The sequence below is a fragment of the Dermacentor variabilis genome, chromosome 8 (genome assembly GCF_050947875.1).
Source record: "Dermacentor variabilis isolate Ectoservices chromosome 8, ASM5094787v1, whole genome shotgun sequence".
NCBI lineage: Eukaryota > Metazoa > Arthropoda > Arachnida > Ixodida > Ixodidae > Dermacentor > Dermacentor variabilis.
The window spans coordinates 115,726,999-115,799,087 of NC_134575.1; the positions used below are offsets into that span (position 1 = coordinate 115,726,999).

At 47.8% G+C, this 72,089-nt stretch overlaps 1 protein-coding gene and 2 long non-coding RNA genes across 3 annotated transcripts; 2 read left to right on the top strand and 1 right to left on the bottom strand.

The window, feature by feature from the left end:
* Positions 1-2,848: 2,848 nt before the first annotated feature.
* On the bottom strand, positions 2,849-15,064 carry LOC142591238 (uncharacterized). The gene is made up of 3 exons (XR_012830409.1): positions 14,936-15,064; positions 14,777-14,848; positions 2,849-3,013 (listed from the first exon to the last, which is right to left on the bottom strand). It is a non-coding gene; the product is annotated as an uncharacterized LOC142591238 (long non-coding RNA).
* Positions 15,065-27,189: 12,125 nt separating this feature from the next.
* On the top strand, positions 27,190-27,954 carry LOC142591537 (uncharacterized). The gene has a single exon (XM_075703857.1). The coding sequence runs from the start codon at positions 27,190-27,192 to the stop codon at positions 27,952-27,954; it is 765 nt and encodes a 254-aa protein (XP_075559972.1).
* A 10,966-nt stretch (positions 27,955-38,920) lies between these two features.
* LOC142591239 (uncharacterized) lies at positions 38,921-42,396 on the top strand. The gene is made up of 3 exons (XR_012830410.1): positions 38,921-39,066; positions 39,345-39,376; positions 42,329-42,396. It is a non-coding gene; the product is annotated as an uncharacterized LOC142591239 (long non-coding RNA).
* Positions 42,397-72,089: the final 29,693 nt, after the last annotated feature.

Below are 72,089 nucleotides of genomic sequence, written 5' to 3' on the forward strand. Positions count from 1 at the left end.
ATTTTGGACTATAATCGCGACACCTCCAGAGAGCCTACTCTCTTGCTCTCTGTCACAACGAAATACTTCGTAGTTTTTGAAAATGTTCTTATGTTGTGGTCCTAAGTTCGTTTCTTGTAAACATAAAGGGACGGGAGAAAAAGTGTTTAGGATATCTTTTATGACGCTATAGTTTTTGATAAGTCCACGACAATTCCAATGTACCAGGAACGCCATGTTTAATTATTTTGTAGGGGTGTGGCTATAAATGATTAGGTTCCTCGTGTTTGAGGACCTGTTATTGGGGTTCTTTCTTTTTTCTTTCTTTCGAATGAGTTCTGCCTCCGCGGTTGCGGGGGCGGATTGGAAGTTGTCTCCATGGCCTCTCTTGAGGCGCTGGAGCTCCGCGACACCGCGGGTGTGTGTGTTTTAGGCCTCTCCCGTTGGGAAGAAACCTCTTGGGCGGCCGACTTGAGGGCCGGCGGGCCCTGATTAGTAGGTGGCAGGGCAGCTTGCGCTGTATCTGCCTGGGGCGTGGGTGGCTCCGCTGAAGGCCCGGTAACCGTTGCCTCAGCAGCCGCCGAAGGTTGGTGTGGCGCTACGCCCCGTCGCACCACATCGGCAAAGTTATTTCTTCCATTGAAGGAGAATGTGTTTGTTAGTGCGAAGCGCCTTCTGGCTTCTTTGAATGAAATGTTTTCTTTTGTTTTCAGCGTGATGATTTCTTTTTCTTTTTTCCAGGACGGACACGCCCTGGAGTACGCGGCATGTTCTCCTTCGCAGTTTACGCAGCGCGCTGCAGCGTTACAGTTTACTGTAGCATGTTCTTTCGAAGCACATTTTGCGCAAGTTTTGCGGCCCCGGCAACTCTGTGAGCCGTGGCCGAACCTATGACAATTGAAACATCTGCGGGGGTTGGGAATGTAGGGCCTTACACTTATCTTTAAGTAGCTGACTTCTATTTGTTCAGGGAGTGTGTTGCTGTTGAAGGGGAGGATAAGGTGTTTCGTGTCGATTTCCTTGTTGTCCTTCCGGATTTTATCCGGCGAACGTCTATAACATCTTGGTCGGTGAGCCCTTCAAGCATTTCTTGTTCTGTTAAGTGTACGAAGTCAATTTCTGATATTACACCGCGGACAGTGTTGAGGGATCGGTGGGATGTAACGGAGACAGGGATGTCCCCAATGCACGCAAGGTTTGAAAGTTTGGTGTATTGCACATTGTCTCGAAGTTCGAGCAGCAAATCGCCACTAGACATTTTTGACAGCTTGTAGCCAGAGCCGAGGGCTTCTGTCAAGGACTTTGATACTGTGAATGGGGACAAAATTCTTGCTGGCTTTTCTTTTACTTCACTGTGTATAACAGGGTATTTTGGGAAGGTAACTTTTCTTTTCTGGAAAAATTTACTTGCTTCGGTCCGCCCTCTTTTAGAAGAGGGGCGATCATTTTGGAGGAAAGGAGGAGACATAGGAAAAAATTGTATTGTTCAGCCACGGTGCCAGCCGCCCACCGTGGAGCCCGAGGGGACGCGACAGGAACGTGCGAACAAGTCCTGCACACGCCAGCTGTACATCGAGACTATAACCTAATACGACGTAACCAAGGTAGGTTAGCCCCACAAGGTTAACCCTTGCCACCTACGAAAAATTGAAGTGAATAGAAGATACAAGAAGACAGGACAGGTGTGAAAGAAGAGGGTAAAGAAAAAGTGTGTGGAGGAAGAAGACAGGAAAAGGTGACTGCCGATTTCCCCCGGGAGGGTCAGTCCGGAGGTGCCGTCTACGTGAAGCGGAGGCCAAAGAGGTGTGTTGCTGCCACCGGGGGGCCGTAAAGGTCCAAACACCCGGCATTGGCAAAGCCCCCAGGATCCCCTTTTCCCCGGACACGGCTAAGCCGCGCATGGCTACACGCGGGAGGGTCCGACCCTCGTTTGCTCGGGTACGTGGTGTCGCAACACACCAAACGCCTGCTGACGCAGACGCCCCTGCGGGGCAACCAATAATGTTCAAAGGCCCTAAAAGAACTTGGATACCTAAGTCGTACTACGCAAGAGGCTCCGAAAGCAACTGAACTGTTAATGTACAAAACTCTTGTTTGCCCCGTTATCAATTATGCCGCCACAGTCTGGTCACCTCATAAGCAAAATAACAAAATCAAACAAGAAGCAGTTCAGAAAAAAGTCGTTCGTTTCATTTCTCGCAGGTACGACCGCTATTTTTCACCCTTGTCTGCCCTCTTTACGCTGAAAGCAACATTACTCCCAGTACGTCGCGATGTGAAATCACAAAAATTTTTGCACAACATCATTAACAAGTCCCATCATACTTCAAACACAGCTTGTATATCTTTCGCCAAGCCTTCTTGCACGCGTAACTTCCACGAGGCTAATCTTAAACCTTTTTACGCCCGTGCAAATACTTTCAAGTACAGCTTCTTTCCCTGCACTATAGAAGTATGGAATTCCTTACCTGGCTGCCTTAGTTCGCTCCCGATCAGCTAATTCGAAAGTTCTCGCTATGAAAAGCTGTATGTGTAACTATTTATATTAGGCTTAGTTTATACTTTAGGTGCACGCATTTCGCTGTTTCGCTGCTTTGAAGAATCCATGAAAACAATTTTCCAGTTCTTTGACTGTCGTAAAATTGTTGCAAGAGTCATTGTTGATTTCACTTAATTTTTTGTTCACCACTGTTTTTACCCACTCCTGCAATATCCCTACTATGGGGCAGCAGTATGTACAAAGAAATATTTAAGTAAATAAAAAGCGGCATCTAGTCCACTGATTGAAAAAATATCATAATCATACATGACTCATACCCCCGTAAGGAATCAAAGATTGCATGAATGGATGGACGGATGGATGGAAAAATTTTATTCTGAGTCCTGAGATACGCGATGATCGCGCAGCGGGACGCTCCCACGTTGGGAAGGGCAGGCCAAGCCTGGCCATCGCATCGTGGGCACTCTGGACAGCCCAGATTTGGTCCCAGTAGTCGGAGCTTCGCAGTGAGGTATTTCATCTTGACCGGTCTGGCTGAATATAGATGAAGAAACGAAAGAAAGAAAGAAAGAATGAAGGAAAGTAAGGACGAACAAAAGAAGAAAGATGGAACGAAAGAAAGGAGGAACAAAGGAAGCAAGAACGATCAAAGCATGAAAGAACGAAAAGAAAGGAAGACCGAAAGAAAGCGCGAACGAAAGAACGAACGAAAGAATCATCAAGTTTTGCATTAGCTGCTGGCATGTGACAGTGAGGAGGTCGACCTACAGCGCCATACGTTTATTTGAGACTGCTGCACGCTTCGTCTTGCAAGAAGCCTGACGCCTACGATCGCAGAACTTAATGCATTAAAGCGTGTGCAGCAGATTTTCTTTCGCTTTCACGTGTTACGGAATCGTAACATGCTGCCGAACATTCTTTTCCTTAGTATAATTGGATATAACTGTAATGATGATGTCTTCTAGGGTACGATAGTAAGTTATTAAATGAGTTTGGAGGCAAGGTAACTGTGATACAACGCCGTTCAGCTGCTGATGGAGACATGCTTCACTGCGCACTACAAAAGTTTGTGCAAATCTAAACAAAAAAAGAAAGGAAACAAAATTAAACCATGTCCTGTGAAACTCAGCAGAGAACAGCATGTTTTCGTTTCAGAATATCAACAATGCTCCGTTTCAGTTAGCAAATTGTTACTACTATAGACCTTCCTCGAGAACTACCTGATGCTGAAGCCTGGAGCCACATGAGAAACATCTCCAACGCGATGTTCCCACAGTGGTTATTAAGCCTGCAGCTATGCTGCTCATACACATGTAATGAAAAACACTTAGCTCATGAATACACTTTTTCAAGGCAACGGCTTCCCAGTACGCAAGGTGGGGATGTCATTGAGCTGTGGACATTCTCCGTATTGGATGTTATCATACGAAAATTACCTATTTGAAGACGAATACAAACGACAAGAGCGACGCCTCGAGACTGGCAAGCTGAGACGGCGATCAGGTTGACGTACAAGATGGCCGGATCGGTGCGAAAGCTTTGTTGAAAGAAAGGGCCCAATGTAGAAGAAATATGCTCAAGTAAAACTCTTGCTCTGGCTTGAGTAAAACTCAAGAAGAGCACAAACGAGAGGACAGGCGCCGGTCCTGTCGTTTGTGTTCTTCTTCTTGAGTCCTGGTCTTCTGCGCCTTGCCTTTACTACTTCAGACAAGCACTTGCAGGCATTGACAAGCTACAGGTGAAAGATAATTAGCCTTTGAGTAATTTTCGTGCACAGGCGACAAAACAAAGTTTTCGTTTTGTTCTAATGCGAACGAGCTAGCCAGTAGCACAAGACAACTTTGAATGCTCGACACAGCGCAGTGCTAACTTAGAGACCGAAAGTACGTTTTTTACTACTCGGTTAATTTATCCGTCCCTAAATGGCTTTGATCAAGCGAATCCTATACTCCAGCGGGCTACGGCTGCTCTTCTCGTAAAACAAGCAATCGAGAAGTGCTGCCCAGAGCATTACACGCTGACAAGCGTTTAAGATCGAATAAGCAACCAACTACCACCGCGCTTGCTTCACTTAGTCTGCGGCAGCAGCACCTACACTCCTTCAGAAGTCTAAATTAAGCACACAAACTGCTATTAAAAAACAACATGTCAGCCACATGGAGACACTCGCGGCCAACCTGAAAAGAGTGGAGGCTAATTCGTCAGCCCCGGCAATGCTTGCAAAGCTGTGTCCTCTTCTTCCGTTGAGTGACAGAAATAGGCAATTATTTAAAAGAGAAACAAAAGTATCCTTCATTGATTCACCAGTGTGGAGCTCAAGATACAAGGCCCATCTTGAACGTGCTGTTTACTGAGCATGAATTATCCAAAAAAGGTAGCAGGTGTAGAATATTATCAAATACTGATGGCAAAATACAGTGCCTCACAGTTTAAATGGGCATGAGCAGGAGTGCAACTTAAGAACAAAGCTTCTTATTGTCTTATAATTGCAAAGCTAGGGTAAAATGAATTAGTGACAGCTTTCTTTAAGTAAGACTGAGGTTGCTCAAACAGACGCGACTTTGTGATTTGCATCTAGCGTTTTTGTCAGTGCTTTCTTAATAGACAACACTCCTGCATCCCCTCACTCTGACGAATCACTTTGGAGGAGCACTTGATTTTCTTTTGCTCCTGATGTTTGCATGCATGTGTTCTCCTTTAATAGTCTGAGATGTTTAGAGAAAATCCTCACCCAAGGACAAGTGCCCCAACAAAAGTTGCAATTCAGCCAACTCATTCATTTCCATAGTATACCCTAAAAGGAGGCTGCGCTTCCCCTCGTTTGCTTCTGCAAGAGGCAAAACGTATTAATGCAAACTGATGCCAACTGGTCATTGGCCCATAATTCAGGAAACTCTTAGTTATCAACAGGCTACAAAGTACGAGAAGAGAGGAGGTTAACTGAGAGGCCAGATTTTTATTCATCATATCATAAGAAGTCAACAAACACAGACACCAGTGACAACACAGCGCAAATTACTTTTACTTAGTAATATATTAAAAAAAATGTTAAATTCATGGAAATCAAAGTGGATGAAAAAACAACTTGCCATTCGTGGAGAACGATCCCAAGTCTTCTCATTACAGGTGCGATGCTCTAGCAGTTGACCTACCAAAGCGCCGCTTGCCTGTCCACTTTCTGGGGTATTTATTCGTTACTCAAGAACTAACACTGGGAGTGGTAGTCAGAGCCACGACTCCCAAACCTTGGCGGCGGATGTGGAACATCGTTCCAACCACAGGCGTCACAAGAACGGGATCTTTTCGGGTGAAGGCAACTGGTCAATGAACCCACACATGCAACCTGAAGGCACCAATGTTGTTGGATTCAAGACCCTGAACTAGAAGAAAGTAGATTTACCAAGGGGCCCGATTTCATTAATCATGTTATAATAAGCCAATAAACAAAGACACCAATAACAACACAAGGGAAATAACTTGCGCTTACTAATTGAATTGAAGAAATTATAAATTATTGGGGATGAAAGTAGGTAAAAAATACAACTTGCCGCAGGTGTGAAATGATCCCACGTCTTTGTATTACGCGTGCGATGCTCTTCCAATCGAGCTCCCTCGTTGCCATTTTCCCATCGACTATCTGGGTTATGTATGTGTTACTCTAGAACTAACCTTGGGAATGTTAGCCAGCGCCACCATTCACAAACCTTGGCGAGGAATTTGGAAAATCCTTTGCACCGCAGGCGTCACGAGCACGTTATCTGAGAGGCTTAGTGCAATGTATTGTCAGCCACAAGAAGTGGTACCACAAAAAAGTCTATTTATCCATGGATGGAAGGATGGATGGAATAACTTTAATGAAAGGTCCTGCGAGCCACGGGGCGCAAGGTCCCATAGAGCGGGCTACTGACACGTTGGGACCGGGAGTTGTAACTCCCTAGTCGCATCGTGGGCTTGCTGGACGGCGCAAAGCTGCCCCACCAGGTCCGTGCTGCGTAATGGTTCTTGAACCCTGGCGGAGTCTTGATTCTTGTTTGCGTGGGTCCGACCACACGGGCAGAGCAAGTGATGTACGTGTAGTGTGCTATGGCAATTTTCGCAATATGATGTTTTTTATAGGTCAGGCATGTAGTGATGTAATCTGTTCCATTTGGTACTCAAAGAAATAAGCCTATTGGCACATAAAAACAAAATAGAGGTTACTTTTATTGCGGAAAAAAATTAAGAATATCACAAAATAAGGCGACACAGACAACAGGTTCTCGTAAGAAGAAATACTATTGTCAACTCATTGCTTGAAATTTAGGATACTGCAAAATTACTTCGTGAATAAGAAGTTAATTATATTACCAAGTCCTAATCAAGAAAATATGTCCTAAGCACAGCTGGCTGAAAAAAAACGGCAGAAATAATAGTGTCATCCTTCAACAGTTGCTTTTGTAGGATCAGCAAGGAAATGACGAATCGATGCCGTGAAGTTACGCCTTATACGCGTCTTTATACGGTGAACAATTTCATTGGTTAAGTTGAAATCACGCCAGCTGGGATCGTCACAGTAGTCGACACAATCCAGTGCGTGCAAGCAGAGCACTGGATGTGATGAGGTACCTTCATTTATAATAAAGCAGTGTATAGAGAAACTTTGCGTTTCATTGGAAATAATTTTTAATCATGCATCTCACACAGCTACTTACGCAGTATTCTTAAATCTTGCTAACGTAGTTCCTGCCCACAATAAATTCGCAGTTCCGCGCGCCGCACCCAGCACAGTCAGAGCATAAGCTAGAGGAGCGGCTTCATAGGATCTTCATTTTCGGCAGCACGCACTACGGAGTCTACGTGGCGAAGTCTCCACGAGTCGTTTTCGCGAGAACGATCTGAACTTTCCACCCGGCCTCGACGGCGAGTTGCGGCTTGTCCTGCTTTCTGCACAGTAGTCGGCTGAGGTCGATGTTGCTGGCTGCAGGCTCGCGCATAGCTCTACGATTCACGTCTTCAGCAGTGGTTCGTATTTTGCGAGGAGGCGCCATAACGTGTACCGGAAATTAAACACAGGTATCGAGACTACGTGGCCCACATGTCATGTCCTTTACCCGCAGCACGGTACGTTGCTGTGGCTGATGCTGCTGGTGGTTTATTGGCATCCCATTCTAAAGAGGATGGTGAAAAATAGTTACCAAGCATGCTTGAGTTAACCAGGTCTAGCTACATGCAGCATGCAACCGCTATATGCAACTCCTACATTTCTGGACACCTGGTGGAATATCAGAGTATAACGGAACTGTAATGCAAAGTTTGTACGTATCGATGCTACGCTGAGCGCACGTAAAATGGTGTGACAGGATACTAAGGATGATGATCGAATTGTATTCGCTTTGAAACGGGACGGTGAAAAATAGTCACCTAGACTGCTTTATTCGGGTATACCGTAGAAGTATCTAATTACACCATTGTTTACACATCTCCCCCCCCCCCCCATAATATTTTTCCTTTCACTAACCTACTTCAACTGCCTTGTACGGCTACCTGTACCTCTGCTATGTGGCATTCTAAGCGCCTAATAATGCACAACTGCAACGTAAAACATGCACGTATCAACCCGGCGTGGCACACATCTCACATCGAAAGGCAGGTGGCACGATACGATGTTAGTGATGATGATGATTTGTTGGAATGCCCTTTGAAACATGCCGGTGACATAGTCACCTAGGTAGCTTGATTTAATTAGGTTCATAATGTATATTTTTTCTAGCATTCTTGTATACATCTATTTCAAGTTCCTTTTCTTTCTTAACCCTTACTCTGCGTTGTACTGCTGCCTGCGTTCTACTCGGTGTAATAATATGGAACTGCAATGCAAAACATGCGCATCTCAAGGCTACGTGACGCGCATGTTATCCCGCGTGTCTGCTTGCGCGCTAGAACGTGTTTCTATGGCATTTTTATAGGACATGCGAGTAAGCGCTGGTTTGGCTCAGGGGTAGAGTAGCTGATTCCCATGCAGCGGGCTCGGCTTCTATCCTGGCGAGAACTGTTTCTTTTTCTTATTTACGGAGATAGCTGCTACGGACAACAGCGGGGGGCGGGGGGGGGGGGAGGAGGCGACGACGGCGGACACTATCGCCACCCGAAACGGCTGTTGGAATGAGTTCATAACAGCTTACGCTGTAAAATGGAGACCGAAGCGTGCCTCAAAATCGTGAATCGTGAAATTCATCGTGAAACGGATCTTGCATTTTCTGGATCGAGAATCGGTGCGAGAACGTAGCCATCGCGGATTCAGGAGCGAGGGGCCAACCGTCACCGCTATGTTATCTTTCTCAGATATTGTAAATACCTACATAAACAATAATATTGCCACGGGAATGAGTAGCCAAAATGGATAGGAAATTGTATTTACAGTATATGTACAAGAGAGACGGCTGGCAGGCTAAATACGAAAGCAACACGAGCGCTACTCTGATAGTTGTCTTCACCGTCTTGCTGGCGCTTTCTTCCATGCTCGGCAGGATGCGTGCTTCAGTGCGAGAGAATAGCCCGTAACAGGAAACCCCCGCTGGCGAGAGCGCCGCATATCGGCTGCGTGAGCAGAAAGGAGGTAAGACGCTACAATCTTGTCACTATCACCGTTGACGAGATTGTGCGAGGAGGGGGAAGAGGCAGAGGATGAAGAAGCGACCATGACGAATGAAGAAACGTCACACTTATCGATAGAAGAGATGTGTGCGAGTCGTGCCACCTGGGATAAGTTGCGTGCACCAACTAAAGTTCAATATGGGAACAGACATTCGATTATCCTAACTCTAATGAGGGTGTGAGGAAGAGCGAGGTTTTTGGCGAATAAGACGTCAACGATCAGGGTCAGGATGTAATCGCCATAGGGAATGAAAGAAAAAGACCGCAAGTTCACGTATATAGAAGCTTGAGGAGGTACAGGAAAGTAATCCACTGAGCCCTACTGCGGTTGGCGTGCAGTAGGAGCGTCATGGTAGCTGAAAGAAGCCGGTTCTGCGGTCGATAAGGGCAAAATGGGCAGACAGAAAAGCCATACCGAGCATGAGTTCAAGGCAGCATTTCTCGACCACGGGATGTAGTACACTTGTGGATCGGTCAGCAACACTTATGCGTGCGGAGCATACTCCTAGCAAGGGAAAGATTCCGCCATCGGCGACGCGAATGAGTGGTACGAACGGCGGGGTTCGGACCTTCTTAAGGCGGCGACGAAGTTCCGAATTCATCACTGAAATCTGAGTCCAAGTATCCACTAGAACAACAAGGTTTGCGTGATTCAGTTTAACGTTTATCAGGTTCCTTCTGCTGTGCTGTGTGACCAGAAGATTTGGCAGGCGAGTTGTCGATGCAGCATCACCTCTGGGAGCTGCATCGTCTAGTTTTCCTGACGGAGTCGTTTAATCGGCGACGTAAGGCGGCGACAATGTGGCGAGCAAGAGGATTCGCGACGAAACAACGGCGAAAGGCACTGGTGACTACGTGGGGATGGTGAGCGACGACACGGCATGGAGGGAGCGTCGTCGCCGGTGGTTTCAGGAGGCTCGCGTAAGGGCTGAAATCTGCGATGATCCATGTCTGGGCGACGGTTGTATCCATAGGGCGCCTGAGGCCGATACCACCGTCTGTTACAATGGCGGGCCGCGTGCCCAATATGGCGGCAGTTGAAGCACATTGAATGGTCATCAGCAGTGCTCCATTCGACTGGATTGCGAGTACGGAACGGTGGGCTTTGACCTTGACGTGCGAAAATGAAGGACGGTGGTCGATCTGATGGTAAGGAGCTGCGGCACACATAGAGTCCAGGGCACCATTGGGGTGCTCTTGGTGAACGATAGCTTGGACTAGCGGCACAATCTAGGAGCTATGGTTACAGGTACGGATGCACGTAGAAGGCGGCAGGAGATACAGCGTCAAGTTAATGTCGGATGACCTTCACTTCTTCTACGGTGAGTGGCGCCGACGGCTCAGGTACGTCTTCGCACGACAACGTTGCAAAGTCGAGCGAAATGATGGGCGATGCGTCGACTTTTGGCGCCCTAAAAGTGCTTGCACTCTTGGATAATGGCATCGACGGTGTTGCACTTTTTGCAGATTAGCAGATTAAAGCCGCCATCTGCTATGCTCTTTAAAAGGTGGCCAACTTTCTCAGATTCCGCCATGCCGTCGTCGGCTTTGCGGCAAAGGGCAAGCGCCTCCTTTATATAGGTCAAGTATGACTCTGTCGCTGTCTGCGCACGAGAGGCGAGCTCCTTCTTTGCTGCTGTATTTCTAACTGCAGACTTGACGAACCAGGAGCACATCTTTTCTTTGCATGCATCCCAGCTCTCAATTTCGCCTTCGTTATTTGCAAACCACACTTTCGCTCTTCCTTTGAGGTAAAATAATATGTTTCACAACATGATCGTCTCATCCCAGTGGTTATTCTTACTTGCACGCTCTTACACGGGGTAGCCAGTCCTCGATTTCGACATTGTCAGTCCCGCAGAATGTGCCTGGCTCTTTAATCTGTGCCAGAACGACCATTCTCGTTGCAGACACATTCAAGACATTTCAGAATGGGTCCTACACTGAGACGCCCAGACGCACACTACCACTCTGCCCCCCGAAACCGCTCTCACTACGGCTGATTTCAAGCTTCTACACATGTGGGAAGCCAAACAGTCTCTTCTCAAATGGTGGAAGAGGCAACGGTTAAACCGAAAACTAAGACTCAGAATTGCCAAATTGGACCTCCAGATCCAGGAGTACGCCACACAACTGGCCTGCCAGTAGTGGCGCCAGGTATGTGAAAGCATGCATGACAAGCTCGATAACAAGCGCACATGGCAACTCTTGCGACACTTATTAGACCCTACCACAACGCGCGCACACCACAACCATAGCATAAACAAACTGCTACATGCAATCAAAAACAATCTCAACGGATTCTTCGACGACCTCCGCCATAAACATCTGCCTCCCGCTCAGAAGTATGACATGCCGAAATATACTGGCGAACCCAACGACCTACTTAGCGCCGCATTGAAGCAGAGGTTCGCCATGCCCTCGCCACCCTGCGCACAATGTCAGCACCAGGCCCCGACCTTATTAACAATAAAATACTCCGCATTCTAGACGACAACTCTGTCACAGTCATCACGGCGTACTTCAATGACTGCTTTGACATTGGCACCCCCCCTAGTTTGTGGAAAGATGCCAGGGTAATTTTTATCCCAAAGCCAAACAAACCACTCATCACTTTTAATCTCAGGCCTATATCACTAACCTCTTTTCTAGGTAAAACACTTGAACACGTCATCCTCAACCGACTCAGTAAATACATGGACGACAACAATCTTTATCCATCAGAAATGGTAGGTTTTCGAAAATCTCTCTCATGCCAAGATATCGTGCTTCAAATGAAACATGACATCATTACACCCAATAGCAGTCTAGATACGCAAGCAATTCTCAGTCTGGACCTCCACGGAGCCTTCAATAACGTTTCACATTCCGCCATCCTCCGAGAACTTAATGTCATTGGGGTTGGCAGAAAGACATATGACTACATATGTACCTTCTTATCCAACCGTACCGCAACGATACACATAGGCACAGATCAATCCATTTCATACGCTTTAGGTATCTACGGCACGCCCCAAGGTTCAGTGCTCTTTTTAATCTTTCTATGATGCCGATGGCGCAAGCATTGCGGTCTATTTCCGATCTCAAGTTTTCACTGTGCACCGATGAAATCACTCTTTGGACGACTGGCGGCTCCGATGGAGAGATTCAAGACACTCTACAGGCCGCAGCAGACGCCGTCGTGGCTCATGCCGGGGCTATGAATCTCACATGCTCCCCTCAAAAATCCGAGCTACTTCTTCTGCCATCCCACCGGGGGGGGGGGGGTGCGGGGGCGGAAAACACATGTCTAGTATAGAGGTAATCCTAAACCACATCCCCGTTACTAGAGTGGACAGGCTCCGGGTGTTCGGTTTACACATTCAAAGCAACCAGCTCCACACATATACCCTATATACACTCCACACCACAGTCGATCACACCCTGCGTCTTCTAGGGCGAGTCTCCAATAAACATGGCGGACTAAAAGAGGCCGAACTTCTCCGCTTGACTCAGGCCTTCGTTATCAGTAAGATTACATTCGCAACACCATATCTACATTTCCTCGAATCAGAATCAGCTAAGACCGACACTCTTTTACGCAAAATATATAAATTCGCTCTGGGGGTCCCCATACGTACCTCCACTGAAAGGCTAATGCTTACTGGAACTTTCAACACACTTACTGAACTCACAGAAGCCCACCTCATATCCAAATATAGCAGACTTTCTAACACCGCAACAGGTCGACACTTTCTACAAACTCTTTCTATCACTCCGCCACCCATCATCAAGACTAAATACACCATTCCACATCACATACATGAGAACCTCTGCATCCCCCCACTTCCTAAAAACATGCACCCTGTGCATTATAAACAGCGCAGGAGGCAGCGAGCAAAGGCTATCCAAAAACAATTCTCCACCTCTAAAGACGTGCTCTATGTTGATGCCGCCGAATATGGGAACAGAAATCATTACGAAATATCAGTCATTAACTCTCACGGCCAGGTCACTGCGGCCGCCTCCATTCCTGGCTCTTCCTCGGCGGAGGCGGAGGAAGCGGCCATTGCCCTGGCCCTCACAATTCCAAATACATCAGTTATCGTTAGCGACTCCAAAGCAGCCATACATAACTTCGGAGCGGGTAGCGTCTCTAAGCTAGCCCTTTCTCTCCTCTTGACCCATCCTTTCCATCAAACTGTGGCATTAATCTGGACTCCCGCGCATGCGGGCCTTGCCGGAAACGAGGCGGCTCATGCCAGTGCCCGAGGATTTACAGTCCGGGCTCAGGCATCAGATGTGTCGGACCTCGCCACGGAGGAGGCGCCGTTTGCAGCGCGGGATCGACTTATTACTTACCACGACATCTGCACACACTACCGATTAGACCGCTTAACCTTTCCACCACTCATGGGCAACTCCCCGCGTAGGTGTGAAGTTCTGTGGCGACAGCTGCCGACTCGCACCTTTCCGTCCCCTTACCTCCTCCAGCTCATTCATCCCACCACTTAACTTTCTCCCTATTGTAAATTCTGTGTCTCTCCCAGAGCAGACTTAAACCACATCATGTGGGGGTGCCCTAAGCACCCCCTTCCCCCTTTCCTCAAGCAATTATTATCTAGTGAGGAGCAGTGGGAGGCTGCCTTGCGTAGCTCAAGGCCCGATCTTCAGGAGGCCATCCTGGAGTGGGCTGAGAGGATAAAGGAGGCCTACTTCAAGTAGTTCCTGCTGCCACCCTCTATTCCATTGCCCCCTTCTCTTTAAAGAGGGATAAATAAAGTTTTTCATAATCATCATCTCCCGCCATCGTGGAGAAAGGCAAGAGTCTGCCGCTGTGGAGGAAATTGTATTTACAAAATATATACAGAGAGAGACGGTTTCATGCTTGATGGCAAAGCAACAGCATAAGCGCTACTCTGATCGCCTTTTTCACCGTCTTTCAAGCGTTTTCTTCCATGCTGTGCAGGATGCGAGCGTCAGTGCGCGGGAATAACGCGCAACAATATGATCGTAATATGTGTGTTAGTTGACATTAAAAAAGCTTTTGATACTGTACATCATGGGATATTGAGCAACTAAAACGTTACGGCGTTCGTCGTGTATGCCTAGAATTTTTCAGTGTTCAGGCTCAGTCTCCCTCCAATCTTCGTCTTTCTCTCACTTTTTATCTTTCCTGTCCTCTCCTAGCTTCCACTTACTTCCAATTTTTCCAGGCAGCAAGGCAGCAACCTTGTGTGAATAGCCAACCTAGGTTATATCATATTTGGTTATAGTGGTAGCTGGCGTTTGCAGGCCGTGTTTCACAGGTCCTGCAACGTCCCCTTGTAGGACTCCACGGTGGGTGGCTGGCGTTACAGCCAAAATTACAATCTCCTATGGCTTCTTCTTTCCACCCATTACCTGATCGCTCCCTCAAGAGGGGGCGCTCCGACGATGTCTTCGAAAAAGAAACTTTCCTCGTGTCCACGTAGTGCACTCCGAAACACCAGACAAACCCGTGCGAACAATCTCACCATTCCTCGCGTCCAAGTCTCTTACCCAAGTTTTGGGTACAGGTAATAAAGCATCCAGGATGGCAAGCGGCGATCTCCTCTTGGAACTCCGGAACCAGAAGCAATATGAAAAGCTACCCAATCTAGTTTCATTTGGTGACGCCAAAGTAACAGTAACTCCTCATCGCACCATGAATACCACCCGTGACGTAGTCTCCGATGATGACCTCTTGGAGCTGACTGAGGGTGAGCTCTTGGAGGGCTGCAGTGAGCAGAACGTCATCAACGTTAAGGGAATTATTATGAGGCGTGACAACAAGGAAATACCGACCAAACACCTGATACTTACTTTAGGCACAAGTATTCTGCCTCAGTCCATCGAGGCCGGGTATATCAAGCTCCGTGTTCGGCCATACATCCCGAATCCCCTGCCTTGCTTCAAATTCCAGCGTTTAGGGCAGAGTTCACAGAGCTGCCAAGGCCGTCAGACCTGCGCGAAATGCAGTGCTCATGAGCACACTTCTGAATCTTGTGAAAACTCTCTCCACTGCGTAAACTGTGAAGACGGACCTGCTGCATACTCGCGGTCGTGCCCATCCTGGAAGAAAGAAAAGGAAATAGTTACAATTAAAGTAAAAGAAAACAAGAGTTTCAAAGCGGCACGCAGGCGGGTATCCTTCCTGCCAAAGCACACCTTTGCGATGTGGCGCGTCAGGGGGCAGCGCCACAACGGTCTCCGGCGGCTGTCCGACCCACACCCAGTGAGGCGGCAATGGCGCCATCCGCCCCCTCGGCGGCTGCAGCTAACGCTGCTACGCCAACAAAGCAGACGGGGCCATCGACCCCGAAGGTTGGCGCAGCCGAGGCTACCCCAACCTCCCCGGCTCCATCCAGCGCTGGCAACAGCCGGCGCAGCCACATCCCTCAGGGAGCCCCATCGACCTCCGGGCTGGTGTGCGCAGGGGTCTTGCCTTCCGAGGCAGGGCCCTCACAGAAAACTTCTCGCTCGCAAGAGCATGTGTCCGACGCCTCACAAGAGGCAATGGACACTACACCTGTCCTCACGGCGCGCCAAGCGCCTAAGGAGCGGCGAGGCTCCCTGGAACGCTCCAGAAAGGGCAAAACCCCGAATACAGGGCCTCGAAAGAGCTCTGTAGCCTAAGGCATAACTTCCGTTTTCGTACACACAGCACCTATTGACTTCCAATATGGATACACAAATAACTCAATGGAACGTCAGACGTCTTCTTAGAAACCTTGATGATGTGCAGGAACTCATCCAAAAGCACAATCCGAAAGTGCTGTGTTTACAGGAAACACACTTAAAATTTAAACACACGAACTTTCTCAGACAGTATATAACTTTTCGCAAAGATCGCGATGATGCTGTCGCATCATCGGGCGGTGTCGCCATTGTTATCCATAAGAGCATTGCGTGTCAACTTTTACAGCTACAAAGGCCTCTCGAAGCAGTGGCGGTTCGAGCTCTTCTCCTAAACAAACTCATCGCCATTAGCTCTCTTTACATACCCCCGCATTACAAATTAACGAAACATGAATTTCAATCCTATATAGATCAATTACCGGGAACCTTATGTTGTTCTTGGCGATTTCAATGCGCACAGCTCCCTGTGGGGCGACTCTCGTATACATGCGTGAGGTCGTCTTCTTTAACTGTCCCTTTTTTTCTTCTGGTGCGTGCCTTCTGAATAAGAAGGAACCCACATATCACTGTCTTGCAAACAGAACTATTTCCCCAATTGATCTCAGCATAGTCTCCCCGTCTATACTGCCTGAACTCGAATGGGAAACTATAAACAATCCTTACGGGAGTGAGTACTTCGCCATACTGCTGAGAACATATAAAGAAAACGAATATCTACCACAGGCTCCTAGGTGGAACATCGATACAGCCGACTGGAAGAAATTCCGAACTGTCACTAGTATCTAACGGAATAACATGTTTTCTTTAGAAATTGATGCTGCTGTGGAGTATTTTACAGCGTTCGTAATAGATGCCGCATCAAAATGCATATCCGAAGTAAGTGGTTTGGCATGCAAACGACGTGTACCGTGGTGGAACAACGAATGTACAATCGCCCGCAGGAAACAGAACAAAGCGTGGGGATCGTTACGCGCCTCTCCCACTGCACAGAATCTTATTAACTTCAAAAAAGCAAAGTCTCAAGCCAGGAGAACGCGCCGACAGGCCAGAAGAGAGAGTTGGCCGAATTTTTTATCGGGTATCAACTCTTATACAGAGGAGGCGAAAGTCTGGAACAGGGTTAACAGGATAAAAGGACGACAAACTTATTCACTCCCCCTGGTAAACACACAAGGCGATACCCTGCTTGAACAAGCAGACTCACTTCGGGAGCACTTTCAAAGCGTGTCAAGTTCCAACATTTATTCAAAACTATTTCTCAAATATAAACAAATAGAAGAATGCAAGCCACTCATAAGAAAGTGTCGGCAGCTTGAACCGTTCAACCGCCCCTTTAGTATTGCATAGTTGAGAGCTGCCTTGAGCGCATGCAAGAGGTCTGCACCGGGATCTGACAGAATCATGTATGAAATTCTGAAAAACTTACACAATGACACGCAAGTTACACTACACACACTTTTTAACACTATCTGGGACGCAGGGTACCTTCCAACCGCTTGGAAAGAAGCCATTGTGGTCCCTGTTTTGAAACAAGGCAAAGATCCTTCCTCAGTGGCAAGCTCCCGCGCGATAGCCCTCACAAGTTGCATGTGTAAGGTACTTGAAAAAATGATAAATCCTCGACTCATCCATTTCCTTGAAGAGAACAAAATGCTTGATCCCTATCAGTGTGGTTTCCGAGAAGGGCGCTCCACAACCGACCATCTTGTACGTATTGAAGGAATTTTCCGGGACGCATTTATACATAAACAGTTCTTCTTATCGATATTTCTCGATAAGGAAAGGGCGTATGACACAACGTGGCGATACGGGATCTTGCGAGACTTATCGGAAATGGGCATTCATGGTAATATGTTAAACGCAATAAAAAGCTACTTCACCAATCGCACCTTCCAGGTAAAAGTTGGCAATGTGCTGTCACGTCCTTTTACAAAAGAAACTGGTGTACCCCAGGGTGGCGTGCTCAGTTGTTGTTAAGATGACAACACTTCGTGCTTCCTTACCACCGGCCCTTTTGTATTCCGTCTATGGAGACGACATTCAAATAGGCTTCAATTCCTGTAACCACGCAGTGAGCGAGAGACAGGTACAGCATGGTTTGAACAAGGTGTCAGGGTGGGCAGAGAAAAATGGATTTAAAATCAATCCTCATAAGAGCTATTGTGTTTTGTTTACAAGAAAGGGAGGCCTGGTTACGGATCCTTGCTTAGAACTGTGTGGACAAGAGATACCTGTAAACAAAGAGCACAAATTTCTAGGTGTTATACTTGACACTGGACTCACTTTCGTCCCACACATTAAAGATCTTAAAGAAAAGTGTCTGAAAACAATGAACCTAATGAAACTTCTATCTCAGACTACGTGGGGTAGTGACAGGAAGTGCCTACTGAATCTCTATAAGAGCCTCATCCGGTCACGATTAGATTATGGTACCGTGGTATATAACTCTGACGCCCCGAGCGCGCTAAAGATGCTAGACCCTGTTCACCAACTAGGTATCCGCTTAGCCTCGGGCGCTTTCAGAACAAGCCCGATTGAAAGCTTATATGCAGAATCGAATGAATGGTCTCTCCACCTACAGAGATCATACATCAGCTTTACATATTTCCTTAAAGTGCTCCCTAATCCCGAACATCCATGTTTTGATTCCGTCACCGATATCACGTGCGCTACACTTTTCAGCAGCCTTTCTCGCTGCGTATGAAGGAGCTTAGCGATGAAATGCATGTCCCCCTCCTCGAGCATCGCTTAGAGCACCTAACCAAGCTCTTACCTTCTTGGGAGTGGCAGGTGATACAATGTGACATATCCTTTATAAAAGTTACAAAGCATGCTCCTGAGGCCGAAATTTCCTAGAACTTCAGTACGAACAGTCCTGCGCAGAGTTCTACACAGACGCTTCGAAGTCAAATGCCGGGGTATCCTATGCAGCCGTCGGCCCATCCTTCTCGAAATCCGATGTACTGCATCCGGAAATAAGCATCTTTACGGCCGAGGCCTACGCATTACTCTCTGCTGTGAAGCATATAAGAAGATGAAAACTTCCAAAAGCAGCGATCTATACAGACTCTCTAAGCGTCGTGAAGGCCTTAATGTCACTCTACAAACATAAAAATCCCGTATTCAATGAACTGTATTCGGTATTGTGTAAAGTGTACTCATCTAACCAGAATATCATAAATTGCTGGGTCCCTGGCCATAGGGGAATCGAAGGTAACGTTCTCGCGGACGAGATGGCCACGTCACTCACATCGCAAGCTGTTAACCCTACCGCTGATGTGCCTGTCGCAGATCTGAGGCCTTTCTTACGAAATAAACTGCGAAACCACTGGCAGTGCACGTGGGACGCGCAAACAAATAACAAACTGCACGTTATAAAGCCACAGTTAGGTTTTTGGCCCTCCCCAACAAAATCTCGGTGAACAGATGTGCTATTCTGTCGCCTCAGAATAGGACACACATTTGGCACCCATAGTTATCTGCTTACTGGAAGTGAACCTCCAACCTGTGGTAGATGCGGCGAGAGGTTGACCGTCCTCCATGTGCTCCTGGAGTGTCGGGAAGCCGAAAGGGAGAGAAAGAAACATTTTCCGCTTGCATACCATTATTACATCCCTTTACAGCCAGATATGTTTCTTGGTAAGGAACCACTTTTTAACACCAAGGCAATCCTCAACTTTTAAATGATGTTGTCCTACATGTAATAAGACCACTAAACTCGTAGCGCATCCTCTTTACAGAGGATGCCGCTGTGATAAATTTTTTATATAGCACATGCCTCTAGGCCCTTGTGTCTCAAGGGCTCTAACGAGGCCGTGGTGCTCTAGTGAATTTTAGAATCTTATACATTTTATGTATTATTATGAATTAGTAATTTACCTTATTGCTCATTGTACACGTCTTTCCTCATTGTCATAATCTTATTACATATAGACCTTATGCACATTAACGCGACCATTTTTAAGGCCCCTTTACAGCCACGTCCCATCAACTTCATAGAAGTCATGACTCCACTGTAAACTGAACAACACTGGCTTGGCGCTCTTAGGCCATACCTGGCCCTTGCGCCAATAAACACCATACATTCATTCATGCTACGCTTCCCTTCGAATCCAGTCCGTAACCCTTAATGACCATCGGTTATCTTCCCTCCTCATTACATGTCCTGCCCATGCCCCCAATTTCTTTTTCTTGATTTCAACTAAGATGTCATTACCTCGCGTTTGTTCCCTCACACAATCTGCTATTTTCTTATCCCTTAACGTTATACCCATCATATCAAGATGGTTTGATGTTTATACGTAACGTCGACATAATATAGGCGTGTGCATGCTCTTGTGACATTGACATGTAATGTTGCTTGACCGTGCAGCTGGAAACGCACATGCATCTTTGAAGTTGGCTGTTCGGCGTTGCCTGACATCTGTTACAATCAGGCAATGTTTACACAACATCCAGCTTTACATGGGTAGTTGCTATTGCCGTAAAAAATGAAACAACATATCATTGCTGTTACCAACTGAAGTAGTCATAGCGATGAATTTTTCGCTATTACCTCCTGGTAGTTGTGATAAAATGGTATACAGTCTAGCCCGGTTATAACGAAGTCGGTGGGAATCGGAAATCACTTCGCTATATCCGCTATCTCGTAATATGTGGACTATGAAAAAAATGCAAACATGGGCATACCGATTTATTGCCGCTGAAAGAAGTGGTCCAGCGTCCTCTGAACAAGTTTCGCGAGCGCGGACTTCAGGATTGCTGCTTCTATACCATCCAACTGCGAACCAACGATCTGGTCGAACTCCGGACTCCCGAGGTACATCCGTAGCGTGTCAACAGCTGCGATGTCCGCTGTTCAAGGACGGCGCAACACGATATCGGCGTGCCATGCGATGCAGTGAAGCAACCTTTCGCTCCGCGGGAGAGCAGACGACGCCACGAATGGACGCCGTCAGCCGAATTGTGCTCTTATTTTCGGGGAAAAAAATGCCTCAAGGGCCCAAAAATGTGTTGATAGACAGATTATTTTTCGCTTGGTATTAAATCGCTTCGTTATATCCGCTGACGCGCTCTTATTTACTTTGTTAAAACCGGGCCCAAAATGTATTTAAAGTGCAAAAATGGAAATGGGAAATTGAAATTCCTTCGTTATAACCGCTATTTCGCTAGAAGTGGCTTCATTATATCGGGGCTAGACTGCATTAAAATTATCTAACAAGAGAAGCACGAGAAAGGCGCAGTATGCTTCCGACTATTTGGTATCTCGAACGATTACAATTGGGTGACTGTAAATTTTTTTTTTGTCTGTGCGATGTGCAGTACACCAACCACGTGTAAACGAAACATTCACAATCCCTGCTCGGACCAGAATAAACTTCTTCTTATTTTAAGCATATTAATGGCCAGTAATGTACCTGCTACGATTTAGAATGGATATCATCTGCATTTGCCGAGCACTGTCATAGGAAGAGAACGGACAACTTTTATTATATATTCGTCGATATGATTGGACTACCTTGTAAAATCAGTTGTTATGCTGTACTGCGACAATTATTATTTTAGTCTTGCTCTCAGTGACGTCCGAGACAGTATTGTAAAGCATGATACAGCACCCATAATAATGTAACAGGAGTGACGAGTTTTATGCGCAAATTTACTCAAACTGTCTGCGCAAACGAAATAGGCCGAATGAAATTGCGTATGGTTATATTTTACCATTGTGTAGCTATGCTGGATGAATCCTATCGTTTATTCTTACTTTCATTAGACCTTTACAGAAGCATCCCTGTCGAAGAAAAGAGAAAGGTAGCGGCCGTTGAAAAGGTAAGGCTCGCTTTTTTGGCACTTCTTGGAGAGCCTGAAGTGGAAATCAACACGCTGCTTAGCCAATCGTTTGGCTTTAATGGAGTGGCGCGCTGAACAGAACACGTTAATTGAGAGAAATAGCTTTTTTTTTTAATTTGAAGTTTCTTTAACCGGTGTGGTTGATGCCACGCAAGAATTTTAAGAGCACTTCAAGATGGTATTGCAGAAAGGAATGGCAATTCCTCGAATTGAGCGATCAGACATAGTTCGCGTAGATACTTCGCCTACAAGGTCTTGCAAATGACGGCGTTTACAGCATCACTCCTAACTCGTTTAGGGATGATCGGCTGCAAGGTGCCCTTTGATCATGTCTGGCATTTGCGAAAATGCGTACTAGAACTCAATCAGTAGATGTTTTGATGAATATAGCGCCCCTAATTTAGCATTCTTCAACGTGCTACTAATAATTGCGATTTTGGCTATCAAGGAATCGGTTCATGCCATTGAATACAACGATCTTCTATATGTTCAAACAAATCGTAAATCCTATGGCGTACAACTCGTACAAGATTAGGCACAAGACCAAATTCGAGCCGCCACGCGACAATGTTGTGTGCGAAACTCTGCTGCCATGCCGATCTTCTTGAACCGGTGAAACGGGTGGGTGCATAAACAGAAATTTGCAGCAACATCCTTCCAGAATAAGGAGCGCATGTATGTCACATTTGGCAACCCAGTGCGCTGCTTGGGGTTGCGTGCACTCATCTGACTTAACATGTATATTCTGGAGAAATAAAGGTAAAAATGCCCACCTCAAGTCTGAGGCCTACTTGATCATTAAATGCGGCAACAGGTTCATCAGCCAGGCGTCACTTGAGGCATAGCGTTTGATGAAATAATTACTAGAGGGTGCCACAATGTTGTGAGCTTGTACGTAAGCGCTACGCCCTCATATCATCATCAGCCCTTTTTCTTCACCTCCGTTTTCCCCCCTGTAGAGTAGCAGGCCAGAAAAAATTACAGCTCATGGCCGACCTCTCTGCCTCTCTGTAGTAAATTTATCGCTTTCTCGATCTCAATGGAGGGAACTCCGGCGCTAGTGTCTGCGGGAGTTGTGATGGGAGTGGTTGAGCTTACATGGGAATTATGGGAGTCACATGGATTTGCCTAAACTTCGTCCTTTAGGCTTCAAGCGGCTTCGTGACATAGCAGACCCATTACTTTAAACAATGTATTGCGTAATAATTAACTAAACACTAAAACTGTCAGACGGCAGGATTCGAACACACGACTTCTAGCAATGACTCCCAATATTCAAACCATAACGCCACGGGTGGATGCGTCGACAGACGAAATGTAACTCCCCTTGCGAATTATTGCGGGCAAGCCAGTGTGCCTTGAGATGCTTGGCGCGTATAGATTTGGCCACCTCGACAGGCTGAACTGTTGGTAGCGATTGTGCGTGTATGCAGCGTCTTCTGCAGTTAGAGGAGTCTAGACTGTTCTGGAATTTACGACAATGAATGAATACAAAGCGTAATGCACAAATCTACAAGAATTTCCAAATCAACAAGCACGGAGACCGTACAAATCTATGTGCTTCCCATCATTCCCAGGGTGGCTGAACGATTGCAGCGCCAGAATATTGTGGGGAACTCCAAAGCAAAGAAAAATATCTTTCTCGATGTATGTAACCTAATAAAGGGAAAATCAGACATCCACCCGACTGTAGCAGTTGCTACAAAGGAAACCCATACGGGTTCCTCGAAAGAAAAGCCTCATAGTTGAAGAAAAATCCGTCCTGGTCCGGGACTCGAACCCGGGACCACCGCCCTTCCGGGGCAGCCGCTGTACCATCTGAGCTAACGAGGCGGCTAGCAGATCGTAGAGCGAAGTCGAATTTATCGACAACACGAAGCAAGAGCAAGTGTTTGACATAGTAGTTCTGCAGAAACCCGCAGGGTGGAGAGAAGTAATTAATAAAGGGAAAATCAGACATCCGCCCGATCGTAGCAGTTGCTACATAGCAGTTGTTCCTTTGTAGCAACTGCTACAAAGCATTTCCGCAGAACTACTACGTCATGTATGTAACCTGTTAAATCCCTCTGTATCGTGTATAGCGGCTTTCTGCCATGTGTCGCACTTTGGTTAAGGGTAACGGCTGGTATGCGGGTGTACGCATGCGTGAATTTCCTATTTATGTGCTGTTTGTAAGAAATCAACTTTCAATAACGAGTCAGCCATCATGTTACGTCTTCTTTGTCCTTGTTTTGTTTGCACTGTAAGTAAAGGCGCCGTTGTAGTGACTCCCCCACCTAGCTACTGTACTTCAGTATATCTTGGAGTTATTACTAAACATCTTATTGTTTAAGAATAAATTCGAGATTTATAGAATAGCTTATAGGGTGGTCAACCATGCAGTGCCACAGGTGATTTACACATGAAATTATATTGATAACGCGAACATTGAAATTGGTGCACGACCTGTTCCCTGTACCTAACGAACTAATGCCAAATCTGACGGGTCATTTTAAAGCTAATACGAGTTTTCAAGAGCACAATTGGAAATTAATTGACTAAGAAATACAGACAAGGACGTTGCTGTACTAACAAGTGAATGTCCTTTCGTACTTGCGGCCAGTTTTATATTAGTGCACGCGCAAAAAGCAAGAGGCATACATATTGCACGCACCTTGTATCGGTCACATACAGGGACACGATAGGTGACTGCGTGTCACATGCCGGCAAGTAAGTTTCTTCTATGGTCCTCATAACTTCTGAAGGCCTCCTTACGTACCTACTCCCTTCTTTAGATATTTGAATGGCATCCAGGATATCTCGCCGGCAGGCGACTTTCCAACTGCCTATTCTCTCCCTTTACGTGGCTGCCCTATTGAAAAATATCGTATGTACGTTATATACATCGCTCGTACGCACGAGATTACCGGACATGCGTTTTGTATTTCACATATGAGTACGAGAGCCTCGTCGCCCTCGTATACACTGCCGTACATACGAGGACCTTGTATCCCACGTATGAATCCGAGGGCCTTGTATCCTTCTTATACACTGCCATAGACACGAGGACCTCGTATCCCACGTACGAATACGAGGGCCTCGTATCCCTCGTATGCACTGCCATACATACGAGAACCTCATATCCCACGTATGAATACGAGGGACTCGTATCCTTCGTATGATTGAGGACCTCGTATCCGTCGTGTGAACTTCCATACATACGAGGGCCTAGTATACCACGTATGAATACGAGGCCCTCGCATTCCTCGTATCCTTCGTATATTCGAATACGAGAGCGTCGTTTCCCTCGTATGCGATGCCATACATAGGAGGGGCCTCGTATCCCCCGTGTAAATACGAGGGCCTCGTATCCTTAGTATGCACTGCAATACCTACGAGGACCTGGTATCTCACGTATATATACGAGTGCCTTGTATTCCTCGTATGAATATGAGAGCCTCATATTCCTCGTATGCACTGCCAAACATACGGAGACCACGTATCCCACGTATGAATACGAGGCACTCGTATTACTCGTATGAATATGAGAGCCTCGTATCCGTCGTATGCGCTGCCATACATATGAGGACCACGTATCCCACGTATGAATACGAGACACTCGCATCCCTCGTGTGAATACGAGAGCCTTGTCTCCCTCGTATGTTCTGCCATACTAATGAGGGCCTCGTATACCACGTATGAATACGATGGCTTCGCATTCTTCTTATGCGCTGCAATACATACGAGGACCTGGTATCTCACGTATGTATACGAGGGCCTCGTATCCCTCATGCGAATATGAGAGCCTCGTATCCCTAGCATTAATATGAGAGCCTAGTTTCCCTCGTATGCATTGTCATACATACGAAGACCTCGTATCCCACATATTATTACCAGGGCCTCGAATCCCTTGTATGCACTGCAATACAAACGAGTAGCTGGTATACGACGTACGAATACTGGGGCCTGTATCCCCCGTATGAATATAAGAGCCGCATGTCCCATGTATGTGCGGCCTTGCGAGGGCGTCGTATCCTGCATGCGCAATGCAGTACGATGCGAGCGCCTTGTATCCCTTGCCGGCACTGACTTACGCTACTAGTGTGCTTCGTGTGCTGCACAACAAATATGTATCAATCGTAGGCTTGATGCCTCCTGCAGCACCTGCACAATGAGGCCCTCTTGTGACGCGCTCTGTACTATTTTGCCTATATTGAGGAGATATACATTATCCGGTTAATACACATCTGCTAAATAAAGGGCTGATATACATTCTAGAAGGCCTTCTAGAAGGAATTTTCTGCATTGAACTTGGGCGAAGCACATACGTGCCATGCCCTCTAGAACTTCATTCCTTTAGAGATGCAATGTACCTTGGGGAATGTGCGCGTGCAGATAGAAGAATGAACCAATATACGTAGAAAACACTTCATTTGCAAAAATATATACACACATTGAATGCCCCTATACGCTTTGTTTGCACAGCTAGACGCAGTAAAACCTCGATAATTACAATCCCGCTGTGTCCGCGGCTTCTTGTTGTTTATGCCCTGTTACAAGATACGGCGCATCTAAAGTAACCATTAAGAGAAATCATTCGGGACAGAGTTCTGTTCGTCCTTGCATGCAGAAGCGAAGGTTGTTGAGCTCAAGCGAACACTGAAAAGGTTTTACAATGGCATGTGTGTAACTTGGTAATACTGGTCCATGGCGAAACAGCACAAGGCAAGATTAACCGTTTGAAGGTCGATTTTCTTTCACCAAATGCGACACCCTAGATTATATTATTGCATGCTTATAAATTCTTCAGTGGGACCCATTTCAAAAAGACACCTGAATTTTTCCAGGGCACCCATAAAGTGAGAAACAAGTCCCTTGCATTGGCATAGCATAATCCGTCCATAGTGTAATCAAACTGCGTAGGTGGGCACACTCAGGAAAACTTTATGGTCGTGTGCTCTTCAGAAAACGAAAAGAGTGAGAAACCTCCGCTATTCCATCTTACTGGCAATAAGAGGCAATGAGTTTGCGAGTCTCCCCCCCCCCCAAAAAAAAATAAATAAAAGGGAGACACAGGAATGGCAACATCATTTGTGAGTACCAGTACTCGCCTGTGAACGAATCTAATCGCAATCCTGTGAGGATTAAATCAGTAAGTATCAAGCACTTATCTTTTCAGTGTTTAGAAACCAGATAACTATCAGTTTTGCGAGTGAAAGAAGCAGAAACTGCCTGCGGAACGAAACCGAAACTAACCGTAGCGCGCCTAGATGTGCGGGCAGTAGTAGACACGTCGGCACAAGAAAATGAAACAAAAATCAATACCATCGGCGCGACAGAAAATTATCTGTATGCCGCAGAGGGTGAGCACACGCGGCGCAATAAACGTTAGCGAATCAGCATGCTTCTTAAGATTGTGGTGAACACAAATATGCCGCGGGTAAGCCGCAGCGTGCCACAGAGCCGACCGCAGTCGACCGTAGCCAGCCGGCCGCCGAGAGAGGGCCGGCGCACAAATAACAAAGATTAGTTGGCACCGAGACTCCAAGCCCCACGCCTCGTCTCTGCTTTCCTTGCGCGTGCCAATAATTGGTGACCCGGACGTGATCGCCATGAACCAGCCAAGCGACGCCGACAGCTCCACGGTAGCCGTACTTGATGTCAAGCTACTTCCGTTTTGGACTGGCAACCCGGAACTTTGGTTCGTGCAAGTTGAGTCACAGTTCACTGCACGCCGCATCACTGCTGACAGCACCAAATACCACCACGTGGTGGGCAGCCTCCCGCCTGCGACGGCCAGCGAGGTGCGGGACCTACTGCTAACATCACCCGCAGAGAACGCCTACCAGACGCTAAAGGAGACACTGATTCGCCGTGTCACACCTACAGAGCCGGAGCGTCTCCAACAGCTACTGCGGGAGGACGAACTTGGCGACCGCCGACCCAGCTGGTTGCTACGCCTCATGCAACAACTGGCCAGCGACGCGACAGCAAGCGACGGTCGTTTAGTGTGGGAACTGTTCCTGCAAAGGCTTCCCACAAGTGTACGGATAGGCCTCACGGCGTCGGGCGAGACAGACCTTGCCAAGATGGCCGAGCTCGCCGACAAACTCATGGCTGTCGCCGTGCCCACAGTCGCGTCGGTGCACGCAGACGCACCGTCCGCCAACTCCTTGCAAGAGATGCGAGAGGAAATTTCTCGCCTCGGAGACACCGTCGCAGCGCTGCACTCGAGCGGAAACCAGCGACCACGACAGCGTACCGCATCACAACCGCAACAACGTAAGGTGTGCTGCTACCACCGCAAATTCGGCAACGCTGCACTGAACTGTGTGTCGCCCTGTGAAAATTCGGGAAACGCCCCGGGCCCGCAGTGAGGGTGACCATGCCCCCGCCCCGCCGGACAGTCGCCCATCGGTTTTCTTACTGACCGATCGCGAAAGAGGTGGTGGTTTCCTAATCGACCCAGGGGCGGAAGTTGGTGTAGTGCCGGCGTCGCCAGCCGACCGCAAACGACCGTGCGCAGCACCGTTGCAAGCTGTCAATACGACGATATCGATGTACGGGCAACGCTCCATCTCGCTGGACCTGGACCTCAAGAGGACGTTTCGGTGGATTTTCGTCGTGGCTGATGTAAAATTTGCCATCCTGGGAGCGGGCTTTTTGCGCAACTTCCGACTTTTTGTCGATCATTCTTCTTGTTCTTGTGCAGGACCCCCTGTCACAAGCAGAAGTGCGCGGGAAGCCATCTAGGCATCCACCCTTCAGCCCCACGCTTGTAGCACTGCCGGGCGCTACACGATGCACTGTCATCCTCGGCGATTTCCCCGAACTGACGCGGCCACCACAGGCCAGCGCGGCCGTCAAACAATGTATGCCACCACATTGTCACCACAGGCTCACCAGTTCACGCACGCCCACTTCGCCTGTCCCCGCAAAAGGCAGCAAGCAGCTCGACAGGAATTCGACCACATGCTCGAGCTCGGCATAATCCGCCCGTCCGCTAGTCCGTGGGCGTCTCCACTGCACATGGTGCCGAAGTCTACATCAGGAGACTGGCGACCCTGCCACGACTATCGAGCCCTCAATCGAGCAACCATGCCCGACCGCTATCCGGTACCTCACATTCATGATGTCACGTCCAGTCTACATGGTGCGGCGATTTTCTCCAAGGGCGCCCTCGTGCGGGCGTACCATCAGATCCCAGTGGCTCCAGAGGATGTATCGAAGACTGCGATAACCACGCCCTTCGGCCTGTTCGAGTTCCTACGCATGCCGTTCGGCCTGCGAAACTCCGGAAAGACATTCCAGCGTTTTATCAACGGCGTTTTGCATGGCCTCGACTTCTGCCATGCATACCTCGACGACCTACTCATCGCAAGCACTTCACCGAAAGAGCATGAGGCGCATCTGCAATCGTGTCTGAGCGCCTGGCGGAGCATGGCATTCTGGTGAACACGGACAAATGCGAGCTGGGTGCCGAGAAGCTGACTTTTCTTGGCCATGTTGTTTGAAGCTCTGGCATTCAACCTCATCAAGACAAGGTTTTTTTTTATTTTTTTTATTTTTTTTAATAATAATAATAATACTTTATTGATGACTTGAGAATTACAGTGGAAGAAATCGGGCCTGCCAAAGCCACAGTGGGCTTGAACGGCAGTGCCTGGCAGACAGCGACAGAGCCATCAGAAACACATTAGACAACAGTGAGAAAAAAAAAACACAAATGACAGGCTTCCCATCACGCACTAAAGTGTCTAAGAGCCTTTCTAAGACCATATTTCGTTTTCACATCTTGTATGCTTTGAGGGAGTAAATTAAACATTGCTGGGACATAATAGTTACGGAGTCTTCGACCATATCTCGTTTTACAGCGGGGTGTAACGTAAGGTTTCTTTGGTCTCAGGGAACGAACAGGCACATAAGGAATTTTATACTGACTTATCCAAAAATGCTTTAAGACAACAGTTTCTAGCAGCAAAGAATTGAAATCAGGTAAGGACAAAGTTTTGAACACATCAGATTTGGGGGAGACATCATAAGCAACATGCTTCAGAATGCCACGAAGGACGGAGTTGACCCGGTTTACCAAATGTTGAGCGCCATGACCATATGTAGATATCCCGTACCGGATCACACTGTAGCATAAGGCATGTGCTACAAGCTTTCGGACAGACAATGGCATGTAAAATTTTATATTATACAAAACACAAGACACTGCGCGAAGTTTTTGACAAATATATGCGAAATGAGAGTTCCAGGATAAATCACTGTCAAAAAACACGCCAAGGTATTTAATTGAACAAGCGTATTGCACTGGGGCACACGAACAGTGATTGCAATGTGATGTGTGCAAATATAATGGGGACGATAGGGTAACTTGCTTGACAGGGTTGTGGAAACAGATTAGTTGAGTTTTGGACGCATTGATATGGACTACATTATTCTGAAACCAGTCCATCACTTTTGTTGTTGCCATTTGTAAAGAAGAGATGGCGTCAGTGTATTTTCGAGCGTGTGAAACAAGGACAGTGTCATCAGCATACTGATATAATTTGACGTTCACAACATTAGACAAATCGTTAAAATATAAATTAAATAATAACGGACTTAAAATTGAACCTTGGGGGACGCCAGCTTTAATTTTGGTCAGGTTGCTACGAAATTTTCCAATAGACACAAGTTGGTGCCTATGAGACAAGAAGTTTTTCAGAAGCCGCAAAAACGCACCCCGAAAGCCTAGCAAAGAAAGTTTGGTTAGCAGTATACTATGGCAGACGCTGTCAAACGCTTTGCGGACGTCTAGAAACAATGCACAAGCAATCTGATTGTGTTCAAACGCAGAGTTTAGTGTATCGGAAAAATCTTCAAGCAGCAACTGCGTACCCCGATTCGGCACAAAACCATACTGGCTAGGAGATAACACGCCATGATTGCTTAAAAAGCTGCTCATTGTCGTGAGCAGATGTTTTTCCAATATCTGCCCAATGCATGAAAGGATTGAAATAGGTCGGTAGTTTTCGATATTGTTACGTGCGCCACTTTTAAAAAGAGGAATGACCAGCGCATTTTTCAGATTATCTGGAATGATACCAGTGGTAATAATATTGTTTAAAATGAGTAGTAGCACATCTTTTATTGCTTCGAAAGTTCTGCGCAGCTCTAATATTGAAATGCCATCAATTCCTGGAGACTTATTTGGTTTTAGACTGAAAAGGATTGATTTGAGGTCATGTTCCGAAAACATGGGAAGAAGGGCGGATTCTGAAATACTAGTCTGCAATGTGCAAATATCTGGATGAGGTCTCGCTACACCAGACACCTTTGAAAAAAATGAGTTAAAATCATTAGCGGTGGCAGTACCATTTGAAGAAAAACGAGACATCAGATCAACATGGCGATTAGCGTTTATATCACCACCTCTAAGATTGTTAATTAGGGACCATGTTTTCCTGCTGTCACAACGAGCGTCCGTGAATTTCGCTCGTAAGTTATTACGTTTTGCAAGACGTATCATATCATTGACCTTATTTCGAAGCTCTTTGAACCGAAGCCGCAAAACAGTACAATTAGGACTTCTCTTTGTTTGAGCCCATAACAAGTCTTTTGCCTGTATTGCCGCGAGTATTTCTGTCGACATCCATTTTTGGTCCAATTTACGTTGTTTTATTTTACAGACCCGTGTAGCTGCAAGCCGGAAATCGGTGAACAGTGTTACAAAGTTGTGATAGGCGTCGCCTGGAGGAACAGTCATCAAAAAGTTATGCCAGTCGTGATTTATTACAAATTTTTCGAAAGCCAAGGGGTCAACAATTGAGATTTGTTTGATTTCGTTTAGAGCGACCAAGTTGGTAGTGTCATCTGTTAGAGAGCAGCAGACCATGTAATGATCAGCGAGTTTCGTTGTAATAACGGCAGATTTGACACTTAAGTTATGTGCACGTATATTTATATGATCTATGCAAGATGTGACAAGATGACCAGCAAGGAATTCTTCGCGTGTAGGTTCACAGATCGTGTTTTGCAAGCCCCATTTGGAAATGACGTCCAAATAATTGCCAACTGTCGTTGCTGAAGGGCGTAGCGTATCTATGTTGACATCCCCAATTAGGCAAACATGGTCCATTGACCACATCGAGGCCAGGGCAACATCAAGTTCATCCAGGAATATACGACCGTTGCAACACGGTGGGCGATAAACCGCAAGCAGAATTAGTGACAAGGAAGGTGCGCAAAGACGCACTGCCACAATTTCAGCTTGGGAAAACGAGAAAGTCAGCTCAGTTGTCGCCCATGTGTCCCGGATGAAAACTGCCACGCGTCCTCCCCTTTTAATTGGCCTAGTGTATGAAAAAACTTGGTATCCAATAATCTGATACTGATTGATGCAGTCGGACGGAATGTTAATCTCGGTAAGCACGATCACATCGAAATAGGAGTTCAAAGGAGTAATTAAGGCCTGAAAATGGTCCCAATGTTTTCTAATACTGCGAATGTTGACGTGAACAGCACGGAAGGCGCAACAATTAGGATTTGGAAAGAAACTAAGAACCTCGTTTAGATTAGTACATGTCTTGAAGGCAACTTTGTTCATGTTCATGCAATACTCTCGAGATCAGATGCCTTATTGATATACAGAATAGGTGCATCTTCATCCCTCTTAGCCAGTATCCTGCCGTTTTTGGTCCAAACGAATTTAAATTTTGTTTCTTTGCCCTTCTGCCTTGCCAGCCGATACAGCTCCCGTTGGGCACGCGAAAGATTATCGTTGAAGTACAGCCGCGGAAAGGTACTATCTTGAGCAAGTTCACGCAAAGTTCCTCGTGCAGAGAGCCATTGCTGTTTGGCTGAAACAGTGTGCATTTGCACAAGGACTACAGGAATGGCATTGCTGCGTGCGGGAAGTCGGTGAACGGCAGAAACATCGGTCAGTTTGAAATCAGAAATGTTTAGCTTCGCCGCCAGTCCTGACAAGAAGGAAGGCAAATCCTCGTTGGGGTTATATTGCAGGCCATGAATCTCAAAATTGCAGCGCCGGCTGTATTGCTCTAATTCGCTAAGTTCACAGCCAACCTTCTCAAGCAGCTCAGCCTGGGCAACAATCTTAGAGGAGAGTGTATCTACTTGCGTGCCAAGCTCGCCGACTGCTATCTGGTTCGCAGTTACAGTGGATGACACCGATTCATATTTAGCAGCAAGGGAATCGAGCGACCCCTGTATCAGCAGAACAGTTTCTGCAGTTTTTTCTCCGATAGCTTCGAAGGTCAGTAGTTCTTCCACTCGACTAGCCAACATTTCGACTGTAGTCGTCAGCCGGTCCAGTTTATCGTTTACAGTCAAAAGTTGCTGTTCTAGTACTCCATCCGATTTATTGCCCATTGCAGGTTGCTTGACAGCTTGAGTCTTGCATGCAAGGCATACCCAAGATCCCCGTTTTGCTGCCGACATTTTCGAAAAGGTTGATTCAGTGACCGTCGAGCAGTTTTTACCCAGGTGGAAAGCTTCATTACAAACAGAGCACGTCAGAAACTTATCGTCTCGCGGCAATGGCTCAGCACAAGCGGTACTATCAGGCATTGTGGTGCAGTCGGCGGCAGAGAGCAAAATAGAAAAACGAACGTGGGTAGGTGGTCGTTTGAACTCACCTGTCGACAGCAAAATAACAGTTCAATACATGGTACAGCCTTGCCGCCGACTGCGATGGGAGTCAGCGAGAGCAGTCCTTTTGTAGACGGTAGTCAGACTTGATTGGGCTGCCGAGATCAGGTGACCAAGGCGATGGGAGCGACGTAGGGCGACAGGGAACGAAGCCGATGTTGGTCCTTTGGTATCTTGATGCAAGAATCGGTGAACCAGGCAGCCAACACGCGTCGATGCGTGTTCCCTGATAGCCGGATCGGTAGCCTTGAGTGCGTGCGCAACCGGACAGCCTGTCGACAGCAAAATAACAGTTCAATACATGGTACAGCCTTGCCGCCGACTGCGATGGGAGTCAGCGAGAGCAGTCCTTTTGTAGACGGTAGTCAGACTTGATTGGGCTGCCGAGATCAGGTGACCAAGGCGATGGGAGCGACGTAGGGCGACAGGGAACGAAGCCGATGTTGGTCCTTTGGTATCTTGATGCAAGAATCGGTGAACCAGGCAGCCAACACGCGTCGATGCGTGTTCCCTGATAGCCGGATCGGTAGCCTTGAGTGCATGCGCAACCGGACAGCCTGCGGACAGCAAAATAACAGTTCAATACTTGGTACAGCCTTGCCGCCGACTGCGCTCATCGCAAGCACTTCACCGAAAGAGCATGAGGCGCATCTGCAATCGTGTCTGAGCGCCTGGCGGAGCATGGCATTCTGGTGAACACGGACAAATGCGAGCTGGGTGCCGAGAAGCTGACTTTTCTTGGCCATGTTGTTTGAAGCTCTGGCATTCAACCTCATCAAGACAAGGTTAAAGCGGTCTAGAAGTTTACACGACCCACCACTAAGCGCCAGCTCCGCGAGTTCCTTGGCCTTGTAAATTACTACCGACGTTCCGTACCTCGCTGCGCGGCCATTCTGCACCCTATCCACCTTCTGCTGTCGACACACGAAGGTGCTGCTAGGGAGCTGCTCTGGACAGACGACGCCGAAGCGGCTTTTCAAGAGATCAGGAGACACCTCGCCGACGCCACACTTCTCGCCTACCGGCAACCGGGAGTCCCACAGTGGGTCATGGTCGACGGCTCGGACGCAGCTGTGGGTGTTGTCCTTCAACAACTCAACAAAGGAGTATGGCAACCGATCGCTTTCTTTTCTCGGAAATTGACACCCACCGAGCAGCGTTACAGCACTTTCGGACGCGAGCTGTTGGCCTTCTACAGAGCACCCCGGCACTTTCGTCATTACTTAGACGGGACGGAATTCTTTGTAATGACTGATCACGAGCCTCTCACCTACGCCTTACGCTCCCTCAAATCTGATGGCGGCACGCACACAGCCCGCGAGCTGCGGATGATGTCCTACATATCGGAATTCACCACGGACATTCGCCACATAAAAGGAGTAGACAACGCTGTCGCCGATGCTCTGTCGCGCAGCCCAGTAAATGCCATCACTCACACGGGACTAGACCTCGCAAAAGTGGCGGCAGCTCAACGCGAAGATGACGAACTGCGCCGTTTGCAGGAAACATCGACGTCACTCATCCTACAGTGGTTTCCTTTGCCCGGAGCAGCAGACATTTGTTGCGATACATCTACAAGTATTCCTCGACCATTCGTGCCTGCTTGCCTCCGTCGGGAGGTATAGGCTTCGTTGCACGAGCTTTCACGCCCAGGAATCCGGGCGACCCCGAAACTGCTCACGGCACATTTCGTATGGCCTGGCATCAACCGCGATTCCCGACAGTGGACTCGCGAGTGTCTTAGGTGTCAACGGTCCAAGGTTAAGCGTCACACTGTGACACGTTGGAGACTTTCCCTGGGCCAGATGCTCGATTCGAACACATCCATATGGACTCAGTCGGACCATTGACACCTTGCCAGGGCCAAACGTACTTGCTCACTTTGGTCGACCGTTTGAGGCGGTGGGCAGAAGCTATCCCGATTCCCGTCATTACAGCCGAATCTGTTGCTCGCGCTTTTGTCAACCACTGCATATGTCGTTTTGGTGCACCTTCCTCCATTACAACGGACAGAGGAAGCCAGTTTGAGTCTGCGCTGTTTGCCAGTCTGACGAAACTCATCGGCGCCTCGCGCATCAGGAGTACGGCCTACCACCCAATTAGCAATGGAATGGTCGAGAGGTTTCACCAGCAGCTGAAAGCAGCACTTATGGCAAGTGAACATGACTCTTGAGTGGAAGCATTGCCTATCGTGCTCTTGGGCATACGCACAGCGTGCAAGGCAGATATCGGCTGCAGTGCTGCGGAACTTGTCTACGGCACTACGCTACGTGTGCCCGGTGATTTCTTTGCATCTGGCCAACAGCAAGCTCGCATTTCGGCCAGCGACTACGCATCTCGCCTCCGTGACATCATGAAGAAGCTTCGAGCTACACCTCCGCGACAGCCCACAGAGAGGAGGTGAGCAACGAGCTTGATTCATGCAGTCACGTGTTTCTGCGGAAGGACGCTGTACGACGACCACTACAAGCACCGTACGATGGGCCATTCAAGGTTCTCCGTCGTGGGCGGAAAACGTTCACTATCGAAATGCGAGGGCGGCGGGAAGTTGTCTCGTTGAGGAGACACAAATAGGCAGCAATTTGTATAAATAGTAAGCCTATTTAGTAAGCTGTGTTGAGGAATAAGTTGAACAACTTATCCGCGAATTATACCAAGGTCCTACTTTTTGGAACACCTACACTTCATAAATACCTGACGCAACCTTCCATACTGCAGATTACGTTATGGCAGCCATCCAAGGTGTCCCTGCATTACCGCTTGCTCGTCCGTTATGTGTACGCTTTTACGGGTCACGGCCTCGCCACTACAAAATGCCTTGGGCAAGCTCAGAGGTAATTTATAGCAGGGGCACCTTAAAGCTGTCACATTGTGAACACATGCAAGGAGCATCTAAAAATAGTCACGAAAACAATGTTTCTACTAGTGAAGGGCGGCAACACAGGGATCCCTTCGTCGCAGTTAAATTTTTAACAGACACGGAGCAGTAACCCATTACAAATAAATGTTTGTTTACATAGCAATTCATTTTTTTCCATGACAGTTTAAACAACTTTCTCGTCTCATATTTAGTTACGTATCAGTTATGTCAACACGCCTTCTCCTAAAAAGTAAACTGTACTATTAGCCAGCTCTTATTGCTTACATTTCTTTCCCTAAAGGTGTTCGTAAACCGAAGACCTGGTAAACAGAAATTATTTACGACGTCGAAGAATTTATATGCGAGCAAATGTCTTTGCAGTAAGAATCCGTGAAGAAGAAGATGAATCGTTATTATGCAACTTCAGCAAAATATCTGGAGCTCACGCCCAGGAGCGCATGACAAACACGACTATTTCCGAACGTAATATTTTTGATCGGACGAAAACGCCTAACAAGACTTTTAAGTTCGCATTGAGGCAGTAAACTTCTGGAACTAAATTCTGACAACCACCACTTAGCAAGCATCAGCACAGGTTACACTGTTGTCGTGGGAGGTCTCTTTACTACGTTCGCGCACTTTATGCACACACGAGAAACACGCACAACCCGCGCGCAGGTAGCAAGAGCGATTACGTAGCTTCCCACTGATATAACGCGGTCGAAAGGATCTCTCCATGTTGGCAGTACTGCGTCGACGATATTACTTCCAACATCGGTGCTGCTGCATAGCGGACGACGGGAGGCACATTAATAATGCGCATTATTTCTTTGCGACGTTCACCAAAGTTCCCACAACCAGACACAAAGGGAACGGCTTCTACGGCATGAAAATCGTTGGCCCACATTTGCCTGGCGCGCCCCGCATACGGTAAGTTGGCAGCAAGACAGGAGCTCTCTTGTGGCACTTTTGTGCATGCTAACTACGTCACATTTCAACACAGCAAACACAAAAACATACGAACAAAGAAGCGGATCGTAACAGCACAGAAGTATCAGCTCGTTGTACGTTGAACATGGATGGATGGATGCTATAAGCGTCCCTTTTGAAACGGTTGGTTGGTTGCACCACTAAGCTTTTGTTATTGCTTGATTTCCTACCTACGCTAAATATAAAAAAGAAACTCACGATAAAATTCCAGCAACGAAACTTTCTGAACGTCAATTATGAACTTTGTTTTTGTACGTCTCTGTTGTTTGTCGTTCCCCTACATCCACCAATCTTCCAATCGCCTTTCACTAATGTCTAGTGCGGTCATATTTGCTTTCCCCTGCTCTCACTGTACCGTAAGACTTCAAGGAGGCCAGAGGTGCCTAAATCGGCCACTGGGAAGATAACTTCACGTGCTAATAAAACACGCTCCATCGTTTCCCTAGCTTTGCCGGTGCAACCACATATTCTTCGTTCTTATATATCGCTTCATAAGTGCGTGTTCTAAGGCATCCTGATGTCGCTTCAAAAAAGCAAGAGCTTCCCTTTGAATTATCATCAATTGTTTATTTCCTAATTTTTTTTTCATCTTAAGCAGTTACTCATAGCAGATTTCTGAGCAGCAGCATTTGCATGTGGAAATTTTCCTGCAGAAAACATAACAACGCATGCAAATCAGTGCTTTGTCCGCATACTGGAAATGCCACTTAAGCGTAGAAACGAACATTGCACGATACAGATGAACCACTGCTCTACCGCACCGAACTGTGGGGCTTTACTTATTGCGCGACCGTCGTATTTTTCTTTTGCGTTTTTCAGCTTGTCTGAAATAACAGAACTACCGCCACGCGCCACTGGTAAATCAGAAACTTGGAAGCATTACATCAAGTAATCGCACTAACGAAGGAAAATAGAAAATATAAATGGCGTCCCGTCATTGGCTTTGATGACACCTTTAAAGTAATTATGAAGGAGAACTACAGAAAACAGAACTCTCCGTCGTATCATTGCAGCGAAAGCTTATCACGTGCATAAGGCGATAGTAGAGCGTTTCAGGTTGTCCGTAAGCATCCTACCGTTTATAGAACCCCGGATTACCGGAGCAGTGGACGGCAGTAGGAAAGGTTGTAGGAAAATGTGGCGCTTTGTCCAACTGCACTGCATCCGAAAATTTTTTTTGCGTCATGTGAGCGTTCTCGCCGAAGGAAGAGCATAAAATGATGGCACGTTGGGGAATATTTAGATACCAATGCAGTTAAGGGCAGCATATGATAGGTCACTGTAGCATTGGCTTTACGTGCTTGCTGGTTGGTATTCGCCGACACCAAAACTCGCTACCAGTGTTGCTGGTGTCCCATAGCTCTGCAGTAACCCGGTGCTTCGCAAGAACTCGTACGTTTATTAATTATTCGGAATGGCTTGCTGCCTTGTTTCCTTTCTTTCCATTGCTAGGATTTATATAAAGCGCTTATTCATGCATTGTTAGTCACTCATAGTAGGTACGCATGACAGTTCTGTAACTCTCCTCCCGCACTTTTGAATAAATAAACAAAAAAGCTTTTACAGGTAAGCTGAAACTCTGTAATATACCTGCAACCTAAAAACACGTATTCGACTATTATTTGATGTTAACGAAGCTAATAAAATGACCACCAAGTATACTGCACTAAAACATGCAGTAATTCAGGCTGAAAAAAGAATCACCGGTGTCTTTTTCTGTGAGTCGTAAGAGTAAGCAAAATTAGAATTCATTTTTAACGTACCCCTCCAAACTCTTAAGATCGTTATGGTTTCGGAGTCTACTTGAAAAATGTGCCTCATCTCAACGCAGCTGTACAATGGAACCGAGATGCTGATCGCTGCTTATCGCACAGAGTGGCCACCGTATCACGGTGATGACACAAGATGCTGGACCTCAACAAAACAAAAATACGTCTTTCCTGGCTACACACACCTGTTAGCATATCAAGGTTTAGGGGCGGTAAGTAGAAATTATAAAATTTTTTTAAAAACTCAACCATTCAGTAAGCGTCGTAAAATTCAATTGCTGTCACAATCAATGTTATTAAGCGCTTTTTAAAATATTGGCAGCAAAAATATTGCACCTTCCACTAAGAGAAATAGCTCACGTTTCAGGGAGCGAAAAAATACATTCATGACTGAAAAAACACATTATGTAAAAGCACGAAGGCAGTCGTGTCATTGGAACCACCGATTTTGAGCCTTTCCGTAAGCCATGTATTTTGGCATTCTTTGCAGATAGTCGATGTGCAATCACCTTGGGAGCAACGGTACGTGTTTTCACTGCTTATTGTTTTATATACTATATAACCACTATGTATAACTTTATATACTATATAACCACTATAGTTAGTGGTTTCAAAGACTAGCTGCAGAAGGACTTGTCACGCTAAATACCACCTAAAATAAACGTCACGCAATAACACAGGAGCCAGCAGAGTAACGTGTGTTTCTGACCAAAGAGGCACCGTGCGGTAAAAGCGCGCTGCGATAGCTGTTTGTTCGTTATAAGCAGAACGTCAACGGACGAGGATTACTAGCGAACGCAGGGTAAGTACTCCTTAGAATTCTTCGTGCAGTCACCGTACATTTACCATCAGTAACTTCCCACAGGCTACTTTGTGACTCTCGTGGGCACAGCGACACGATGGCCCACCTTATCTTCGAGCGCCCTAGTTTCGACCCACAAAAAGCCGCGGTCTCCTACCCGCTCGACGACTTCGGCAAGCGCCGACTTACAAAGATCAAAATCATTGAACTCTGGCCTACGCGGGCTTCAGAGCGAGTGGCTATAAAATCACTACTGGGTTCGTTCAAAGATACCGCATTTCGCCGCAAATTGTAACGGTGTGGCACTGTGCAATGAGTGACGTTGCACGTGACTGTATCTGACACTGAGCAGGATACCTGTGGCGCCTTGGCAGACTGTAAAAGCGCACGCAGCGCACGCAATCTTCTACCGTTTACCGCTACTTCTGCACTCCTTTTCTTTTATCTAATCTTTCGGACCCATGGAATAGCTCACTGGAGCTATTCTTTGGTTGACGTCCCTGCCTTTTCTAGTTTTGTCACTCTCTACTCCCCGCTTTCCGGCTTCATCATCTTTGGATAGTTTAAGAGATTGTTGGAACGAGAACGAAAGGGAATCCCGTGAAAAGAACTGCCCCAATGCTTCTTCCCTATTAACAGGCTGCTTTGTACTAACACGAAAAAGTTGCATAACATAGAAACCTTTACACAACCTAAATGCTCAGGCATAACGCCTGCTGCAGTTAAGGCGAAGAATGCGGCGTGACAATCGGTAGCCGCATACGCGATTACGAATGAAGAATTCAAAATGACGTAGCAAAGCGCAGTATCGCATTGAAAGGAATCATCATGCGTATACGGGATTATGGACAGCGAATTTATTTGTGGGGCTTAGGGTAGCGAACAATGTACTAGGCTATGAGAGATACCGAATCGGAATGATCCATTTCATTTTATTACCTTGAAGAGCCCCTCACGAGGTCTCGATATTTTGAGGTGACAAGCTCCGTGCCTACAATGCGCGCTAACGAACGTGTCTGCTAAGTAGTAGATCACTACACGCCGCAGAATAGAGCTGAAATTCCGCACCGAACGCCGTTTGGCCTTCTCCTCGCGGCCGCCTCGCTCCCAGCCGGAGAGTCGACGGATATCACACAATTGCGCCCATGTACGTCACAATGCTGTGACGTCGCTCGTAGCGACACGTGACCTCAAAAGTTATTCAAACATCTGCTGTTTGTATAATCTTTTGCTTCATTAGAAGCATCACAGGTAAGAGTAATTCCCCTTGTTGCCACGTCGCGCATTCGCACGCGCAGACAACGAAATTAGGCCATTCTCCACCGTGTTCCCGCGCGCAATCATGCTCTCTAAACGCTTGTGTCTGCCTCAGTATTGGCCTAGCACTGACTTATACCGCTAGTCAGATGTTGGCCTGGACAGCGCGCAAAATCATGTGCTGCGAGAAACGAGACAAACGCAACAGCTCGCGCGCAACGCCGTAACCGGAAGTGCACCGCGCAGCAACAAAAGCGAGGACGAAAAATAAAGGGGTGCCCGTGACGCACGCGTCACGCGATCCTCGAGATCCGGTATTGGGGAAGGCAGGGAAGGAATTTCGCTTGCGGAAGCTAGACGGGGAAAACAGAGAGAGTGTTTGTAGGCAGTGGCCCTCGAATCCTGAAATTATGGGTTCGTGGCACCGAAATATTTCTACCTCGGCTATTGATAAGCCAATTTGAATAATTCTTGCTGCAGAGAGCTACAATGTAAAGCCGTAAAGCTTCCAGTGTATAACCGAAATTTGCTATGTGGCCGGGTGAGGGGCCACTTAAAGGCCACCTGAATAAGGCGTAATGCAAAAGTTCTGTATTTGATTGGCTGGAAGGACAAAAGAATGGAAACAGTTCATTCATAGCGTTGGTTTTGAGTCTGGCCGCCATGATGCTATTATTGGGCGTATCAGGGCTATTAGCCACATGTCTCCTTCGTTCCGGTTTTGTGTGATGCCATCAGGCAAATAAGGACGCTCCGCATTCGCCCGCCATGACACCTAGTGGTGCTGACTAGCACTCCCAAGGCTATATCTAGTCGGCATAAACACCCAAGATAATGACCGCATTGATAGCCGTCACCGTAGCAGAATTTGTAGCGTAACCTACCCGTAACGCCGAGGTTGTGCGTTTGGATCACACCAGGGGCAAGTTATCTTTTCGTACACATTCATTTTTCTCTTATTATTGTCTACATTTGATTTTCTAACTAATTTCGCATGCATTTTTTTTGCATTATTCCCTGTTGGTTTTATCTGGCCTCATTTGGCCGCACTGAGATCTATAGATGCATAACCCTCTGTAGGAGCGATTTTTACGAGAGGCAACATTAAAATGAGTAACCCGACGACGTTCTCGGAGCAAGTCCTGCCCCTCACTCTTTCACGAGTGCGGGCGCTAAAGAGCGTAGACGCATTTAAGACAATATAGCAATGTAAAACAAAACTCAGACAATTTCTTAACCAATGTATACGCCTTTTCATCAGAAGTTTAGCTTCATTAACCTATTATTTACAAGTTATATATTGTACTTGGCTTGCGTAAGTGCTTTCCGACGAAGACAAGTCTAGTTTAAGGAATCTGACTGTACAGTGATGTTTCTTGTGTTAGGCAAATGCGATTGTCTCCTCTACATTGCAGGTTCATAAACGTCACCTACTATGTGGGTTATAATCACTACACTGCCGTTGTGCATTTTGACGGCTATGGTGAGAATGCATGCTTTTTACTTGATAACTTTTGCAGATAGAGATATGTTAAATGAAGATGTTAGTGATCGCTCTAGGTCAGAGAGCCAGTACACATTGTCAGTAACTTGCAGACAAAAATCTTGATAATCTGAAATCACAGCGCAGCGCATCCAATTTTCCTCTGCTATTTCTTTTTTTTCTTTTTTTTTGCAAAGCTTCAATAATTTCTTACGTGACTACCGTGTAGAATTTCTCCTGCATTTGCTCCTATTAACTATAAGACCACCTATATAGCAGCATCCGCCATGCGATGGGATTATCATAAGCCCGGATGATATATGTTATCCGCCTCTGCTTACTGAGATGTTCTCAAGAAGCGAATAGCATAGACTAGCAATTGCATTTCTGATATTGCCACAGTATAAACTAATTGGAAAAGTACATGTAATATTAAATCAAAAGGTGCAAATTTCAAGGAAGGGGCCATATTGAGGCTCCGAAAAAGCTGAATGTTCCCATTTCCAAGTCTTTCAAATGTACTTACTAAGTGTGTTTAATGTGAACTGGAGAACAGATATGGAACAGTGTTTAGTTTTGGTAACACAAATGAGAAATGTGATAATCAGATAGTCATTAATGTAGCCCAGCTGGAGCTCTAAAAAGGCGTGAAATCTCCCTTGTCAGCGATGCGGCCACTTCGATTGTACAGAAACATGTACCCAACGTGCGTCCATTCATTGCTGCCGCTTCTCGGAAAGCCGGCACCCAATACCTTGGGGATCCTTACCCCCAGCTCTTTCTTGGAACCGAGGCAGGTCCCCCTACAGAGACGCCTACATAGCCGCTCAACAAACCTGCTTTTGCTTTTGAATAAAGGCAGTCGACTCTCATTTCTCAAGATATCAAATTTGTATTCCTTGCCTCCGCCAAACCGAGCTCCCACCAAGTGGTGACTCAAGACATATCCGCTTTTTTTTTTCGAACACTAGCCATGGATGACGCTGTTCCTACTCCTGCCAACAGAAACGACGCCATGGTTACGTCTCTTGTCATCGCCGAGGAGCTTCAGCTTCTCTGCTTTTGCGCCAGGAATCGCTGAGTTTGGTTTATGCAAGCAGAGGTCCATTTTCAAATGAGCGCATCACTTCACAGGCAGCAAAGCACCTGCACTTCGTTGGCGCCTGCTGCCCTCCAATATCGCAGATGTTACAGACTACTTGCTAGCAGGTACGCCTTCAGCCACAGGATACGAATACCCGAAACGCACGGTCCTGCAGCGTCGCGAGCCATCGCAACATGCAGGCCCCAACCGCTCCTCTCCGAGGAACTTGGCGACCAACGACTATCACAACTCCTGCATCGGTTGTCAGTTCCTGAGTGGGCACTCCACCAAATACAGCTAGGTTCTAATTTTGCGCGAGCTGTCCTTGAAACACCTCCCACAGTCTGCACACATGGCACTGGCATGTTCCGAAGAGACAAGTCTAGATCGGCTACATGCACTCGCTGAGCACATATGCAACTGTTAGTCAGTGGCACAGCTACCTATCCCCTCTGCGAGGGTCTCGGAGTCAGCAGACCGGCTCTCGAGCCGGGATGAAACAACTGACCACTTTATCAGTGTACTGGAGAAGCTGACGACGGGCGGCAACTTAAAGGCCAAATTGGGCATAACCATTTGCCCTCACAGTCTGGCAGCGCACCTAGAGAGTCGCCGAGGCAGCTGTGTTGGTAACACCGTATCAATCGTCACTTACAGCGCATACATAGACATAGACAGAGGTACTGATATCATGCAATACCAACTAGCCCGTACCCAAACCTTGCTGGTACCACCGTCGTTTTCACGAACAAGGAAGTCACTGCGCCCAACCATGTTTGTGGACGCGAAATGCACCGCCCAGTCGGCAACGGAGGCATGCGAAATCGGCTCTCGTGCAAGTCGTATATTTTTCGTAGTAGACCGTATCACCGGACGACTCCTCCTCGTCGACACCGGAGCCGAGCTGTCTATGGTCCCGGCCGCGGCCACAACTCTCCAACGTGGTAAGTCCACAGCCATGCTCCACGCAGTGAACAACACTGCCATAGCGTCTTATGCGATCAGGTCTATAACGCTAAATATCCGACTCCGGAGCTTGCAGAGAGGGCACTTGCACAGCTTTGCCATGCTGGGAGCTGTTTCCTCAGCCATTTCAACGTAGATGTGAGTGTTCTCGATCGGCGCCTCAAGGATAACGTCAACATTCCTCGATGTACTTGTACTCCAGTACAAGCTCACCTCATCAGGCATCCGTACCTTGTGACAAGCAGAAAAGTACAGCAACATACTTGTTGAGTACCTGCAACTCACAAAGCCTCAAAACGATGCGCTGCCCTTGAAACACAAGGGGACGTATCGTATCACCCCCACCAGCCCACCTGTCGCCGCGCGGCACAGAGGGACGCTGGACGGAGGTCGGAAGTCGCCCACCACGAGTTCTAACACATGCTTCAGCTCGGCGTTATTCGTCCTTCCTCCTGCAAATGGTCTTCACCTCTCCACCTGGATCCAAAAAAGGACAGTGGCGACTGGCGGCCTCGTGGTGATTACCGAGCTTTATATGCCGTCACTACTCCGGATCAATATCCCCTTCCCCACATACATGACTTTGGCACTCGTCTCACAGGAACCAAAAAATTGCCTGTGGTTTAGCCCTGCTTAACTCTAGTTGAATTGCGAAAGCAACAGCTGCATGTCTATGCTTGTGGTGTTAGCTTGTGGTTAAGCGTTTGGTTTAGCTCTATTGTACAGACACGACAAGACACACTGTTCAGGTAATGACTAGGTAACGTCTACGCAGCGTCTCATTCCGACGCTTTCAAGAACTCAAAGCGGTCTCTTCCGCAGTTGAAGAGTCACTCCGGGACGTGGCACGACTTCTTCTAGCCGCATCGTTGTTACGAAAATTTTCGAGTCGTGCGGTGCTTTCTTCTGGCGTCTCTAGAGCGCGTTGTCTCTTCCTCGCTTCGTTCTTTCGTTATTACGTCTCTTTCGCCCTCTCCCTAACGACTAAATACACTGAGGCGCATTAATCTGCAGAAAACTAAAGTAATCTGTAACAGCCTCGGAAGAGAGCAGCAGTTTACAATAGGTAGCGAGGAAATGGAAGTGGTAAGGGAATACATCTGCATAGGACATGTAGTGACCGCGGATCCGGATCACGAGACCGAAATAATCAGGAGAATAAGAATGGGCTGGGCTGCGTTTGGCTGGAATTCTCAGATCATGAACAGCAGGATGCCCTTATCCCTCAAAAGAAAAGTGTGTAACAGATGTGTCTCACCAGTACTTACGTACGGGACAGAACCTGGAGGCTTACGAAAAGGGTCCCACTTAAATTGAGGACGACGCAACGAGCTATGGAAAGAAGAATGATGGGCGTATCGTTAAGGGATAAGAAAAGAGCAGATTGGGTGAGGGAACAAACGCGAGTTGATGCCATCTTAGTTGAAATCAAGAAAATGAAATGGGGGGCGGCGGGGGGGGGGGGGGAGGCATGGACAGGACATGTAATGGGGAGGGAAGATAACCGATGGTCATTAAGGGTTACGGACTATATTCCAAGGAAAGGGAAGCGTAGCAGGGGGCGGCAGAAAGTTACGTGGGCGGATGAGAATAAGAAGTTTGCAGGGACAACTTGGCCACAATAAGTACATGACCGGGGTTGTTGGATAAATATGGGAGAGGCCTTCGCCCTGCAGTGGGCGTAACCATGCTGATGATGATGACACTGAGGCGAAGCGCATATATAGGAGAGGAGGCGACACCTCCTCTACCTCTACCCCAGCGGAGCCTATCTGGTGGAGCGAGCTTAGCCGGCAGCGGCGTCGACGGCGGTGTTGGAGCGCGCTGCGGCGTTGCTAGACAACGGCGGCTCAAGGTCGTTCGTCGACCACGGCATATGGCATACGGCACACGGCGCGACGAGCCGAAATGGCTCGCTGGTTGGCGTAGTGAAGCTTTGGCTTTAAAAAATACTGCAAATCGGTCTGATCAGCGCGTACCCCCAAATTCCTGCCGAACTCAGCGACACACCGAAGATAGCAATCAGTCCTACATTTGGACTACATAGGCTTGTCAATATGCCTTACGGTTTAGAGTATACAGCCGGGAGCTTTTCAAAGGATCATGGACGAGGCTATGCGCGGACTCCTGTTCATTTTCGTCTAACTTGGCGACATTCTCGTCGCCTTCTATTTGAGAGACTGGACGAACGCGAACTGGTCCTAAAGCCCCAAAAATGCAATTTCGGAGCTGAAACCCTGGGTTTTCTCGGCCACCGTATTTCACCCCAAGGCATCAAACGACTGAAATCACGGGTAGAGGCAATGGAGTATTTCCCCTCTTCAGCCTCCTTCGAAAAGAACCTCGAGTTTCTGGGGCTCATAAATATTTCCAGGCACTTCATGCCATCGAGCTGTGCGCAAGTTCTTCAGCTGCGTACTGACCTGCTGCGTAGCGGCTCCAAAAAACCGCCTATCATCCACTGGTCCTTGTAGCACGAACACTCCTTCCAGGAAGCCAGAACTGTGGTTCGCGGCTGCAGTGTTGCTGATTTATCCGTTGCCGGAAGCACCAACTTGCCTTATGTTAAACGCGTCGAGCACGGCAGGTGGGGGGGGGGGGGCAACACTACAGCGGCATGATGACACAGACTGGAGGACGCTGGGCTTCTTCTCAAAGCGCCTGAAATCTACAGATGCTTGCTACAGTACCTTCAGGAGAGAGATGTTGGCCCTCTGTCGCGCTGTCAAGCATTTCCGTTTTCACTTGACTGCTTTAGCTTTTACATTCTGACTGACCACAAGCAGTTGACCATCGTTTTAAAGAACAGAAATTCCTCGTACTCGGAACGTGTGTTTGAGCAACTTCATGTTTATTTTTGAATTTTCCACGGACATCCACCACATCTCTGGGATCAAAAATCAGGCAGCTAACAAACAGTCACAGATCAGCGTTGTGCCTGCTGGCTCTTTTGATTTACAAAATTTACAAACTCCAGCTCCTGCCCAGGAAAATGACCACGAGCTGCGGCAATTGTGGGAAGAAGGCTCGTCGCTCCAGCTTGTGGAGGTACTGCTTCCCTAGGCCGCCACATTGGTCGCCTGCGACACATCGCCAGGTAGCTTCTCGCCCGTTCGTGCCCCACCAGTTTCGGCAGCCAATATTGAAAGCACTGCACGGACTAAGTCATCAGCGGCATCACAGTGACGTAGAGGCTTATCACCGGCGGCTTCGTCTGGTCAGGGATCAACAAAGCTGTTTGAAGCTGGGCAAGAAGCTGCCAAACCAGTCAAGCCATGAAAGCAACTCAGCAACTAAGTTCAGTGGTATCGATGTTTCTACTACCAGAGAGCCGTTTCGATCACGTGCATGTAGACATGTTGGGGCCTCTCCCGTGCTCCCAGTTTCAGGCCTCCCAGTGCGTCAACCGCTACTCAAGGTGGCCTGAGGCAACGCCTCTAGAAGGCATCACAGCCTAAACAGTGGCGGGATCATTTGTTGCTACGTGGGTGCCGTGGTACGGATTCCCATTGCACGTAACTACTTCCCGAGGCCCACTCTTCCAAAAGTTACTTTTTATGCTCAGGCAAGACTGCTCGCCACGTGGCTTGACAAAATCACGGCTTACCACCAACATAGGAAAGGCACAGTCGAGCGTCTCCACCGACAACTGAAGGCCTCATGGACCGTCACGCTCGACAGACAGCACTGGTTGGAAAGGTTTAGTACTACAGGGGCTGCGAACAACAATCAACGATGACTGCGGAGTCAGCTCAGCCGAGAAGACCTGTGGGTCAGTAATCAGAGGCCGGTCTTTTGGCAACCAGCACGGCACTCCGCCAGCGGCCGCGCATCACTTAGGATACATTCTTGGCTCGACCAGCTTCGACCTACCCCTCCACGTATTGCCCGCAGGCAGCCTGTGTTTAGTTTCCCAACAATGCACACTACAAAGCATGCTTTCTGCGACTTGACTCTATCAAGCCACCACTGACTCCTTCCTATAAAGCCCCGTTGGTGTGATTTTGCGTTCAGGGAAAATCTTGAAGAGACAGTGTCGCGCGACCGCGTGACACTAGCTTCTTGAACATTAACATTTCATTCCTTCTGCTATTCACACCTATACCTCCTGCATTCTAAGGGGGCAAGGGGGGGATTGTACCGATCGTCCGTCCCAGCATTGTTCCCGCTTCCTAGAAAGCCGATTCCCCTTGTCTTAGCAGCCACACGCCCTGTTCTTTTTTTGGAACCGAGACAGCTCCCCCGACTGTGACGGCCACTCGGCAAACCTGCATTTGCTTTTGAGTAAAGCTCGTTCATACTCCATTCTCAAGCTGTCAAAACGTGTATTCCTTGCGTCTGCAAAACCAAGCTCCCAGCAAACACACAGCCACTGAAGGAAACTGTAATGCGTTTAAGTGCACTTTCCACGAATTGACACCGCCGTTTTTTTTTATGCGAAAGTATTACACGTTCCACAAGGCAGAACATCCTGCGTGGTCAAGCGATGGTACCAAAAATAGCCGATGGCGCAAACAGTAAGAAGACGTAAAAGAATTCTCGGATTGACATTACATTTCTCATGGAGACTCCTGTAAGCAAAGTGAATTATTGCGTTTGAAAAGGCAGGGAGGAGGTAACGTAATCAGCGTCTTGTATCACCTAAAAATTCACACACAACTGTAATGACACAACAACGTTAATCAGTAGTAATTATGAGTAATTACTGTGAATTAAATCGCATTAAGGCGAAAAACAGGGAACTAAAAGGTGTGTTATAGTGGAGAAAGCGAATTAAGGTGAGCTTAAGGTGAATTAAGTTGTGTAAAAGCAGAGTAAGGTGGCCTAATGTGGAATAAAGTTGTTACAAAATATAGCGAGGTGGGTTAAGGTGGAATTAGGTAGAGTTGTGAAGCTACAGTAAAATGACTGAATGTGGAGTAAAGTGAGATATGGGACAGTGAAGAGAATGACCGTGAAATAAAGTGGTTAAGATGTAATAAACTAGAGAAAGGTGCGTTTGAAGGCTTTAGCATTCAAATCCACGTTAGTTTTCCTTAAGTCCACCTGAAAGCATTTAATCCACCGATTGAATGCTTTAGACATTCAAATCGCTGAAGGATACTAAGTGACTGTCAATTTTTTCAACTCGTAGCCGCGGTCTGTCAGTAATTGATTGAAAGGAATCTGTCCAAATATACAAACAATACCGGACCAATATTCAGATTTTTTGGGGGGGGAAACGTAACGCACTTTCCTCTTTGTTCACTTATATGTAACCTTTGTCACCCACTGGCGCAAGTTGTGTACTCTGTTCCGTTTCATGTTGTTGTGGAGGCTAACGAGACTTCTTGCTATAGTTTTGTTCCCACCAGAAGATAGTTCAGTGTATCCTACCAGCAATAACGCGAAATTACCCGCCGCGGTTGATTAGTGGCTATGGTGTTGGACTGCTAAGGACGAGGTACCGGGATCAAATCCCGGCCACGGCGGCCGCATTCAAATGGGGCAAAATGGGAAAATACCCGCGCGCTTAGATTTAGGAGTGCGTTAAGGAACCCGAGGTGATGGAAATTTCAGGCACGCCTCACTTCGGCGTGCCTCATAATCAGATCGTGGTTTTGGCAAGTAAAACCCCACAATTTAATTTTTCATTACGTGAAGATGGTCCTTTATTAGGCAGATAATAAATGAGAAAAGCTTTACATCCTAAAAATAAACAAACTCCGTTTACGGCACTTAGGACGTGACTTTAGAAATTTTTTTCTTTCGCTAGTTTCCCTTTCGGTTTTTCTGTTTGCAGACCGTAGCAGCCCCTCACGCGCTGGCGCGCGCCGGGCTCGCTCGATTATATGCAACCACGAAATGAGCGGAGTTATAGAATTTGATTACCGAACTTCTTTCGTAGACTCCATCACGTTGCGCGCAAAATATGAAACGCCGCATGGCATAGGCCGTTTGTATGTGCCGATTGCTGTCTTGTTGAGCAAACATGGCCCACTGGGTATTGCGTATACCAGTGGGTTTGTAACCGAGCACGCAATATCGGCAGTGTATGTAAGTCGCATTGGTGAGTGTCCCCTCTTAGGCATTCTCTCATAATAGACGGGCCATGGTGAGACAAGGGAGAATTATGTAGGCTTATAAAAAATAAAGTGATAGAGCCCCAACTGCAACGGATACATCCGTGTAGAGCGCGGCTGCTTGATTGATAGCCCTTGCAACAAAGTTGCAGCCAGAATACCAGAGATAGTGGAAGTTGTTGTGAAGCGTCAAGTGTGATGCTGTCATTAAATCAAGGTAAATCAAGTTGTGGTATCGATGGGCGTTGCAGATGAGAGCGAAACTGCGACTTTATTGTCTGATGATGTCCCCATAAGGTTGGGTGATTCTAGAATCGATCGGCACTGTGGCTTGGAAATACAATAAACATCATAACAATAAACATACGATCACAAATTACACATACGTCATAAAAAAGAATGCTAATCGCATCAACGCCATGATTCCCTTCCGGAGTATAGGTGCGCCGCCGGTTTTTGTACAAATGGGCAGATTGCGCAGACGAGAAGGGTTTTATCGCGCTTTATCCTAAAATGAACCGACAATGTTTCTGGAAACCAACAACACACAACTTCAAAAGCATTGCATAGTAACTCTGGAGAGTCACCGTAAAATGCGGGCTGCCGAAGGATTGGAGTTCGACACCAATATTCCAGAAAGGAACCGGGAATACAGGTCTCGTAGTACTACCAGATATACTACAACACTTACCAATACTCTACACGTACGATATTCCAATAGAAGAGTTCCTTCCACGCTAGCGCCAGTCTGCATCTCTACTTCGTCAGTTGCCTATGCAGCTCCACAAACTCGACCTCAAATGTCTTCTAAAAGCGCTGGTATACTAAAGGCATCACTTTTACCAGACGACGCTCTAGTTCATCACCCATTAGATACTCTCCTATCACCTTGCTTTGGAACCTCTGACGTTTCAGGCATACTTCCTGGAAAGCATTTATTCTAACATGCCCTTGAAAAACATTGCAGGTTACATTAGTGCTTGTCTATACCATGTAATGTCACCAGCGGAACTTGAGCGCGGCCAAAGAAGAAAGAGATCAAGACCACGTGTGTGCGCAGCGCATTGCTATGACTGGTCCTTACTGAAAAAAAGTATGTATGCAATATAAAAAATGCATCCGCAAAGAATTTAAAACAGCTCGCAAGGGAATTAGGGATGAGGAGTGGGCAAAGGCGTACTTTTTTTCATTTTTTATGCTGTCTACCTTGACGAACAGACGACTTAGCGTGGGCCGATTTTGCATGCCGCCGTTGACTACTGGCGGGTGTATTTCGCGTCCACGAACAGGGCAGGGTGAAGCGACTTGCTTGCTCGCGAAAGTGACGGCGATACTAGCACAAGTGCCGCGGCGAGTCTCAAGGTGCACTGCGAGACTGCGAAGGCGAATGCTTGCGCCGAAATCGGTTGCCAATGTTGCCACCCATCGTCAGCTTCTCCACTGCACTAGTATAGCGGTAGACTGTTTCCTCCAAGCGCGAGAATTGGCCTCCTGGCTCTGAGATTCTTGCAGCAGCGATAGGCAGCTCTGCCGCAGACGAGCAGTCGCATTTTCAGTCAGCGAGGGCAGCTAGCGGATCGAAACTCGTCTCATCGGAACGTGCCAGCAGCATGCGTGCAGACTATGGGAGGCGCCGCAAGAACAGCTCGCGCAATATTGGAAGCTGGCTCTCGTTTGAGGAGTGGCCACCCAGCAACTCCCACAACTGGTGCAGGATTTGTGAAGGTCTTTGGTCGCTGAGTTCTTCCGAGAAGCTATGTTGAAGCCTACTCTCTTGCGATAGGCCGAAGCGCTGCAGGACCGTGCGTTCCAGGTTTTTGTATGCCGTGGCCGAAGGTCTACCCATTAGCAAGTCGTCTATGGCGTCGGCGATGTCGGAGGGTAGCGCGGCGGCGATGTGTAGGTATCTTGCTGTCTGTGAAGTAGTGCGCCGGAGTGTAAAATGAACCTCTAGTTGGATAAACTAAACTGGGGGATTCTTGTGCCAAAATCTGGAAAACTGAAGTTCTGCGGCGATGACAGGGGGTGGTATTACGGCGCATTCGCTGTCAGCAGAAGTAAGAGCAGCGTCGTCGATGGCAGTGTTAAAAATAGAAAAAAACGCAAATGCCCTGCGTCACCACTTCTTGTCAGCTTGGTTTAGCGGTTGGACGGAATACACGTTTTCACAGGTTGACAACGGAGAGTCGACTGGCTTTATTTGCCAGTACAAGCAGGTTTGCCGAGTGGATCTGGTGGCGCCCCAATAGGGCAGACACCTCCATACCGAGCAAGAGCTTGGGGAATGACGCCAACGTGGAGGCCAGGCGATGTAACCGGAGTTATCATAAGCGGGGAACAACGTACTGTGACGGACAGCCGCTATATGTATATATATAAGTATGGGTGCTAACTTTCTTTGTCATCGTCTCGTGCCTCCGCCTAGTACATATTAGACGAAGAAGAGGACGTGTTTACACTCGATTAGTAAAACAAGCTGGTTACGTGATACGTGTCTTCATCTCCTATTTTCGTTGCACCGTGACACTGGTGGAGGGGCTAGGTACGACTACCCGATGCTCGGGACTCCTCCTTGGAGCCGTTCATCCAGCCTTGAGACGTTGTCCCACTTTGCTATGCATGTACATCGTTTCAGTCGTCGGTTCGAAAGCATTGTACCGGAGCTCACCCCCCTGCAGGAACTTTTGTCGAGACGCTATCCAGCGCCGGCCATCGCCAACAACAGCCCGCCACAGGATTTCGAACGCATGCGTTCGTCCAGCCCGCCACAGGCAACCCGCCTTCACCAACAGATTCCAAATCGTTTTCACAGTGGCGCCCTTGAAGACGCCGAAAACTAACTTTACGTGTCGCCAATATAATGCAGTGTAGTTCTACGCAAAAGCTCACCAACGTCTATTTTGCTCTTGGCAATAGCGATTGCACGTCGTACGAAAATCCAGTCTATCGACGTGGGTTGACTTCCGCCGGCAGCTCCTTGATTCCCTTGCGAGTGTCGACCGAGGGGACCGTGCCCAGCAGCTAACTGAGTTACGGGTTCAGAAACCAGACGAAACCATCGCAATCTTCACCGATGACATGGCCCGTCTGCGATATAGTAGTGACCGAAACATTACGGATGATAAGAAGTTACGTTACCTCATGCGTGGCGTAAAGGAGCTGTTGTTAGCTGGACTGGCGCGCTATCCACGAATCACCCTGGCTGATTCTATCAATGAAGCTACTGCTCTTGAGCGAGCACTTCATCAGCCACGCAGACAGTACGATCGCTTGTCCAGCAAGAAACAGGTCAACGCCGCCGCCATTACTGTTGGCACTCAGAGCTCTCTGGGTAATCTGATTAAGGAGCTCGTTCGCGAAGAAATTGAGAAGCTCTCGACTGCGACAGTGGAACCACCAGTGGCGTCTGTCGCCGGACTTATACGTGACGAAATCAGGCAGGTGTTCTCGTCAATAAGCCTTAGTCCCGAGCCACATCCCATGAACTTCACCGCCGTTCTGCCATCTATACCACCTGTTATCTCGATACTGTCGTATCGCCCATCGTCGAGTGCGGCAGCTTGGTCACCTCAGGAAGAGACTCGGAGATGTCTTAAGCTTCGAAAACGGACATATGGCGCTTTGCAGAGGCGCCCACTCTGTTTCAACTGCGGTGGTGTCGGCCACGATTCCCGTCATTGCTGGCACCACGGCGCACTGGTTTGCCCTTTTCATCGACCGTTTGATGTTGGATGTGCCAATGACGACTACACGCTTCGCGGCGAAGCTCCTTTCCAAGGACCACCTCCACCAACTCGCTCTAAATTTAACGATGGCCAAGCACTGACGAAGATTCGCAGCCGAACCGTCATGCCGACATGAAGTATCGGTCGCACTCTCCGTCTTCTACACATTTGCCAACACGAATACGCCGCACTTTCACTGACCTTAGGGGAACGAGGTCGCCTCATCCACGCCGAGGAATCTAAAAGCAGCGACCTCAGGGGGTAAGTTAAGCCTTCACGACGCTAAAATGCCCCTGATTGTGTTTGTTGACGGCCAGCAGGTGACAGCTTCAGTCGACACCAGTGCCGACTCCGCCACTACATATATATATATATATATATATATATATATATATATATATATATATATATATAAACGAGAAGAAAGGGGGTTAACCGAGGGGCCTGATTTTTTATTAGTCATATCATACGAAGCCAACAAACACTGACACCAAGGATAACATAGGGGAAATTACTTGTGCCTAATAAATGAAAGTAACGAAATTTTATTGGAAATTAACGTTGATGAAAAAACAACTTGCCGCAGATGGGAACCGAACCCAGAACCTTCGCATTTCGCGGTCTGTGAGTTGTGGCGCTGGCTAACACACCCAGGGTTCTACTAGGACACATAAATACACTCTTAGGCAAAGTTACACTCTTTGGCTTGCCCCTTCTGCCACACAACAATATTCGTTATCTGCCCTGATGCGTTTCCTTTCTTTAACGCTGCGAGCCCGGAACTTTCCAGTAACGAACGGCACGCGCGTTATCAGAAGGGGCACTCCAAAGGGTGTAAACTGTTCTATGCTGATAACGCGCGTGCCGTTCGTTACTGGAAAGTACCGGGCTCGCAGCGTTAAAGAAAGGAAACGCGTCAAGGCAGATAACGATTATTGTTGTGTGGCAGAAGGGGCAAGCCAAAGGGTGTGGCTTTGCCTAAGAGTGTACCCAACAAAGTGGATGGGGAAACAGCGCCGCGGTAGCTCAATCGGTAGAGCATCGCACGCGAAATGCGAAGGTTGTGGACCCGCCGTGGTTGCTCAGTGGCTATGGTGTTGGGCTGCTGAGCACGAGGTCGCGGGATCGACTCCCGGCCACGGCGGCCGCATTTCGGTGGGGGCGAAATGCGAAAACACCCGTGTACTTAGATTTAGGTGCACGTTAAAGAACCCCAGGTGGTCGAAATTTCCGGAGTCCTCCACTACGGCATGCCTCATAATCAGAAAGTGGTTTTGCCACGAAAAACCCCATAATTCATTCAAGGTTGTGGGTTCGGTTGCAGTCTGCGGCAAGTGTTGTTTTTTCATCCACTTTAATTTCCATTAAATTTTCGTTACTTTATTTCTTTTATTAAGCACAAGTAATTTCCCCTATGTTTTCCTTGGTGTCAGTGTTTGTTGGCTTCGTATGATATGACTATATGTATATGTATATATATATATATATATATATATATATATATATATATATATATATATTGCCACCTGGTGTTTTGGGCCAGCGAACATTCAGCATTGCGTGCCCAGCAAAACGGCAAAGAAGACGACGAAGTATAAGATCCCGCGCCAGCTGGAGAACCGTCGCTTAGTGCCTGACATTTTTCGTCTCTGGCTGCTCGTACTGTCACTTACTCTTGCGTTAGCGCGTGACAAACTGGTGGAGGTGCGGGGTAATCTAATCTATGCACCACACCCCTCCGAGCAGCAGGAGCTCCAGCCGCGTACCGGTGGTTACGTCTGTACACCGCGCCAGCAGAAGGATCCGTGGACAAGCCCCTGTGTTTGGACTCCTCCCAAAGAAAATGACAGCTCCAACCACGCCAACAGGTATGGAAGACGCAACGCCGATTCATTGTACGCTACTGAATCCCCGAACGCCAAATCCCTTCCGCGGTGCCATACATGAGGATGTTGAAGATTGGCTGGTCCACTATGAACATGTTGCCGCGTTCAACAAGTGGGATGACGCTGAGAAACTGAAAAACGTATTTTTCAGCCTTAACGATGGTGCATGTGTTTGGTACGAGAACCGTGTAGATGCCCTAAATTCATGGGCAGAATTCAAACGCCGGAATCTTGAGACGTATGGGAGCTCTGATCGCAGGGAGCGAGCTGAGCGTGATCTCCAGTTCCGTATACAAATGCCGAACGAAGGTGTCGCAATGTATGGCGAGGATATGACGCGTCTCTTTCGACAAGCCGACCCCCGCATGTCGGAAGAAAAGAAGGTGCGGTACCTGATGCACGGAGTGAAAGAGCAGCTGTTCGGCGGTCTCGTGCGCAGTCCTCCCAAGACTGTGTGAGAATTTCTTTCCGAGGCCGTCTCCATGGAACAGACACTTCGACAGCGGGCACCATCATACGAACGCCAAGTGAACGCTACCTCACCAACGGACTTCTTCGGAGCTATCGGGGCCCACGTCGATTTCTTTCGAGAGCTCATTCGTTCCGTAATCCGTGAAGAACTCCAGAAGCTGTTGAAACCCTCACAGCGGACGCTCAACTCCTTGTCCAGCGTTCTCCGTGAGGAAGTCCAGCAAGCGCTAAGAGAGCCACCCTTCAACACAGAAGCTCGACCGCTAAGAACTGACAGCTACCGTATGTCGTATTCGCAAGCTTTGAGGCAACCTGCCCCACCTCCCTCCCCGCTTCCCACCGCGTGCCCGGCCATGCTACACCCGTCCAAGTGGCATCGTATTACCAGGACCACCGACAGGCCCCAAGGAAATCAGACGTGTGGCGGGCACCTGATCGCCGTCCCCTTTGCTTTCACTGTGGCGAAGCTGGGCACGTCTACCGACAGTGCTCCTATCGAGAGCTCGGACTACGCGGGTTTTCAGCAAACTCGCCGCGACCTAGGTTCGGCCAGCGTCCTCCTGAAATTGAACAATACCTTTCCCAGCACTGCGGATCCCCATCAACTCGACACCAGTCACGCTCCCCTTCGCCGCGGCGGCCTTCTCCGACTCGCCGTACGTATTCGAGCGTGGTGCGGGGTCGGTCGCCCAGCCCACGCCGGGAAAACTAACCACAGCGGCCTTCGGGGGCGAGGCCTCTCAGTCTCGACGTGCTCAAGGACCCCTACTTACGCCAAACTGTCGCTACTGTCAGCAGGTACTGTCGACGACGACAGTACCTGCTGATTACAGAAAAATAATTTCCTTGGACATTCCTGCACTGCTGGACGGTCGTGAATTGACTGCTTTAGTGGACACTGGAGCGGATTATTTTATAATTAGCGAAAAACTGGCCACCCTTTTGAAGAAAGTGACGACGCTTTGGAATCAAACGCCAGTTCGTACAGCTGGCGGGCACATCGTCACCCAACTCGGCATGTGCACGGCAAGAATAGAGATTCGCGGCTCTACGTTTGTTGCCAGCTTGAGCATTCTCCCTCAGTGTTCTCGAGACATAATTATCGGCATGGGCTTTCTCAGGGAGCACGGAGCTATCATCAACATTCGACAACTTCTCGTCACTTTCTCGACAAAGAGGGCCGCAGCGACGACCAACACCATCCACCCTCGAGCATCTCTTCGTGTCATCGACGACGCCGTCACGTTACCACCACGTGCAAGTGTCGTGGTTCAGGTGGCATGTGACAGACTCTTACACGGTGAAGTGGTCGCAGAAAGGAATCGCTCTCTCCGGCTTTCTCGAGGTGTTTGCGTAGCAAGAAGCCCTATTCATCTCCATGATGGCCACTGTGAGGTTCTTGTCACGAACTTCAGCTACTAACACCGGCACCTTTTCCCCGGTACTGTCATAGCCTACGCCGACCCGATCGGCGATGCCACAGAGTGTTTTGTTTTCGAGGCAATCGACAATGCTGAAGCACCTATACGCAACGTCGACATTAGTCCAACGCTTCCTGAAGAGAACAAACAACTCCTACGCCAGCTGTTGCTCTAGTTCCACTCTTGCTTTGCACGGTCGTCGAAGATACGTCAAATGTCGATTACGAAACACCGTATCATCACCTATGACGACGTGCCCGCCATACGGAAACAGCCTTATCGTGTTTTCCAGACCGACCGACACGCGATTCAAACGCAGATGAGGGAAATGCTTCAAGACGGCGTAATACAGCCTTCATGCAGTCCCTGGTCATCGCCAGTCGTTCTTGTTAAAAAGAACGATGACACGCTTCGGTTTTGTGTTGACTACCGGAAGCTAAACAACCTCACAAAGAAAGACGTATACCCGTTGCCTCGTGTCGACGATTCTCTGGATAGACTGAGGCACGCGAAGTATTTCTCCTCTATCGATCTGTAAAGTGGCTACTGGCAAATTGAAGTAGACGAGCGGGACCGCGAGAAAACTGCGTTTCTTACTCCGGACGGCCTTTACGAATTTAGAGTACTCCCTTTCAGCCTCTGTTCCGCGCCAGCCACATTCCAGCGAATGATGGATACAGTTCTCGCTGACCTCAAATGGAAAAGCTGCCTCGTCTATCTCGATGTTGTCGTTATCTTTTCGGAGACTTTTGACGAGCACCTTCGACGCCTTCGGAATGTACTCGAAGCCATTCGATCGGCTGACCTTACACTCAAACCAGATAAATGCCATTTCGGTTACGAGGGACTGAAGTTCCTTGGTCACGTCGTGAGCGCGGCAGGTGTTCGGCCCGATCCCGAGAATACTGCTGCCGTAGCTGCTTTTCCCACTCCAACCGACAAGAAAAGTGTCTGACTCTTTTTGGGCTTGTGTGCCTATTATCGACGCTTCTTGGAAAATTTTTCGAAGATTGCAGAGCCGCTATTTCGCCTTACACGTGACGACGTGCCATTCCTCTGGACTGATGAAGAACAAACTGCTTTTGCGGAGCTACAGCGTCGATTGTCTTCTCCTCCCGTGCTCGGTCATATTGATGAGGATGCTGATACAGAAGTACGCACTGACGCCAGCAATATTGGCCTCGAAGCTATCCTCGTGCAACGGCAAGACCGAACTGAACGAGCTATCGCCTACGCGAGCCGCACACTGTCACGGGCAGAGTCCAATTATTCCACCACAGAGAAGGAGTGCCTCGCGGTTATTGGGGCTACTACAAAGTTTAGGCCGTATCTCTACGGGCGGCCATTTAAAGTTGTGACCGATCATCACGCTTTGTGCTGGTTGACCAACCTCCGAGATCCTTCTGCACGATTGGCACGTTGGAGTCTGCGACTCCAGGAATTTAACATCACGATCGTATACGAGTCAGGTGGGAAACATGAAGATGGTGACACGCTATCAAGAGCACCTGTTGAATCTCAAAATCCTAACGATGAAGACGACAGCGCCTTCCTGGGAGCCCTCAGCAGACCGGACCTGCTCGCTAAACAACGATCGGGCGGTGTGTTAAGGCCCATCATTGATGACTCAGAAGGCGGAATCGCGTCCATTCCTCGCCCACTTTCGCGACGGTTGTCGTCATTTCGCCTTCGATAGGGCATCTTATACAAAAGGAACACAGGTGCCGGCGACAAACCACATCTTCTAGTAGTGCCTCAAGCCCTTCGCGACGACATCCTATTAGCCTGCCACGACGAGCCGACATCTGGTCACTTGGGCTACTCAAGGACTCTGGACAGGGTGCGGCAACTGTACTATTGGCCTAGACTGACTGCTTGCGTCAAACGCTACGTGAAAAGATGCCGTAAATGCCAGTGCCGAAAGTCACCACCTTTCAAGCCTGCAGGCCTTCTACAACCCATCGACCCTCCGCGTACGCCGTTTGATCAAGTTCGAATGGGCCTTCTTGGACCAATTCCCTTGTCTTCCTCCGGCAATAAATGGATCATTGTCGGAACTGATTACTTGACGCGTTACGCTGAGACGAAGGCACTACCACGCGAGACAGCATCTGAAGGTGCCCAGTTTTTATGCATCACATTGTGCTTCGGGGAAGATAGAAGAGGAATTCGAAATCCCACAGGTAACGCCAGAAGAAGTAAAGAAAGCCTTAGGAGCTATGCAAAGGGGGAAGGCAGCTGAGGAGGACCAGGTAACAGCAGATTTGTTGAAGGGTGGTGGGAACACTGTCCTAGAAAGATTGGCCGCCCTATATACACAATGCCTCATGACCTCGAACGTACCGGAATCTTGGAAGAACGCTAACATAATCCTAATCCATAAGAAAGGGGACGTCAAAGACTTAAAAAATTATACACCGATCAGCTTACTGTCCGTTGCCTACAAAGTATTTACTAAGGTAATCGCAAATAGAATCAGGAACACCTTAGACTTCTGTTAACCAAACGACCAGGCAGGATTCCGTAAAGGCTACTCAACAATAGACCATATTCACACTATCAATCAAGTGATAGAGAAATGTGCATAATATAACCAACCCTTATATATAGCTTTCATTGATTACGAGAAAGCGTTTGATTCAGTCGAAACCTCAGCAGTCATGGAGGCATTACGGAACCAGGGTGTAGATGAGCCATATGTAAAAATACTGGAAGATATCTATAGCGGCTCCACAGCCACCTTAGTCCTCCACAAAGAAAGCAACAAAATCCCAATAGAGAAAGGCGTCAGACAGGGAGATACGATCTCTCCAATGCTATTCACAGCATCTTTACAGGAGGTATTCAGAGACCTGGAGTGGGAAGAATTGGGGATAAAAGTTGATGAAGAATACCTTAGCAACTTGCGATTCGCTGATGATATTGCCTTGCTTAGTAACTCGGGAGACCAATTGCAATGCATGCTCACTGACATGGAGAGGCAAAGCAGAAGGGTGGGTCTGAAAATTAATCTGCAAAATATAAAGTAATGTTTAACAGTCTCGGAAGAGAACAGCAGTTTACGATAGGTAGCAAGGCACTGGAAGTGGTAAAGGAATACATCTACATAGGGCAGGTAGTGACCACAGATCCGGATCATGAGACTGAAATAACCAGAAGAATAAGAATGGGCTGGGGTGCGTTTGGGAGGCATTCTCAAATCATGAACAGCTGGTTGCCGCTATCCCTCAAAAAGAAAGTGTATAACAGCTGTGTGTTACCAGTACTCACATATAGGGCAGAAACCTGGAGGCTTACGAAAAGGGTTCTGCTGAAATTGAGGACGACGCAACGAGCTATGGAAAGAAGAATGATGGGTGTAACGTTAAGGCATAAGAAAAGAGCAGATTGGGTGAGGGAACAAACTCGGGTAAATGACATCTTAGTTGAAATCAAGCAAAAGAAATGGGCATGGGCCGGACATGTAATGAGGAGGGAAGATAACCGCTGGTCATTAAGGGTTACAACCTGGATTCCAAGGGAAGGGAAGCGTAGCAGGGGGCGGCAGAAAGTTAGGTGGGCGGATGACATTAAGACGTTTGCAGGGACAACATGGGCACAATTAGTACATGACCGGAGTAGTTGGAGAAGTATGGGAGAGGCCTTTGCCCTGCAGTGGGCGTAACTAGGCGTATGATGATGATGATTGTGCTTCGGCATGGCGCACCATCATTCATCATCAATGACTGAGGGACGGCATTTACGGCGAGGCTTCTGGACGACATCTTCAAGTTGAGTTACACGAATCATAGAAAGACCACTGCATACCACCCTCAGACTATCGCCTTGACAGAAAGACTAAACAAAAAATTGGCAGACAAGCTCTCTATGTATGTGGATGTGCAGCACAAAACGTGGGATGAAATCCTGCCGTACGCAACGTTTGCGTACTACACTGCCACACAGGAAACTACACGATTTTCGCCGTTTCGCCACGTTTGGGGTCGAGATGTTCAAACTATGCTAGACGCCATGATTCCATATGAAGTCATCGATCAGCTCGACCAGTTAGCTCCTCACGTCGAGGATTACATTCAGCGTGCCGAGGAAGCACGTCAAGTGGCCCGTGTCCACATAAGACAGCGGCAGTGTACAGATGCCATAAGGTACAATCTTCACAATCGACAAGTTACCTATGAGAACGGTGACGAAGTTTGGGTTTGGATCCCCATTAGACGGCGAGGCCTCAGCGAGAAACTCCTGAGCAACTACTTCGGACCCTACACAGTACTAAGGGGTGTAAGCGACGTGAACTATGAAGTGGTTCCAGACGGAGACCTGCCATCGCCCAAGCGCCGTTTACCACGCGCAGAGACTGTACATGTCGTCCGCCTCAAGCCGTATTTTTCACGGCGATGTTAAGTCTACTGGTGAAACAAACTTTTGCTTTATTTCTGCCGTCGCGTCGTCCTCCAAAGAACTGCGAAGCAATTTCTTTTCTGTTTTGTTCCCGACGACAGAACCCATTTTTTGTGCCTCGTGGGCATGCCCGTATGTGTGCTAGCGTGCTTCCCCCCTTTTTTGTCTTACCTAATGTGCGTACTTTCCGTGTACGTCTTGTGTTTGAGCATCGAGGCGATGCTTCATAGGGAGGGGGACTAATGCCACCTGGTGTTTTGAGCTAGCGAACATTCAGCATTGCGTGCCCAGCAAAACGGCGAAGAAGACGACGAAGTAAAAGATCCCGCGCCAGCTGGAGAACCGTCGCTTACTGCCTGGAATTTTTCGTCTCTGGCTGCTCGTACTGTCACTTACTCTTGCGTTAGCGCATGATAATATATATATACATATATATATATATATATATATATATATATATATATATATATATATATATATATTTTGTACTGTAAGATAAGGAGCAATGGGGCTGTGGCTAGGAGAGAGGCAACGACGACGAGAAAGAACAATCTTGTTTCGGTGTTCAATCAGCTACACTACCTCTCGCTGCTCCGACGTTCTAGTCGCGAACGCTTACTGCTCAAAGTGCTTCGCGACATTTTGTGGAAGGTGCTGGACCTTTTGCAAACCTGGAACTCCGAAGCCGGACGATTCCTGTCGCATCTCCCATGCCTGAGGAGACTCGCCCTACCGCGCCACCCATGGCACCGCCTCCGGTCGTCTGTCCTGGTGCGCCACGCCAACGGGATCTTCCCATATTCAATGGCACTGACGATCATGACGTAGAGGACTGGCTGTCATCGTACAACCGAGGGAGTGCCCACTACAAATGGTCTGAAGCTGACAAGCTTGGTTACGTACCATTCTATCTTTCCGGGGTTGCCCAGCTTTGGTTCCGCAACCATGAGGCTGACTTTTCCCACCTGGACAGCATTCCGAACGGCACTTCAAGAAGCCTTCGGTCACCCTTCTGAGCGCAAACTTCCGGCTGAACAACAGCTTCGCTGTCGTACCCAACAAAAGGCGAAATCTTTACGAGCTACATTGAAGATGTAGTTGACATTTGCCGGTGTATCAACCCAGATATGACCGAAGATGACAAGGTCAAGAACATCTTGAAAGGCATTGAAGATGACGCTTTCCAAATGCTCTTGGCAAGGAATCCTCAGACGGTTAACGATCTCATAACGCTTTGCAGAGCTATGAGGAGCTGCGCAAACAACGGCTTTCTACGCGCCGACCTCTTGCACCGGACATCGCGCTTTCAGCTCTGAGTGATCGTGTCACTTCTACTCCTTGCAGTTCAGAAATTTTCGACAAAATCTAGCAATTTGTAAGAGAAGAAATGGCACGCCAACTCACTCTTCTACCAGTCAGTCCAGCCTCAGAGCCGCGCTTGTCTCCCGATCTCCGTCAGGTGATGCAACAACAAGTCGCTAACGCAGTACCACTTGCTCATCAATCGCCTCCTACGCCTGTGCCACTTACGTACGCTGCCATTGTCGCGAATCCAAGGCCTCCGTCTGCAGCTATACAATGCAGACTTACCAGCGCCTTTCCCTCACCTCCGCAAGCAGCTGCAACATATGCGCCTAACCCCCCAAGCAGCTACTGGCCGCCAGAGCAGCCCATGCGCCGACCTCGCCAATATTTCCACCAGTCTCCACCCGCTGTTCTCAATCCATGGCGCACCAATGACAACCGGCCTATCTGTTATTCGTGCGGCCTTGTAGCACGACTTTGCCGCCGGCGTGGATGGTATCCTTCGGATTCTCCGAGGGCACAAAGCAACGGTTTCAACTCTCCGTCCCGTTCCGCTAGTGCCGCTCAGCCCTTCGAAACCTCGCCTCCTTCCCTACCCTTCAATACCCGGCGGTCTCAGTCTCCCCCCTCGGCGTTCTCCGTCACCGCTTATCCGTCGCCCTGAAGCTACCCGAGAGGAAAATTAAGGACCGCAGTTCCGGAGGCAAGAACTGCGATCTCAGAGAACTCCTCAAGACCTCATTTATTTCCTGCGAACATCCTTGAAGTTTATGCAGAAGACATTGCCATTCATGCGCTTGTAGACACGGGAGCAGCAATATCAGTGATTTCGAACCAGCTTCGTCTTACCCGTAGAAAAGTCGCGACGAGCTACTCAGCCATTTCATTACGTAGAGGAAGCGCTGCGCCAATTGAACCCTTAGGGAAGTGTACCGTGCGTTTCATTATAAGCGGCGCTTTATACCATGGTGAGTTCGTTGTTCTGCCTCGCTGCTCCCATGCCATGATTTTAGGATGGGACTTTCTGTCTTCTCATTATGCCGTTATAGATTGTGCCCGTGCTCAACTCGCGCTGTCGCCATTCGGCACCAACGTTTTTGAAGATTCTCATGACGCTTCCGGTCGTGTGTTCGTCGCCGCCGACACCGAGATTCCTCCATACTTTGCCGCACTTGTACCCGTTTCCTGCGTTGCGTTTTCCGACTCCACAGTTCTTTTCAGGCCGTCTAAGCTTGTTGCTCTCCGTCATCCTTTCTTCCTTACTTTTGCCCTTCTTGCCATTCGTCAAGGTTCCAGCGCACTTTATGTCGCGAACCTGTTTCCTTGCCCTGCTAGCCTGCTCCACAATTAGTGTCTTGGTCATGCCGTCGAAATCAAACCAAGCTTCCTTTACGACGTGCCTGACGGCCCGGCTTCTCCTCCGGTTGACGCTTTGGCCCTTCTAGTTTCTCCTCCCATGCCGCCGCGTGGGAAGAGAACAACATTTTACCAGTGTATTTATCCTAACTCCACTCCAGCGCAGCATGCCCAGATCGTCCATCTTCTAGACCGCTTTCGCACGTCATTCGACCTACAACAATCTCGCTTAGGCCGTACTTCCACTGTTGTCCATCACATCGACACCGGCCACCATGCACCTTTACGCCCAAGGCCGTATCGTGTATCCGCCACGGAGTGTAGCGTGATCACTGAGCAAGTTGCAGACATGCTCCAACGCGGTGTCATACAACCTTCGCACGGTTTCTGGGCTTCTCATGTAGTGCTGGTAAAAAAGAAAGATGGCACAATTCGCTTTTGCGTGGGCTACCGGCGACTTAATAAGATCACACGCAAGGAGGTTTATCCCCTACCCAGTATTGACGACGCGCTAGATTGCCTCCAAGGCGCCGAATTCTACTCTTCTTTAGAATTAAGATCCGGGTACTGGCAAGTGCCAGTGGCTGAGTCAGTCCGTCCGAAAACGGCCTTCATCACGCCTGATGGTTTATTTGAACTCACCATGATGCCATTTGGCCTGTGTAACGCGCCTGCCACATTTGAAAGAATGATGGACAACATCTTGCGCGGCCTCAAATGGCAGATATGCCTGTGTTATCTGGACGACATCGTTATCCTTTCACCGGAGTTTCCTTCCCACTCACTTGGACTTGAACGCGTCCTAAAGTGCATCGCCGATGCTGGCTTCCAGCTTAACTTGAAGAAGTGTCGCTTCACTGCTCGGCAGCTGGTCTTCCTCGGCCATGTCGTGTCGAAAGAAGGTGTACTTCCTGATACGGCGAAACTACAAGCTGTTGCCCAGTTTCCCCGACCAACGACATTGAAGGAACTGCGCAGCTTCATTTGGTTAGCGTCATACTTTCGTCGTTTCATCCGCAATTTTGCCACCATAATAGCACCTTTAACGCAGCTTCTTCGTAGTGGCCACAACCTTTCAACCTGGGCACCGGATTGCGATGCTGCCTTCACGAAGCTGCGTCGTCTCTTGACGTCACTACCAATCCTGTGCCATTTCGACCCAAGTATTCCAACTGAAATTTACACGGATGCCAGTGGCGTTGGTCTTGGGGCCGTTCTCGCTCAGAGAAAGGCTGGCTTCGACGAGTACGTCGTTGCCTTCGCCAGTCACGCACTCAGTAAACCTGAATCGAACTATTCTATCACAGAAAAGGAATGCCTGGCTAAAATTTGGGCCATAACCAAATTACGTCCGTATCTTTATGGCCGCCCATTTGACGTGATAACTGAACACCATTCGCTGTGCTGGGTGTCGTTCCTAAAAGAACCGTCTGGTCGTTTTGCTCGATGGGCCCTTCGACTGCAAAAGTACGACATTCGCGTGCTGTACCGTTCTGGCCGAAAACACTCGGATGCGGATGGCTTGTCTCGTTCGCCACTAACAGACCAGGCTAGCTGCCCGAAGGCCTCATTGTCCGAGTCTTCCCTTGCTGCCACGGACAATCTTCTGGAGCAGAAGGAAGACCCATGGATTGTGTCCATGCAGTGTTTCTTTTCAAGCTCATCGACACCCACTACCAATCGCGCATTAAGTCGCCAAGCACATCACTTCTCCATTTGCGACGGCCTCTTGTACCATTGTAACTATCTCCCGGACGGCCGAATATGTTTGCTTGTCATCCCGCGGCACCTGCATTCTGACATTTCTGCAGCGTTCCACGACGATCCCCAGTGCGCCCATGCAGGTGTAGTAAAGACATACGCGCGTCTACGCCTTCGTTACTACTGGCGGGGGATGTATCGATTCATCAATCATTATGTCCGCTCCTGTCTCGTTTGCCAACGCCGTAGAGATTCCCCTCGTCGTTCAACCGCCCCATTGCAGCCTTTGCCTTGCCCAGCACGTGCTTTTGATCGAGTAGGCATCGACATTTATGGACCTCTGCCAACCACATCAGACGGCAATCGCTGGGTAATCGCGACCATCGACCATCTTACGCGATATGCGGAAACTTCCCCTTTGTCCAGCGCTTCTCCGCGTGACGTCGCCTGGTTTCTCCTGCGCCACATTATCCTTCGGCTTGTAGCTCCCAGGGAATTACTCGGTGACAGAGGCTGCGTCTTCCTCTCCAACATCATCGAGGGTCTCCTCAAAGAATGCAGCATTATTCATCGCACCGCTACTGCGTATCATCCGCAGACTAATGGCATGACCGAGCGCTTTAATCACACTCTTGATGACATGCTGGCCATGTACGTTGCATCCGACCAAACCAAATGGGACCACGTTCTGCCGTTTCTGACTTACGCTTACAACACCGCCACACAGACTACTATGGGATTTTCGCCCTTCTTTCTCCTGTACGGACGCGAACCTTCTTCCACGATGGATGCTATCCTTCCGTACCGCCCTGACTCCGCGGAAACAACTACCCTATCCGAAGCTGCTGACACGCAGAAGAGTGTCGCAAGCTTTCGAGCACCATCGCACCATCGAGAAACTTCCATTGCTCCTGTATCCTATGCTCCTGGCTCACTAATGTGGCTTTGAGCTCCAGCCTCTAGCCCTGGACTGTCACCGAAACTTGCGTCAAAGTACCAACGCCCATACCGCGTGATCAACCAAACGTCTCCAGTCAACTATATTGTGGAACCCTTCCAGCTACCTTTGGACCATCGCCGTCGAGGACGCAAAATTGTGCATGCCCAGCGTCTCAAGCCCTACTATGATCCGCCTGTGTTGTCCTACCCGCAGGTCGCCGGGACGGCTTTCTTTTCTGCGGGGCGATAACTGTACTGTAAAATAAGGAGCAGTGGGGCTGTGGCTAGGAGAGAGGCAACGACGACGAGAAAGAAGAACCTTGTTTCGGTGCTCGATCGGCTGCACTACCTCTCGCTGCTCCGGCGTTCTAGTCGCGAACGCTTACTGCCCAAAGTGCTTCGCGACAATATATATATATATATATATATATATATATATATATATATATATATATATATATATATTTATATATATATATAGTTATGTGGCAATCCACAAGGTGACGAGAAACAAGTAATTAAGTGATTATAATGAATTAAAATGCAGAACTATTACGACCAATTCTTGCCTTTCCTTTGAGTTGTTGAAAAATTGGGCTCCACCTTGCCATCTGTTAGCCGGTTGGTTAGCTCAGATGGCAGAGCCAGTAAGGATGTGGTCCCGGGTTGGAGGCCTGTACCAGGACAAATTTTCTTCGAGGAACCCGTACGAGTTTTCTTTGTAGCAATGGCTACGATTGGGTGGTTGTCTCATTTTTCATTTAATTAGTTCTCTGGACCTTGCGGGTTTTAGCAGAACTTTTACCTTACCTCAGTAATGTTCATTACCGTAGCATTTATTTCGAATTTAACTTTAAAAATGCCCGTAGTTAGGATTGACAGGGTAGTTCAAGCACGAAATTTCTTCTCAGTTCGAAATATACCTTCAAATACTTTGAAAAAGGTGGGTTTGTCTTGAAAGCGACACTGCATTGTGATATGGTATGTCATATTTCTGCAGAGCAAAGATGGAAGCAACAAGTATTAATGAGCAACTTCGAAATCATTCATGCCAACGAAACTTGCTTTGTTTTGTGCAAAAAAGTAGAAAAGTGGGGTAAGTAGCATCATTATCTTTGGACGCATGAACTGTGCATTGTAAATATCCGTAATCGTGCAGGATCATTTACATCGGGCACCTAATGCCGCTGCTCAGTGCTGAGCCCGGATGAGCGCCAACTCGCAAATCCCATTTTAGGCATGGGCAGCCGCCATTGAATGGCAGTGAAACTCAAGAAAATAAACACGAGTATACCAAGATTTCTGTTCACATTCAAGAACCACAGGCAGTCATAATTATTCCGGAGCCCTTGAATATCCAAAATTATTCCCCTGCCCTTCGTAGCCCCAATGTGGGAATAGCACCCTAAACACCACATAAACCTTCAAATGCGCTGGTGCGAGCACTAAGCAAGGTACGGAATAAGTACAGTACAACGGGATAGTTCGTCCGTAGCTATATGGGCTTCTTGGTACGGAGTGTTGCTGTAGCGCTGGCCGGACTACCCGGACACAGAAGGTATGATGCGTTGTCTAATGTGCTTTTTTCGGTGTCGCCATCGTTCTACCTACGCTACAACAAAATTATCATTAATACAAACTGGTCGAGATGAATGATGCAGTGTGCAACAACATAGACTGGTGGACATAAGATGGTCACACATTTACAAATGAAATTAGGAACGAAAAAGGACCCCAAGAAATGTTATTGTTATTTCACTGTCTAGCATGCGTGGTGCAATTTTTTTTGGCAGTCGGAGCACCAAAAGTAGGCTCGTGATTACACACAATGAGCTGGTGATGAGCGCCCCAAATCTCATGAGTGCCCGGACTCTTCTTCGAACGTCGCATATTCATTTCACGGCCTCATATATTTTGCAGCCCAGTGTCTTCGTAGCTAGCACGCCTTGCAAGATGATCGCAATGATGGCAAAGTTGCCCAGTCAAACAAATTTTACGTCCTGTCTACACCTACATCTAAAGTATGTACGAAGCACAGCGCTTATCGTCCGCGCAAGTCACTGTAAAGTGACATATTAACAAGAGACCAGCGTCCCTCCGTGGGACATCATGTGTCACCCACGCTCTCTCTGTTTATATTCTACCACCCGACGACTGTGGTTGCAAGAATACGTACTTGATTCCTGAAGATCTCTCCGTGTGAAAAGGCCGTACACAATCATCCCAACGTCTCAGTTGGTTATGTATATGCCTAGTATCGGGCGTGAGGTGGTGGACCGACACGCGAACCAACTTCGCCCATTCATTGCTCTAGAAATTGCCGCGTGCATTTACCTTATGTCAGACAACTGCACCTTGAGTAGTTGCATATTGCTACAATAGACTCATCGCATACAAAGCGCGTCGTTTTACAATGCATTAATAAATTCGTTGAGTCACCTGTTCAAAAATAGATTAATAAATTTAATAAGATATATTTTGGCTGCACTGCGTCTTTCTTTCCTTAATATCGGCTGGCGATGTCGCTCGCGTTATTGAAGAAATTTGTCACGAGAGTATTGGAACATTGTGCATCAGAAGGTGCGGATTTGAAGCGCAATTTCGCAAGCGGCAATAATGATAATCTCCCCATGGGTTGCAAATTTGAAGCTTCTGGGGAGTGCTTAGCAACACCCTTTTAAAGCATTGATTATTCTCGTTTGTAAGGATTCGTCATAACGAATCTGCAACATAATCTACTTGTATTGATGTCAGGGTAAGGTCGGTTACCTAGAAGTAGCGTACTTTTTTGCATTTCAGAAAAGGTGCAGTGTGCAATGTGGGTTTTGAAACACACTTTGGGTGAAGAAAGAAATGACTGTATCGAAGCATTCATGAAGAAATGTCGTGAACACGGTGCACGTGTATATGTATACAACGAAGATAGGTGCAATAGATACGAAGATAAATGACAAAACACCAGCCTAAGTACCAATATCCTTTCTTAATACAAACTGTGGCTACGCCCATTTAATAAACTTGTCACAAATTTCCTAAAAGGACACCTTGGAGCATTCTCTTTGATTCTTTTTGGCTTTGAATTTTATTTTGCATTATATTGAGTACGCGTTTCTGTACCATAATTTGTGTTCTGTAGTTCTAACATATAGCTATCAAAACAGACAAAACCCGTTTTCAGCACGTTGGAAGAGACAGACATAAACAAGGGAAAGAAAGGGAGGCTAACGAAAAACGTCTAGTTTACTAACCTGTACACGGCAAATCGCAAAGAAAATTTAACGAGACATGACAGAAAAACGACGAGGATACTAAAGGGAATCCTTTAGTATCCTCGTCGTTTAGTATCCTCGTTTATTTAGTATTAGGGATACTAAAGGATACTAAAGGGATACAAGATGTGACACACGCCATGATGACAGTTTATGTCGCAGGCCCGTAGACCGCCGGAAGAAAACTGGAGGTCTGGGCCGCTACCTTGTACGCATTCAAAAATGACGTTCGATTTCGCCTCACGCGATTGGCCTAGCTTGACCTAGGCAGCTGTATCGGCGCAGCTTGACAATCGCGTGAGGCGAAACCAAACGCCGGCTTTTCGAACGCGTACAACATAGTAGCCCTGGCTCCTTCAAAGGCACATGCACGCTGGGTCCACTGAACAAGCACTTCTTGATTCGATTGTTCACCAGTTGTACTGGTGAACAATGGACTGGTGACTGGTGACAATACTGCCTTTGCAATTTGGAACGTCATACCACGGGCATTGCTCTGACAAAATATCGAAGCCTCTTAGACATCTTCCTGAAAAAGGCGGTGCAACTAAGTCGCCATAAAGCGACTTAGTTGCAAAGGTAATTTCAATCAAATGCAGTAAACAGTCGAAGCTTTGCCCATAAATTAAACAATGAAAGAAACAATACAATGTAATGCAAGGTTTAGCTTCACTCACACTGATTTTGCAGCGTGAAAGAGCCGCGACCGCGTCTTTGTCTTGACAACTTTCAGCACCAGCATTCTTTTCTTTATTGACACCGAAGTGTTGTCAAACTATTCGTAAACATGAAAGGGTATATAAAAAGAAAATGAGTCAGCGAGCTAAGTGCAGCACCATACCAAAAATGAAACGTGTTTACTCCACATCCTTCTAGAATACTATAGTCGCATACAACTTTAGAAAAAAGGGGGCGTTTACTCCTCAGAGGCGGAGGCACACGAGCATCCACCAATGGGCGCGCACTCTGGACTAACGTCATGAGCCGGACGGCCGGTGACTCCGCCGACGGAGAAGATGGCCGCCCACGCTTCGAACTGGGCGAGGTCGCGTCAGCTGTGTGCTTCAGCCCCTCGTCAGAGTGAATTCTAGAACTCGTTGTGATGGTATA

What these genes read in the sequence shown, in the direction of transcription:
- LOC142591537 (XM_075703857.1), top strand. Translation starts at nt 27,190, where the DNA reads ATGAACCAGCCAAGCGACGCCGACAGCTCCACGGTAGCCGTACTTGAT.